Source organism: Rhododendron vialii, chromosome 6a (assembly GCF_030253575.1).
Source record: "Rhododendron vialii isolate Sample 1 chromosome 6a, ASM3025357v1".
In the NCBI taxonomy this organism is placed as follows: Eukaryota; Viridiplantae; Streptophyta; class Magnoliopsida; order Ericales; family Ericaceae; genus Rhododendron; species Rhododendron vialii.
In genome coordinates, this window is record NC_080562.1 from 36,615,174 (window position 1) to 36,671,593 (window position 56,420).

General features: G+C 37.6%; 4 protein-coding genes across 10 annotated transcripts in view; 2 read left to right on the plus strand and 2 right to left on the minus strand.

The window, feature by feature from the left end:
- The window catches only part of LOC131329264 (2-oxoglutarate-dependent dioxygenase DAO-like), a 1,438-nt gene extending 894 nt beyond the window's left edge, over positions 1–544 (minus strand). The window contains exon 1 of the mRNA XM_058362360.1: positions 108–544. Coding sequence (XP_058218343.1) covers positions 108–469 — 362 coding nt within the window. The 5' untranslated portion in view covers positions 470–544. The remainder of the gene's footprint in view (positions 1–107) is intronic.
- Positions 545–10,887: 10,343 nt separating this feature from the next.
- LOC131330280 (glycine-rich cell wall structural protein 1.0-like) lies at positions 10,888–14,764 on the plus strand. 2 transcript variants are annotated; one of them, XM_058363814.1, is made up of 3 exons: positions 10,888–11,046; positions 11,138–11,849; positions 14,062–14,764. In XM_058363814.1, exon 3 carries the CDS (start codon positions 14,070–14,072, stop codon positions 14,487–14,489), a length of 420 nt encoding a protein of 139 aa, XP_058219797.1. In that variant the 5' UTR covers positions 10,888–11,046; positions 11,138–11,849; positions 14,062–14,069; the 3' UTR covers positions 14,490–14,764. The 2 variants fall into 2 exon arrangements, with proteins under 2 accessions (XP_058219797.1, XP_058219795.1); XM_058363812.1 differs by having other exon boundaries at positions 11,138–11,279.
- A 15,336-nt stretch (positions 14,765–30,100) lies between these two features.
- On the minus strand, positions 30,101–39,208 carry LOC131328792 (C2 domain-containing protein At1g53590-like). 3 transcript variants are annotated; one of them, XM_058361694.1, is made up of 12 exons: positions 38,911–39,208; positions 38,730–38,804; positions 36,955–37,098; positions 36,186–36,281; positions 35,947–36,078; positions 33,825–33,977; positions 33,691–33,732; positions 33,517–33,565; positions 33,171–33,263; positions 32,904–33,087; positions 32,651–32,774; positions 30,101–31,751 (listed from the first exon to the last, which is right to left on the minus strand). In XM_058361694.1, the coding sequence occupies exons 1-12, from the start codon at positions 39,034–39,036 to the stop codon at positions 30,411–30,413; spliced, it is 2,559 nt and encodes an 852-aa protein (XP_058217677.1). In that variant the 5' UTR covers positions 39,037–39,208; the 3' UTR covers positions 30,101–30,410. The 3 variants fall into 3 exon arrangements, with proteins under 3 accessions (XP_058217677.1, XP_058217676.1, XP_058217678.1); XM_058361693.1 differs by having other exon boundaries at positions 33,514–33,565; positions 38,911–39,204; XM_058361695.1 differs by lacking the exons at positions 38,730–38,804; positions 38,911–39,208 and having other exon boundaries at positions 33,514–33,565; positions 36,186–36,292; positions 36,955–37,095.
- A 3,148-nt stretch (positions 39,209–42,356) lies between these two features.
- LOC131329036 (large ribosomal subunit protein eL20z-like) lies at positions 42,357–51,623 on the plus strand. Of its 4 annotated transcripts, none has more exons than XM_058362069.1 (6): positions 42,357–42,935; positions 43,508–45,944; positions 48,666–48,931; positions 50,223–50,310; positions 51,042–51,162; positions 51,308–51,623. In XM_058362069.1, the coding sequence occupies exons 3-6, from the start codon at positions 48,697–48,699 to the stop codon at positions 51,359–51,361; spliced, it is 498 nt and encodes a 165-aa protein (XP_058218052.1). In that variant the 5' UTR covers positions 42,357–42,935; positions 43,508–45,944; positions 48,666–48,696; the 3' UTR covers positions 51,362–51,623. The 4 variants fall into 4 exon arrangements, with proteins under 4 accessions (XP_058218052.1, XP_058218054.1, XP_058218053.1 ...); XM_058362071.1 differs by lacking the exon at positions 42,357–42,935 and having other exon boundaries at positions 45,684–45,948; positions 48,666–48,755; positions 48,801–48,931; XM_058362070.1 differs by lacking the exon at positions 42,357–42,935 and having other exon boundaries at positions 45,684–45,944; positions 48,666–48,755; positions 48,801–48,931.
- Positions 51,624–56,420: the final 4,797 nt, after the last annotated feature.

Sequence of the window (56,420 nt, forward strand, 5' to 3'; positions counted from 1 at the left end):
TGCTGGTACAATATTTTGAAAATTGATTTTTGCAATCCCATTAGTGAAAATAATGGCGAAATCTCCAAAGATAATATGCGAGTATAAATAGAGAGAGGAGCATGCACCTTTGGCGAGGATCAGAGACGCAAAGTTGATCAAAAAATTTATCAAGATTTCCAGGGGCAGCCAAGTCATAGCACCCCAACGCTTCAAAAACAGGACTAAAAGCATTTAGGGGGGTGTACCCTTTCCCATGCACCGGATCAGAGTTCCTCAGCTTGATCTCCACCGGCAAATCAATCAACGATCGCGACACCACCTTCATTTCCCCCATCAACGCCGGCGAAATACCGTGGTTTATAACCCTAAAACACCCCCATTCCCTACATGCATCCATTAGTTTCCCAGATTGTGCAGGAAAATCTTGCATGTCGATTACTGGAATGTTACTAGCCACACCACCCTTGGCCATTGTAAACATAACCATTTTTTTTCTCTCTCTGTTTTGTTGTTTTTTCTACCTTTATTTTTAGGCTTTGGAGTTTTGGTTTATGGGACTTGTGATTTTGTGATGGGATGCATGGATTCCTTTTATAGATGTTTTTTGGGGCAGAGAGAATATTCATGTCAAAAGGTTGAAAAAATGTGGCATTTATTCGTATATTATTACTTTCCTTTACAGGTTTGGTAGTTTCCAAGGCGTTTCAATGTTTGCCTTCTAGATGCGAGCGAACCGATTTTGTATTTGCTTACGATGGAGTTGAATTGAGCCACAGTCTTAGCATGTTCAAGTTTGTTCATTAAGTTTGTACAGAGAATTTTAGCTCGAGTTTAGTTAAAAATTTGGCGAGCCGAACTTGTCTAGGTTTGAATCGAACTTAAATTTGTTCATGAGTCTTAATGAGTAAAAAATTCAAGTATTTATGCTATCATGGTATAAGTCTAGAGTTGCAAATAGAATTTTATTATGTGCATAGATAATTTTATATATTATAAATATATAAGATTGTACACTAAAAATATGGTACTTGTAAAAGCTTATAAATGTACAAGTTATATGATTCATTGTGTACATATATATGGTTGTGTTTCCACTAAGGAAAAACGAAAAAACTTGACATTTTTCACCAACTTATTTATTACTGGAAACAACTAACTTTTCAACAACAAAAATTCTCCAAGTTTTTCCTCATTAGAAACACGGTAATCACTCCCTTATATACCTTTATATACCTATACAAGTTATGTAATTACTTAAATACATTAATTCAAGTTTATATACGTGATTTTAACGATATACGTATACTTCATGTTCGCGAGCCTAATAGAGACAAATACTATTAGGTTCATGCTCGGCTATGAACCACCCGTAGAAGATCCCGACTGCTGCGTTTTGGGCTTGATATTGCACTTGGAATTCTTGCAGCGCTGACCAATCTAAAATTGAGGCTCAGATTCGGTTCGTTTAGTAGATAAATGGAACTCAAACGAATTTTTACCGAGTTGAATCTCAAATAGGTCCGAATGGGTCGGTTCATTTTAGAAGTCTTTTAGTACTTCGTATTTATAAATAAAATAAACTTTTGAGTTGGCTTTTAAAAGATGAAACTGTTTTTATATAGTACTCCATGAATTACGTACACATGGAAAAATATTTAATAATACCCGTGATTTTTTTTCAAAAATAAAAAATCTTGGTCAATCGGCCCCTTCCCGATATATTTTTTTGGGCGGATTTAATTAATTATTTAGATTCTGTTGAATTTGTGTGCGATCGGGTGGACGCACAGCAAGTTTGACTAAACTCCTTTGGGCCCATTTTTTCTGTCTTTGCTTTGTGAGAATATTATACATTCCAAGATTATGTCAATCCTTGTGGCTACAAAAACGTGACCTACAAAGCCCTTGGTTGGTGAATTTGCATTTCTTAGTCTTATCGTGGATGACATGCCTTTGATCAAATTGGAGAAGATCGAGACTAGTTAATGTGCACGTAAAATGAGCCATATACCGCTGGTCGCGGAAAAGACAAAAAGAGACGTACAAGTTATATGCCATGACTGTTTAAATGTTATTATGCAGCTTGCAGAACGGATTGAATCTCACTTTGCGGACAACTTTTTGTTGCGCAACCTTGATCAAGAACTTTCCAAATTAACTTTTTTCAAATTAACCAAGACTGATCGCAAAGACACTCATCCGGTGCATGGGGTATACCTTTTTGGACTGGAGCTACTACTGACTTTCACGTTTTATTTTTGTAGTTGTAGTTGTCTCGGTTGTAAATATTTCGTTTCATGTTTTCCCTGTAAACTGTTTTTTTCATTCATCTATGCATTTCTAGCATTTTCCTAAACAAAAGTTAATAGACGAATTTTCATTTCAGGTGCTACCCAATGCATTTTGCTAGGTCCCCCCAGCGAGCACGTGTAAGTAACCAATTTTGTTTATTTCAAAGGCTGTGCTAGGGACAAAGCAAAGACTCTTAAAGTGAATTTGAGCCATTTATATATATGTTAAAGGTCTTTTCTTCACCCATTTTCTTTGCACTCAGCATTTTTCTTGTTTCAATTAGAGAGGTAAATGAGCCAAACTGAGCTGAAAAAGTGAGTTTTATAGGAGCGTTGTTAATGTCTTTTGGGGCAACTTTTAGTAATTTTTTTTGGTTACAAAAACTGTCAAGTGTGCTTGCCACATTTTCAACCACTTATTTTTTGTTAACTCGTGTATCCAGGCTAGTTTATGCGTGCGTCAATTAATTCAGGACATCCAATCCCACTGTCCATTTGCAGGAACTCCGATTAAAGCTGGAGCAAAACCCGATTTCTGTGTACTACTTATGACCCAAATATCACTTAAAAAGCTAATTACGAGTGGCTTGTGAACATGAATTTTTTTTGACAATTGTCGCGGACGGTGCCAGGATGCTAATCTCATTGGGATTTCATCCTCGCATTGTGATGCCGTTTTTCTCGATCTAGTCCTTTTAATCTCTTGTAATCTTTGCCTCTGATTAATAAAATCTTCTTTTGCCATTAAAGAAATGAATTTTTGTAACACTCGCTTTTTGAGAAAGCCAAGTTGGAGTTGATTATTTGATTCACTTTAAATCCATGGCCTTACATAATCCCCATTAATTAAGTCGTGTTTTCGGATTTAAAGGGAATAAAACTAATGTCTGAAGCTAGGAAAGCACGGATTTCGATGACGTAATCAAAGTTGGGTTGAATATTACTCATACAGATTCAACATTCAAAGTTGGGTTGAATATTACTCATACAGATTCAACATTCAAAAGGAAAGTCATGCAGTACTGAGGTCACTAAATGAGCTGAAGTTGTCATGAGCGTCTTTCTGGCATAAAGGCTTGCAGTACTGAGGTCACCAAATGAGCTGAAGTTGTCATGCGCGTCCTTCTGGCGAAAGTCATGCATGAATTGTATACCCAGGAAGAAACGAACTCAACTGAAAAACCTTGACTTCACCATTTTACTAATCGCTGGTCCTGACTGTAAACGAGCCGAGCCAGGTTGAGCTTGAGCTCGGCTCGTTTACTAAACGAGTTAAAAATTTAAGCTAGAGTCTTAATGAAGTCGAGCTTAGTCATTTTCTAAACAAGTCTCTTTAATTGAGCTAAGTCTCCCTTAACAAGCCAAGCTTTTGTTGAACGAGCCGAACAAAATGAGCCGAAAACTCGAGCTCGAGCTTGGCTCATTTACAGCTCTAGTCCTGACTTTTGAAGGGCCTAAATCGAAGATTAAAGGTGACACCTTCATAATGTTCCCAAAGTAGGAAGAGTTCTTAAAATTTGTAAATTTTTGATCAATAATTCTATAGCTACGCACACTTATAAACACAATCACACAAACTCTGCTTACATCAAACTTAGACCCACACGCAATGTGTTTGGGCCCATGCTTGATGTGATTGAATATTAGAGCAAATTGAGTATGAGGACATACTATAAAAGTTTTTGCTATAATAAGGACATGACATAAATATATTCCCCTAAAGTCTAAAGGACATTCCGTCCATGATTTACAAAAAAACATCTCCTAAGGTTGACTGGCGTTGTCCAAGCTCCTATGGGGTTATTTCATTTGGACTTTAGACAATTTTGTCTTTTCACGAACTTTAAACTCTAAAATATTTTTATTAATGAACTCTACATATCACAGAAATTTAGACTGAATTAAAACTCTTATGGAATTGTTTCATTTGGATTTTAGACTAATATGCTAAAAAAGAATTGACTATACACCTTCAGAGAGACAACCGGTCTATTGACCATTCGTATTAGCATGCATGCTTTTTTTAATCCTACAGAACGAATACTACTACGCACCCGTCGAAGTTGATGATGACACGAAAGTTGAAACAATGCAATCCCACGAAAATTGTTTGTACTGTCATCCGATAAATTTGGATTTATTCGAGAAATAGAGATTTTTATGTTACTTTCTAAGGGAAACTAGTAGGTGAAGAAATATCCAGGCTGATAATGGCATATTTATTTTGGATTCATTAGAAGGTGTAAGCCGTATGCTCATTGGTTTTGTTTGGTTTGAGTTTTGAGAGATTTGCGCATTCTTTTTCCTTTTCCAACCTCCTAGGTGGCGATACCCTTTTTTAATTGTAAAACAAAAATGTCCCGGTCCTTAAAAACCCCTTGAAATTTGATTAGTTTATTAACCTATGCTATGATGTTCTAATCTTATCGTCAAGCTGTTTATGTCCATTTTTGGCACATAATATCGGACCAGCGCTGGAGGGCCATTTAATTAACTTTTAATTAAATTGGGCCGATTTATACGAGTTTCTCGGGATAAAAATTAATGGGTCACATTAATTTTGTGATTTGAAGCAAGACCCAATTAATTGAAGCCTAAGTGAAGTGAGATACACCGAATAATTTTTTATTGAAGTATTATTCGGAGCACTGGACATGAGTTTTGGCATGTGTTTGCTGGAAAAGTGGAATGACCCACGATCAGGTGCAGTTGGGTTTTTACTTGGAAGTTGCAAGTCATTGTCGACACTTGGCATCCAAAGAGCAAAGGAAGGGAGTTATTTGCCAAGACATGGGACACTTGTCAACATACAAGAAACCTACCGATGCAGAATGGAAATTGTTTATTATTTAATAAATGGATATTTACTTTTATTATTTTGATTATAAATTATTTTTGAATATTTCATTTTGAGTGCCATTTGTTTTGGCAAGTTTTCTTTTATTATCTAATATTGAGATTTGAGATCAAATCTTTTGATTTTGATAATATTGAGTCAAGTAGCGATTCACCGAGATTCAACTTCTTATTTTGCTGATTCCTTTTCGGTCTTAGGTTTTTAGTATAAAATAAGTTGTAGAGTGACATTAAAATGGAGTTATTTATTGAATTAAAGAAAAATCGAGATTTATCTCATATCATATGTTCGAAGAGGGAGTACCTCTAGTTCATACCTATTTGTGTTTATGTTTCAAAGAGAAAATCTTTAACATAAGCAAATTCGTGATCTCTTCTTGCAAATAGTTTCGTAAAAGGAGGTTGTACTGCATTAGTTGGTATCAGAGCTCTTGTTCCAATCCTGACTATGGTCGTAGGACGTGCTGGAGGTCGAGGTGGAAGAGGAGGTCATACAACTTATGTTGATGAAGTTTATGAGCGAGATAAGGTTGCTCGAGATGCTCGAATGGAGGAAAGGTTACAGCAAGTCTTGGCGGCGATTGGGTCGCTTACCCAACGCATGAAGGCTTTTGAAGTTGCAATCCCACCTCGCCGTTGTCCAGTTCAACCTCGGTTTTCGAAAGAGAAGGAGGTGTCGGATGACGTTTCTATCACCAAACCTTTGGCTGGTAATCATCAGACGAGGGGGAGGACAATGGTGAATGAAGCTACCATTGAGTGGCCATTCACATCAAATATTATTCTAGATCCAATTGTGGATTGGAGTAAATCGCCAGTTTTTTACGAAGAACCAGTGGAGAAAATTACAAAAGGAAAAAAATCAGAAAATATTGGGAAAAAAAACTGTTACCATGCTTGAAGGTGGTGAGATTGGTTGGGGTAATCAATTTGAGGATTCTTTTTGGGAATATACCGAAGCTGTTCCGAAGAAGAATATTTGGATTGCGTACTTAGAGCAAGTTGTGGCAAACAATATTGCTTTTATTTTTCCTGATTCATCTTTATAGTTTGGGGTCCGAAAAATAAATTTGAAGTATAAGCTTGATACAGACAAGGTTCGGCGTATTCAACTGTATAAACTCGAGGATGAGTTTCTTCAAGACTGGGAGAATGATGCAGAATGGAAATTGTTTATTATTTAAGAAATAGATATTTAGTTTTATTATTTTGATTATAAATTATTTTTGAATATTCCGTTTTGAGTGCCATTTGTTTTGACAAGTTTTCTTTTATTATCTAGTATTGAGATTTGAGATCAAATCTTTTGATTTTGGTAATATTGAGTCAAGTAGCGATTCACTGAGATTCAGCTTCCTATTTTGCTGATTCCTTTTCGGTCTTAGGTTTTTAGTGTAGAATAAGTTGCATGGTGATATTAAAATGGAGTTATTTATTGAATTAAAGAAAAATCGAGATTTATCTCATATCATATATTCGATGAGGGAGTATCTCTAGTTCATACCTATTTGTGTTTATGTTTCAAAGAGAGAATCTTTAACATAAGCAAATTTGTGATCTCTTCTTGCAAATAGTTTCGTAAAAGGAGCTGTGTTGTATCACCCATTCCCCATGATCTCAATTTATTCGGCCACTCTTCCACAATTTGGGCCGCTTCTTTGCTCTTTTCTGCGCAACCTTGAAGCTTATAAATAGAAGAATTGAAGACCGAAAAAAGGGTCCAACACCAATCAAAATCCAGCGCTTACAAATACTTTCCTACTTTCAGCAAAGTAGTTTATCGAGTACCTCGTGCTCAAACCCATTCAAACTCACTTCATTAAGTAGTTTTAATTTTTACTTTTCTTGTACCACTTAATTATCTCAGAGTAATAAAGTTCACGTTTTTACGTTCTATTTTCTAGTTCCTATACGACTAGGAAATTTGAAGTCCACAACCGTGTGGCAAACCATGAATATCATTGTGATCTTTAACCTTTGGGTCACACGCAGCCGCTCTTACGTTAGAAGTCAAGATTCACGGGAATCTTCATCAAAAGTTAGGCGTTACAAGTCTTGGCATGCCCATGCTCACCGCATTCACGCCTTTGCCAAAAATGAGAGTTTTCACAAGCCTAATTTTCTTTAATTTTAATTTCAGTTAACTTTGTTTATGTAGAAAAAAGCTTGCCTAGCATACACGACTCTTGATCATTCTAGTCGCAACTGTGTTCAGATCGTTCGATGTACGTGGGTCACAGTGGCATCCGGATTTGAGTTTAAAAGTTGTTTTCCTGGACTTAGAGCATCCACACTGGAGTAGCTAAACTACCATGTACTTCATTTTAACAAGCAAAATGGAAGAAACACCCTCACATCAGCCTCTTTACTAGTAGGGATCACTTGCCAAAGTTTTAGTTTTGCAACGGTTCCTCTTTATCTTAAGAGAGGCACTGTTCATCCATTAAAGGTTTTATATTAATTTACTTTGTCTCACCCACCTCTTTTATTTGTTTCCAATCCAGCACTATTCATCCGTGGGGACAATTTTATTAATATTTAGTTGAGTAGAGAGTGAGAGTAAAGAGTTTGATGCAATAAACATTTGAAAAGTGAGTAGCTAAAGTAATAAAGTGAATTTTTAAGATGTAATTTGGTCTAAAATTTATAGAGGCTGATGCGGATGCTCTTATTGTCATGGTAAACCTTGCTTGGCCATAAAAGCGCTCCTGCCTCGCTCGCTCCTAGAATAATGGTCTAACCAATTTTGGACACAGTTGTTTTAGAGTTGTATTTTAAAATGTGTTTCTAGAATTGCTGTTATGAGTGGCGATTCCAAATTTTTTGGAAACGTGGAGTCATTCATAAACATAAATTATAAATCAAAATTAATAGAAATGACAATTAATAATCTAATTGGACAAAAAACACATCAAAAGCTCAACAAACATTTCAACTAAAAAATAATAAGTATAAACGGTATGTACTAATAATCTTATTTTCCGTTTCTCCAAAAAAAAAAAACTCAAGAACTTCTACAATTGCATTCGATGGAGTTTCGCTAATTGATGCCCCAACACCCCTCAATGCCACACATATATTTTGTAGTGTTCATACACTTAGCGGTAGACTTCAGAAAAATGTTTAGTGTTTAGGAGTATTGGGGCTCCATGTGGTGGTGCCTCAATACCACCAAATAATTTTCTACAAAAGGGGGAGGTGAGGAAATTAATAATTAATATAATGGGGCGTGGTCATCAAATTGTAATGGGGACCAGTGTTTTAAGTTTTAACTTTTACGGAGGTGAAGATGAACTTCAAGTGGAAAAATAATCCAGTGTGATATCTAGAAGAATTTATTCTCATGACTCCATCAAAAAACACAAACTATATTAGTCGTTAAGCATTGAAATTCCTAACACAAGTATTTTACTCTGTAGATGTCTTTTATTTATTATCCCTCTTTTTTTTCCCCCTCAATATAAGAATAAGAATAAGCACACGCGATAAACCACAAGAATAACACACCCCAGGATACATATAAGCATGGATATGTAGCGTTACAAAATAACAACAATGTTAATTATAATGGGAGAAAATCTTGTTTATAAAGCAGTCGTAAACAAGCATTTACAAAGCTCAATCTCGGCTGTCCAAAAGTACTTTAGACGATTTGGATTGAAAATAATGTCTTAACATAATAGCTTGATATTTTCAATCCGGGCCGTCCAATGCCAAAACGAACGGCTGAGATCACCCAACTCCATAAGAAGCCGCTTTGCAACGGCTCCGTAAATAAGTGTATCTCTGACCTTGAGAAATTAATGATACTTCTGAAAAAAAATTATCAAATTTTTTTTACGCCTTTCAAAAGTACTCATTCAGATTTTTTGAACTGCTTTAAGATTTTAAAAAAATTACTTCGAAAAGTAGTTTATTTTTAGATGTCAAGATGACATGGTCTCCTAAGGATAGCAAACAAAATAAATAGAAGAAGTAGGTTAATAAATAATCCCCTTGAATATGACTTCTTTTTTTTTTTTTTGGAGGGAGCTACACTAGAAGGCCTAAGAGCATCTCCAATGGGTTATTAGGATAAAAATGTGTTTCTTTATGGAAGGGCAAAAAGTGTTAACTATAATTAGTGAGAATTAAACCTAAATATTGTGCATGGATGATAATATCTGGTATCTGTCATTGGGCTACTATTCCACTTGTAAGATTAAAACATATTACCACCAAAGTCTTGTCGCAAAGGCGATTCTTTGTTAAAAATGAAGAAGAAGAGTCCACGTTTATGTTCTTTCTTTCTTTCTTTTTTTTGGTTAAACATTAAACAAATGAAAGTGTAGGTGTTAATCCGTCACTTTCTCGCAAGAGAGTATTGTCCCGTCACGTTACACCACTATCTTTAGCGGACACATGACACTTATGTCGGGGCCGAAGCCAAAGTCTCACCATGCGTGGATAGTGGATGTTAGGAGTACGTTTAGTCCAAATAAAAAGCTATGAGAACTCGAACAACTGCTCATTGGTTTAGGGACCGATCTTTCAGATTTGTTGTCTGGCTCAACTTTCCTTTTCATTTGGTTTGACATTGTTTAGACTTTAGACAGGGAAAAGCTCTTTTTCGCCCTTTCAAGTTGGTATCATCATCATCATCTCATTAGTATAAAGCCCAATGCAACGGAAATTCTATGGAGGAGTAATCGATTAAAGGCAACCGATCTTCTACATTTGTTGTCAAGCTACCTAGCCCAACTTCCTTCTTTCATTTTCAGTTGCCTTTGTTTCCTTCGTCCATGAATCTATCAGTGCGCCCTTCGATATTTATGAGCCTCATTGGTGGAAAATATGTCAAAAGAAAAAGTGAGATGGAAATGTGAAATTTGGATTGTGGTACTTGGATGTATTTGTCGGGGTACTAATGGGATTTGGTGCGAGTATCTTCCAGATTTCCCCGCAGACCTTCGCCCCTACACATACCGATTCCATCGTAGACCTACTAAAAACATTTTTCATTATCATCGCTAGCTAAAAAAGCCTTTGTTGGGTTTGGATTCCTGTAGCGAGGGGAAGTCATGGAAACTTGCAGCGTCCAGAAATGACATCATTTCGGGATATATGAGACAGCCACCAAATCACCTAAAAGGATGTCGTTTTGTTTTAAAGAATCTCAATCGCTTAAATGACGAAAACGCTGTCGTTTCTTTCCAATATTTCACAGTTTTCTTTCTCCTCCAAATTGACGAAGGTTCTTGGGCTTCTCAGGCGACTATGGCAACTCGACCGGTACCACTGGTATAATTAACATGTCCTTGGAAGTCATTTTTCCATTATAAAATCGAATTTCAAAGTGGGCCTCTATGGTCCAAAACTGGACCAAGTACACACATAGAGATTAGATGAGAGCCGAGTGGCCCGAGTCCACCAATTAATCACCAAAAGGGAAACACTCAAAAGGGTTGATAAATGAACCGAATCGCTCATGCTCGTGTTCATTCGTTAAAAGCTCGTTTGAGAGCGATTTGTTACACAAAGAAGCCAAACTTAAATATTTTTTTTGAGACTCGTTAATCTTTCAAACCAAGTTCCAACAAGCTACTGGCCAGCTCATTCGAGTAAGAATGTTCAAAAAAATTCTAGCTACTTGAAATCGATTTGTGATTGACTTAATTTAAAGTGTTGGGTTATGTCCTTATTTGGCCCAATTGGTGTTTCGGTTCGGCTCGATAGGAGTTCCGGTTCGGCCCATAGGTATTTTTGTTTTCGGCCACTGTATAATCTCTTGTCCAAGATTCAAACCCGCTTGTGAGCTCTCTCCCCAGTAGAGCTCCCACCACAGGCAAAACCGCTGCCAGTACAAATATTTCAATGGAGTTCTAAAGCTGTTGCGCGGAGCAATGGCTAATGATTTGATCCCACGTTTCTACGCGCGGTATGCCCATTTTACCAACGCTTATTGCAGTTTCAGATTGTCAAGTTTCTGTAGATTTATCTCTAACTTGTTCTATCGCCCCCTTATGCAGTACACTCCTATTCTTCATGGAGATAGAGAGAGAGATAGGGAAGGAGTCGAGGACTGCCGGCGGCGGCGGCAGCGGCGGCGGAGGGGGAAGGGGGAAGCGTGAATTGACTAAAGAATCCCTAATTGCCTACTCGATTAGATTGGTAAGGACGATTCCTTTTAACTATACGAGAAACAGAAAACTATAAGAACATGTGGAGGTTTTTCTCCTGAAAAAAGTGAACAGTTAGATCTCGGTGGAAAATTAGGGCTTATGTAACTTACCCAATTGATTGGGACACAAGGCTCGATTTGGTTTGGTAGAACTGAAAGTGGATAGAGGATTGGGATTTGGGTGGATTGAGATAAACTTGAAAGCCTAGTTCCAAAAAAAAAATAAAGAAAAAGAGAGAACTTTGAAAAACCCAGTTTTAATTTAATTTTAGAAATCGTACCAATGAAAACATCAGTAGGGGCAAAAAATAAGAAGACAAAAATAAACTAGCCCTTAAAATTCTAATCTGTTTAGAATCCTACTCTCTTCGGTTTTCCTTGTCCCACGCTGGCAGGAAGTAGCTCTACTCCATTAACATTCCATTCTCTGTCTTATTTATTCGATATATACTGTTCAGTTTTCCTTCTCAATCTCTAGTAGAAATTTACTTGACGAATACCCAGCACACTCCATTGCCTGTCTATTGTCTTTGATTTCTAAGGCAACAACCTCTCTCATAGTATGTCTACGTTCTCTTTCCTTTAAATTTGGTCGAGTTTTTTTGGGTTTTACCCTCTCTCATCCTATGCCATTTACATGTTTTCCCATGTAGTAACGTAATGTAGATGTTGATTCTACTGGATTGATTGCTTCGGGGCCTCTGTCTATTGGCTGGATTGGTAAGGGGCATAAGGGTGGACGTGCGCCTGCAACATGGCTGGTTTTGATTCCCCTCGGATGTACTTGGGATTTTAAGTGGGGGGCTTTGGTGGTGGGTGGGTGCACTAGTTCCCCTAGGTTTTCATTGCATGGGTGGGTCTAATGTGGACTTGCTATGGGGTGGTTCCTACGTCATTAAAAAAAATAGAAAAAAAAGAGCAAGAGTTGATTTTTAGTTCTTATGGTGTCTTTCTCTGTTGGTTTATTTCTTGTGTGGCGATTTCTTGGATTGTAGTATATTTGCAGACTCTTGTATGATAAATGTATTGTGTCGTTATTGTAATTCTCATGATACATATTTACTTCTTGACAAAAAGTACTAAAGAAAACACTTAAATGGGGTTGCTTGATTTTCATCTGTTCAGATTATGAGAAGGGAAGAAACAATGTTTGATATGCTAGTTAAAATTTAATATTTTGGTTATAAATCTAAAAAAATTGAACCAAAGTAACTAATGCAACCACCTTCACTTAAGCGAGCAGTAAATCCCCTTTGCGGTCAACAATTGTTTTGGGACTTCTGGATTTGATATACATATGCTAATTGCCTGTTTGCACAGAATTTTTTGCGGACTAATTATTTACGTTTTCCAGTGAACCATTAGTTTTACCCAAAATCATGGTCTCATCATCAATCTTAATCCCTGTTCCAATATGCCCTTTCCTCCTCTTCATGTCTGTAAGGGACTCTCTGGGCTTCAACAAAATCATATGGCCCTGTGTTCAACGTTGAAATCTTAGTATCTCTTTGAATGATTCTTGTGAAGTTGTATGGGCATTGGATGTAGGTCCATTATCCGCCTTACGTTTGTTCTTACTTCTAGAGAATCAGCATCTCGATCGAAAGCACACAAGTTTCTTATGCTTGTTCGTAACACAATCAGGTTAAAAGTTGGAAATTGTGTCTATTGTAACCAAGCTTAATTGTGGTTTCACAGTCTCATTTGGATGTTGTGAGTTTATTTTGCTTTTATAGTTTTGTTTGCCGAATATGTGTGTGTTTACCTAAACAAGAACCAAAAATATATTTGCGCAGTCGTTCTTGGGGTCATATAGCCTTATTTTTGTTAAATCACATCTTTCTCGGTGAACAATGAAGAGATAATCAAACAGATCGTGTGCCAATTGACTGCCCAGCTTATTGCTGCTGGTGGTTTCTGCACCTGGATTTGATGTTTCCTTACTCATCTGAGTTCATTCTTCTGTTGTCGTATGATCCATTTTAAGATTCAAGAAGATTGTTGCCACTCGGGGGTTGTCTAGACTCTGGCATAGGATTATTTTATTTTGTCCCACTCTGAGTGTTTAATTCGCTAACTGGACGGTTGTATCTGATATTGGAAATGCTTTCTGTTTTGTCAAAATTGTTATTATATTGGTGGTCTGGTGTTTCCCGTGCATGCAAGGCATGTATTGTTTCTTGTTTTCAATGTTTCATAACTTGCAAAATAACAATCAGAATTGCGTTGAGATTATAACTGGAGCTTTGATTTGGATCTTTCTTCTAGCATGCCGATAGATGAATTTTTTTTGTTAACTCTGCTAAGACTGTTTTACACGGAGATGCTAATGATTTGAACTGGTAACTGTGAAATTGAATTTGAATGGTTGGATTCCTAGTAGACTTCCAAGTTTTTGTTGCTATGGTATCATTTGGCTTATTGTGCCCTATTCAGCTGCCTCGGCTCGGCGATCACAAGCTAAAGAGAGTGATTTTATTTTTGTTGCCTTTTACTATATCCCAAATTTTGGTCATCCATTTATGCTGGAAAACTTTTTTGTGATGAGTAAGCGATGCCTTTTTCAAACTTGATAGGAACATGATGAACTAAACCAAAAAAATGCCATAGCAATACTAATTATGCACCCCATTGAAATTGGACTTAGAGCTTTAGAATCATGCAGTGCCTGAGGATTTCCATGTATGCATCTTTTGTCTGAAAGTTGCACATTTATGTTTTCCATGCTTTTAAGTTGGATATAGAAATCATTTCATTGTTTTGTTTGCGCAGCTCCTAGGATGACAACAGATGCTATTTGGGGGATAATTTTGCTTTCCATATTGGTGATAAGTTTTCTCTCAACTTGCATCTGCATTGGGAGGTATTCCAGGGAGAAAGAAACTGAACTCGTCGAGAAGAGCAAAAACAACAAAAGTAACATCAGAAGAGGCAGTGATGTGGTCATTTGGATGGGAGATGGTGGTGCTTTATCTTCCACAGCTACCACAACAGCTGTAACCGGCAGCGCTAGTGGCGGGCATCATCACCACCACCACCACCACCACCACAATGGCGGTGGAGCTGTAGTCGGCAGCGCTAGTGGTGGGCATCATGGTGCACACCACCATGGCGCAGGATGCGGCGGTGGTGGAGGATGCGGCGGTGGTGGTGGTGGTGGAGGAGGATGCGGTGGCGGAGGGTGCGGGGGTGGCTCTTGAGGTTAAGCCAAGTTATGCTTCCCCCTAAATTGGTGGCACAGTTATATGTTCTCTTTAGTTGATGTGTACAACCTTCCTTTCCGGAATTCTCATCTCCTTGAATAGAGTTTAGTTTGGATTTAGGTATGCTCCTAATGCCGTGTTCTTGTGTACATATATTTTTTCATGCTTGGTGTGTTCTTCTATAACATGGAAAATGTCCGTGCCGTTGATATATTCGCCGAATTTCGTTTACATACTTTCGTAAATTAAAGACTTGTTACATTCTTGTGGCATGAATGAATGTGATCATGAATGGTAGATTCATGAAGCTTGACCTCAATTAATTGAGAATAAACTTGCCTTCGCTTGGTTTGGTTTGGTTTACTCCATCCATTTAAACTTTGAATGTACGGTTTCCCTGAATGATGGATAGTGATCATCATCGCTTCAATGGTTTTTTTTTGTTTTTAATCTTAAATTTGGTACATACGGTAGACACTTCAATTTGGACCTATTAATTATCTTTAATTTGTGCTCTTGAGGCTCCCCGATGATGAAACGGAATCAAAATGAGACTCGGTTAAAGCTTGAACGATGCTTCTTGGTCTTTTTCAAAACTAAAACGCATTTTTCTCGACACCCTAAGAATAAAATTGACACACATTTCAGTGTATAAAATATATTTGAATGAAACCAATTGATTTAGAAAAAGGACTCAACCAGCTTTCCAACGCTTCAAAAAACACTCAAATCCGAGTTCGGGAGTGTTCGTGGCACCCTTCTGAAGTTGGGCAAACACTCCTGAGCGCTCGGGACCACTTCTGAGCGCTCGAGAGCTCTGTCACAGCATATGATGAGCTTGACCATTGACCATGGCTTTTTCAGACTCTTTTCAGTTCATTCAACGTTCAACCCTGGTCCAGGTCAATACTCAGGTTAAATATTCAAAAGACATACATGTCCCCTCCCAAATATTTTTCTCCTTATTTTTTATTTATCTTTCAAAATTCAAACATATTTCCTCCTCTATAAATACCCCTTTCATTCTACATACAAGGGGGCACGAAATTCTCTCTCTAACTATCCCCTCCTTTGTTTGCAAATCACCCCCTTTTCCCAAACATTTTCTAAAAATCCATCATTTTTTCAAGTATTTTTTAAGAAAATTACAAACATATTTTCCGTCTTAGATACATCTAAGGCTCTATTTCCTACTGTTTTTTTTTTTTTTTTTATCTATTTCCAAGCTTTCAATTCAATCCAAGGAGCAAAGTCTAAGCTTGAAAATGTATAAACACCTTCATAATCCATTGTTTTCCTACTTCTGAGGGGAATCTGGGGCCCATACTAGTTCCTCATACTGGTTATGAGCTCATTTGATCTTAGTTTAGCAACAATAGCAAAAAAAAATTTCTGGGCTCACTTTCGAGCGCTCGGGACCACTCTTGAGTGCTTAGGAGTGCTGCTGTCACCAGAATCCTGTTTTGTCACTAAATATTGTTTTTCCTGTATTTCAATAAATTCTAGATGTGCACTGGTCTTTCCAGAGTCCAATTAGGTTTATTTTCAGTTGCAAGGAAGTAAGGTTTGGATGGTTAAGACCAGTTCTTAGGTGTTTAAACCATCTGCTGAGCACTGGTGTGCATTAATAGCTTTATGTTTTTGTTTTTAGCATTATAATATGTCTGGATCTAACCAAAAATTGTAGGGTGGCTCAACAATACTGTCGAGCGCTTAGGAGTGATCTCAGTAACACCAGTCTTATTTTCTGTTATTATTCATATCATCTCATCCTACTGTTACATTTTGTACATATGCACATGTATATACTTTTACTTCTTTTGCCTGTAAATATGTGCTAGCTGTTTTTAATGAAACAAAATGCTTTCGACAAAATCCCACAAACATTGAGTAGAGACCGACATTGTATGATTTGCATCGGGCGAGAGGGGTGTCGTAAAACCCTTCCCCTCTCGAAACATGGCTTCCGAACCCAAAACAATCTCTGGTTTTCAACTTCAAGCAATGGTTTTCTATCAAAACGGTTTCTTGGATGACAAACTTCAAATCCAGGTGGCGATTCTTTTTATTTTTCAAAATGGAAGCCTTCCGGACGGGTAGCCCACTCATACTGCTAGTAAACTATTGTTAGGTTAGAAAACTGTTTCTTTCAGCTTATCCAAGCACCGCCTCTTCTATGTAGTTAAACTCCATGCACCCTTAATTTCTTGATCAAAATCTTATCTGAAAAACATGCATGACCTATTTGATATAGATAATATTTGAGAAAAGCAATTACTGTAGGGTGGCGCTAATGCCACAAGGGTATTTGTTAATGGCACGACTGTGTATTTAGTCTGACAGTTTTTACCCTCAACTAGTCAACTGTTTCTTGACTCTTCCATTGACCCATTTTCTCTCACATCAATACACCTATTTATGCCATTTCCTCTCCGCTCTCCGAACTCCTCTGCTCTACTTCCCTCTCCCTTTCAATTGTTTCCTCATATTTCTCATCTTTAATCCCAGTTCTCTTTATTTTGTGGATTGTTATCCCAAGGAAACCAAAAATAAAAAATAGCATTCAAGGAAACAAATTTGGGATGCAGAAATTCTAAGTTCACAGAATCACAAATCAGAAATTTCTTTTGAATCCTTAATAAGAACAGACCCTATTCTTGCAACTTGCCCCATGCGCACAAGACCATATTATTGCCAACCACTTTTCACTGATGACGTCATCACTGCCACAATGACACTGGCTTCTAAATCGAGCATCACTTAGTTTCTTCCTCTTTTTATCTAAACATATTACTTAAGGCATAACATTATACTCCGTATCAAGCATGAAGAGGAAAAAAGATAAATTGAAAAGAGGGATGGATGGGGCGACGTGGCTGATTTCAAGTGAGAAAGAGAGGGTGAACTGGGTTTTGTGGTGTTGAAAATTACAAAGGGTTGAAAGAAGTCAAGATTCAGGAAGGAAAGTTAAGGAATTGGAGTGGTGCAGAGAGCAGAGGAATTGGAGTGGTGTGCCTTTGAAGGAGGAGGGAAAAGGAAGGGTGGTTGCTAAAACAATTGTGTGAAAGAGAATAGAGGCATTGATTTCTCCGTCAGTTTGTTTGAACAGGGGTATAATGGTTACTGCACACAATTTGTCGTGTGCCTAACAAATACCCTCGTGGCATTAGCGCCACTGTATGAAACATTATTGCCACGCAATATGATACCTAATTTGAAAATGGTACATTATAAAAGCATTTGTTCGAAACCTTTCACGTGCTATCAACTTTTTTAGGGTCAGTTCATGCGAATCTTTGCTCCAGCGTTAATTGGGCTCACCCCCAATGAGCGGTGAGATAAGAGTTCCGAGGATTAGTCGTGGTGCGTGTAAGCTGGTCCAGACACCTGAGTTATGAAAAACAAAAGATTGAGAAGTTTCTATGTTTTTATTTTCACTGCTTAAGAATAAGATTTTGTCTAGGGATATTTTTTTTGTTTGGGAAAATGACGGCCAACACGTCCTTGGTGGGTATTAATTATCAAAACACGTCATGGACTATCATTTTCCCTTTTTCTTTAATAATGCTTTTTTTGGCATGATTTTATTTTCCTTAACGATTTTATTAGCCTTTAATTTCTATATTAGGAAGAGATTATTTACCTTGTTTGATTCTTACCAAATGCTATAAAGGATTACTCTAGCTATAAGTAATTAAGGATGTAAGGGCATATCAAGTTACTCTAGCTATAAAAACTGGGAGTATTACGTACTAGCCCAGTTTACATATGGATTTGTGTACATAAAATAAAAGAAGAGTTAAATCGTTTTGCGATACGAGTAGTATAGTACTAGTTAAGGAAGCAATGAAAGCTTATGCTATCGCCCTACTAGCATGCGGTTTCGTGGCGGCCGGGGTTATAATCTTGTGGTGTCTGATCAGAAAAGTTCGGCGAAAGAAGAAACGAAGTATGCGTCAGGATGTAACTACTCAATCTGCCGAATGTGACATTGAAAGAGGTCGTGAGAAAGGAACGGTTGTTTTCTGTGACGATGGATGTTGGGATTGTGGTGGAGGCGATTGTGGTTGTGGTTGTGGCGGTTGTTGCGGCGACGGCGGTTGTTGTGATGGATGTTGGGATTGTGGTGGAGGCGGTTGTGGTTATAGTTGTGGCGGTTGTTACGGCGACGTTAGTTGTGATGGATGTAGTTGCGGATCATGTGGTGATTGAAGTTACTTTCTATTCCATGGCTGTTAGGCACTCAAAATTTGAAGTTCTACAATGTTCAACTCCTAATATTATTTGTCATTTTAGAACAATCATTTGGTTTGGTTCATTTAGTTGTTCCACAGGCCCATTGTTATATAAATTGTCAGTTATTTTTCTTAGAATACTGTTTGCCCAATATGTGGGTGTGTTCTGATAAACCAGAAACATAAAATATTCGCACTTTGTCCTTGGGGTCATATCCCTATTTCACTTTAAGCACATTTCTTTGCTGCCCATGGATGACTAAAATTTAATTTAGGGTCATTATGATGGCCCACATAATATGGCACATATGTAATTACTGGTTTACATAATATGGCACATATGTAATTACTGGTTTAATAGGGACTCCATATTTTTAGGCCCTTAATTAGTCCCTTACTCTAATGTGATGGGTCTTCAACTCCGTTCAACGGCCTCAAGGTATGTTTTAGTGGAGGGTGCGAGCGTGCATCGCCGTTTTTCGGCTTTGGTGGCTACTATTGGTTGGGGCTGTGGTTGATGGGGCTGTTTGGATGGTGGTGTGGGGTTGTGGTTTTGGCCGGAGTTTGGCTTGGTTTCGTGTTCAAAGGTTTTAAGAGGCGGCGATGGCGGCGGCAGATCTGGGTTTGGTTTAGTAGTTGTTTAGGATTGGGTTTTGTTTTGTTTTGTTTTTACAGGTTTCAGTGCTTTGCTTTTTAGACTCGGGGGTGATTCAGGGGTTTGTAGGTGTTTGGGGGTTTTCTGAGGAAGTTTTGTGGATGGTTTGTGGGCGACGGCAGAGGAGGCTTGAAAGCAAGGAGCAGTTGCAATGGTGCAGGGGAGTGTCAGTGCTATGGAGGTGACAGTGGTGTCTTTCTCAGGGGTTGGGTTCGTGGCTTGGTTGCAGCAAGCTCAGAGGTGCACATCGGCGACTTCGGATGATGGGGCTTGGTTGGGTTGCGAGATGTCTGTGGCTAAGTCTCTCGGGGCATTTTTTGGATCGGCGACATACGACGGGTTCACAGCGATCCTTGCGGTGGAGGCGGCAGCATTTCGGATTCAATTAGGTGTAGGATTTTGGATGGCAAGTGGCTGTGGGGTAGTTTTAGGGTTTTGTTGACCGATTGGGTCTCAGGTAGTTGTGAAGATTAAGGCTTTGTTCGGTTCGTGGTTTAGTTTTAGTTTTAGTTTTGTTTTCAATCATTATCCTATTTCTTTCTCCAATCATTACCCTATTTTTTCAATTATTACTTTCCCATCTCTCTCTATCTCTCTCCAATCATTACCCATATCTTTAATCATTACTCTATTTCTCCCTCCACGCACTACCAATAAGTAATTTTCATTTTCATTTGTCTTTGTCCTTTTGATTTTTATAATTTTTGAATTCGGAGATTAATAAAATCTTTTTGCTTATAAAAAAAATAGATGGGCAGAACCAGGAATCTAATTTGTCCTGGGCTAACTTATACAAAAATACGTAAATGTTCAAAAGTAAAAAAAAAAAAAATACACTATTGGAGTGGTACCATACTGAAGTTTTCCACATTGCGTTATTTTAGAGAGTAGAAATCATTTCTCATTGAATGAGTCAAGTTTTCTTTCAACCAAGATGGTTGTATAGGATGGGTTGGGTAAAAAAAAAAGAAATAAGGTGGGCTAAATTTATTGGGTTAAAATTTACATACAAATTTAAAATTTCCTATCTTTTTTACCCTCGCCTGGGCTATAGCCCAACCTTAATGATATGTACTTCCGCCATGAAGTGATCTTCAAGTCTTCTTTTTTTTTATGGTAAGTGGGAGTTATTATTCAGGTAGGAAACTGGAAGTTATTATTCAAGTAGGAAACTGGTACTGTATATAGTATGATACAAATCGGCACGAAAGAAAGTCTAAGAGAGAGAAACTTGTCCTCCACCCAGGGGCACAATGCTCTTTGTAAAATCGTGGCTACGTCAACTTCAAACAATTACGGGATCGCTCAAGTTCCGCATGAATCGATTCAAGTACTATTACCAAAATTCTTGTTTTCTCTCCAATCGACGGAGAATCGACGGGAAATTGTATCGTAAGCTTGCTGGAATGTGGGTGTGAAAAGTGGAGTTTGGTTCCTTGCCGTATTTCAGGACTTCTTTGGAAACAAACAATGAAGTGGATGAAGTATGGAAGAAGATTAACAAAATAGACTTTATTAACCCTCAAAGTAGAAGAACAATCAATCGAGATGATTGAGTGAACAATTACAAGTTAACTCTACTCCTAGAAAAGAAAAGATAAAGGCCTGATTGGCGTTGTTTTGTGTGTCTTTACAATGATGCCTAAAAAGGCTATTTATAGGAAAACAAATATGCGCAGGAAATAACTTCCCAACTTCTTCAATACTTCTCATTCTCCTTTGCTTCCACTTGTCCAAATAACTTCCCACTAACATCAAAGTGTGTAGGAGTATACCAAGTGTTATTTTCAACCGCCAAGTGTGTAGAACAATGCCATGTGTCCTTTCAACCTCCAAGTAAATAGAGATACGCCAAGTGTCATGCACATGTTATTAAAATACAAATACCAAAAATAATAATAAAATAGGTTGCATTCCCATAATTCCCACCTTTCGGCCGATTATCGACGGACGGTGAATATATGGTCCAAACAAGTACGCTGCTCTTGATTATTTAACTTCTAATGCTTGTACTGCAATAATCATGATAGTTCTAGACCTTGGCCTAAATTTAGGTTGTTACTCCTTCTGTCCCAAAATGTTAAACCTTTTCTAGAGTGCGTGTTATTTTAGATTGCTTATATATTTTGATTTATAAAGTTTTATGTGATTTGAAAACTTTATTTAGTAGAATTAATTAAAATCTATCAAACAAGATTCGTATTACATAAGAGTATTTTTTAATATTCACATTAAAAGATATGGGCAATCAAAAAATGACACGCTATTCCAAAAAAGTCTAATATTTTGGGATGGAGTTTAACACCATTAAGGAAATTTACCATTCTTTCTTCTGTTATATTGGAATCCACTTAATTAAGATTCAAGAGGCTTGTTTCCGCTCAGGGTTGTCAGGACTCTAGCATAGGATCACTGTTTTTGTTCCAATATATGTGAGTGGTAAATTCGTGGTAAGACTAGGACAGATAAAATAAGAAACGAAATTATTCGTGTGATGGTAGGATCGGATTTGTACCCTTCGTCACAATATAATTCGTGACTTTTGGGTAACACGCGCACATTGGATCGACGAACTTGGTAGAAGTCAAGCATTAAATTCACGGCCTGGTTCACGAGATCAAATCGGTTTTGTAACGATTCGCATATGCCGTCTTTAAATTTCACGCCTACCGCGAAGTCCATCTTCATGCAGAAGAGTTATGGAATGAGAATGAGAAGCTGAATAATGAGCACTCTGGCAATACACACGGCATTAGGGCTAGAGACTATTTAGACAGACATTTTAAAAGTTGGGTACAAAATTTTGGTTAAATGTGTACATTGGGAACAAAATTGACAGCTTGCTAATACATATTTGGGGACCAAAAAGTAAAGAGGTACGAGAATGCACCCCCTCAAGACGGTAAGTCTAAACGGGGTTAGGGACCATTTTGACACACATTTTAAACATTGGGAGACAAAATAGGTTAAATGTGTACATTGGGGACAAAAGTCGGGAAAGTCTAATGGCGTTAGGGACCATTCAGACGCATTTTAAACGATGGGGGACAAAATAGGTTAAATGTGTACATTGGGGACGAAATTGACATCTCGCTAATACTTTAGGACCAAAAAGGTAAAAAAGCCTCATGTTTTGATTCAATCCTTTAATAAAATTTAGAGTGTGGATTAAAGAGCCGGTCCTTTTTTTGAACAAGAAAGTGATATCTCCGTGATATAACAAAATATTACAAGAGGAAGGAAATAGATAAAACAACCCCAAGAAATCACTAACTGTATTGGGCAAGGTACCAAGCTATTCGAAATTTCTTCCACAATATTTCCATATGAACCTACCACTACACATCTATATATCAAAATTTTCATGCGCTCTTAAAAAGATCCAAACGATTCGAATACCAAAAACGTCCCTTTATAACGTCTTTCTTGCCCTTAACCTCTCTACTTGCTTTGCATTTGTTTCATTGTTATTAATAGTATCATTCTTTAAAACATCACTCAAACTAGATGTTGCCTCAGCTGCTGTGAGATATATAGCTCACCTCACTTTTTTTATCTAACACGACCTCTCTTTCTTTTAGAGCTCTGCCAAACTCTCACCCAAGGAAGATGAAGGGGATAATAACAATTGATGGGTTCAATGTTTTGCCAGCCCGTATGCACGAACAATATTTAACCTATTTGTCTACTAGAATGATATCTAATTGTTCTTCCGCTACGACACTGCATTAACATGTTAAAGCTAATTTTTTTTCACCCCGTTTAAGAAACTTACTATCGTTCATCAACTGATCACCAATCGGTTATTGTATAAATGTTCCACATAGTAGAAGCGCTTTCCTTTTATTTGGATGGAATTCTTGTATAGAATGGCCTGCTAATTGGGACAATATCCAAATTTTACAGGGCCAAATCAATGCATTAAATGATACAAAATTTAGAATAGTTTTCCTTGATAACCCAAGTGTCTGGGTTAGCACACGCGAAATTTAGAATATTGAGTGGAGTCAATTGATGCTTCGCTCTTGTTTACCCCACTTGACCCTGCATCCAATCTGTTCTTTGCATAATTTCGTTTTCTTTTCCACTTAACTACTAGTTTGATCGAGTCTTTGCCTATAAACAAGGACTTGTAGTGTTGTTGAGTGAGTTGATTCATAAGGTATAAACAAGCCAGAAGTTAATTAGCCACCGAATTTTCTTGACGCTTTAAAAAATTCCTGAGAATGACTAAAAACTAGGAGTATTATGTACTAGCCATGTTTATATATTTTATTGTTTGCATATATAAATGAAATATATTTGGTTTGCTTAAATAAATGATGAGTTGATGATTTTGCGATACAAGTAGTAGTAGTGAAGGAAGCAATGAGTGGTTATGCTATCCCCTAGCTAATAGCAGCCAGTTCTTTGGCGGCAGGGGTCATGATCATATGCCGTTGCTGTCTCTGCAAAGTTTGCCGAAAGAAGAAACAACCTGCGCTTCCTCAGCGTGCTGCACATGGCAGAGGCAATGCTTCGGGAGATTGCATCATCATCTATGACAGAAGCGGTGGCGGTGGAGGATGGGGTGGTGGAGGATGTGCTGCACGTGACAAAGACGATGCTTCGGGAGATTGCAGCATGAGTGGCGGTGGCAGTGATGGTGGCAGTGGCGGTGGAGGATGTGGTGGTGGAAGTTAAGTTCCATTCCATTGCCCTTCACCACTTCATGTTTACCTACCTATATTTGCCATTGTGTGGTTTTGCTGTTTTTTTTTTGGGTAAATTGGTTTTGCTGTTCTCAACATGGTTTCTTTTATGAGTTTGATTGTTCGTATCTGGTCATTTTCTGAATATCGTGTGTGTATTGGAAAAAAAAAATGCTTATTAGCATTAAAGACAATGGCTTTTTGATAAGTGCAGTTAATACAATATTGCTTCCTTGATACCAGCTTTTTTGGTATTTTAGGGTCCAGATCCTCTCCCCATGTCTCTCTCCAAGGATCTTTCCAAAGGTCTTAATTAACAAGGAGGCTACAACACATTAATGAATGCATCCAACGGCGCTCATAGAAAGCTAGCGAATTTATTCCCAAGCCTTTGAACAATATGACGACGCCGTTTCTTCAACATGGCCCAAACGGCAACCTAATTAGATATGATTTTTCCGTTTCACTTCCCCAACAAACAAAAATCTATCTGTTAACCAGAGCAGCAGAATCCAAAACAAAACAAAACAGAAGGAGCAATAACTGCCCCTATAACAAAGTAACTGCTCTAATAATGTAGAGTTTGATCCTAGCTTGATGGCTTGAGCAGCAATCTGGAACGGCTTTGCATCCAAAAGCAGACTGATAGAAAATGAAACTGGAGAAAAAAAAATGCAACTTGAACTGGTAGCAACGATAGTGCTTGTGTCTTGGTTGGCATGGGGTGCCCAAGCACTATGCCATTAAGGTTGGTGCCTACGGCTCGAATTTTGGGAGGCCTCATTTTTATACGTGTGTATGTTTGTATACACAAGTTTTTGTTTTTCGAGAACCATTTCAATTGTTAAAAAAGCCTTATTTATTTAGGTAAAATGCCTCAGATAAAAAGATCTTCGTGCCAGGATTGATCGTTCAATAAGACTAATCTCTCTCATATTTCACACTCTACATTATATACTAGAATTGTATGCGCTAGAGACCTTCTTGAGTAAAAAGCTGACATCTCAAAAACAAAGAAATATAATTTCCAATGCGTAACAAAATCTATTAGATTAAAATGTTTCAGATTAACAGTCCAATTCTTAAAGGCCTCACATTCAAGATTTCGCCCAAAGCCTCCAATGAGGTTGGGCCACCCATGACCATACAAACCCCAGACGCTCCCAAGTCATAGAGACACCCCTCACAAAACCCTTCTCCCCCCAAACAACCCATATACCACAATTGTAGTACAATGCTGCTGCAATGAAGAACCATCAAATTCCCTTACCATCAAGAACCAAACAAAAGACCTCACCATGAAATTCCCAAATCTGCAGCAAACCAGAACTAGCATTAAACCCCCCAAACAACTCAAGAACCTACCCATGCCATCAAGACTACCTATGACCAATAGATTATTGATACACTGCCAGTCTGCAACCCACCAAACCAGACAAGCATCAACAGATGCACATTTCAGAACCATGAGTACCATACCTGCAGAAGTTGAAGCTAGTGGCAGCTTCTCACATCAGATACCTCCATATGCTTCAAGGTGCCTGAGCCTCCTTAATACTTCTCAGCCACATCAGAGAACCCCATTTTGACTTAACCCAAAAGGCCACTCTGATTATTATTTATGATAAAACACTTAATATGTACTCCCTCTACAATGACTTTCTTTTAAGATATTTCTCCATGACGGTTAAAACTAAAGAGGATTAATTAAGGAATAAAAGTTCCAAATAGACAGACAATTTACAAATCCAACATTAGAAATGAACTATACGACGAATGTCGAAGCATTAAATTTATTTTATTTTATGCTCGAGATATGTAAATGTGTTTTTCACTGAAAACAACAAAATGACGCCTTGGCTGTGTGATCGAAATGCGCGGGCATGTCAAAACCACATTTGGTCCGAGTGTGGAAAGAATGACTTCCGAACAGACAAATTACACGCAATAGATGAAAGGAAACTGATTTTCGCGCTCCAGTACTTTTTACTGATGGCACTCCAATTTTAACTTGAAGTTACTAGTAACTTCATGAACAAAGTGGAGCGCCATCAGTAAAAAGTAGAGCACGAATATCAATTTCCTAGATGAAATCCACTGCCGGTTCTTTTTTGCCTCACCAAAGAGAACTTCACAATTTAATTTGTCAAGCGATAGTAGAAAAAGTAGCGAGCACGGTGCTCAAACGTTAAAAAAATTCCGTTGAAATTAAAAATGCTAGGGATTTCCATTACCCAAAAAAAAGTTAAAACTATGGAGTTGCTCATCGAAATGTGCAGAGAAATATACATAATGATGGACTATGAAAATTGAAATAGATTAAAAAAAAAAGAAATGAAGAAGCAATAGTTGTGTGGTCGGGGGACTTTTTTTTCTCCCCTGTTTGTTGCTTTTATAGAGTTAACCCATAGAAGTTGAAACTTCAAAAGCTTGCACTAGCAAAACCGTTATCCACGTCGTTTCTTTTGCACAAAGCAATGCCCGCTCAAATGCTCTCTCTCTCTCTCTCTCTCTCTCTCTCTCTCTCTCTCTCTCTCTCTCTCTCTCTCTCTCTCTCTCTCAATATTGGCGATATGGTACTTTTACATGGGCGGTCATTTTTAAGTACAACCAATGCGTATGGCAAATATAGTAGGAGACTCACATAATTATGCTGAGTATATAAGATCATTACTCCAACATTCGCATGATCAAAATTCTAAGAAGTTGGCTTGATTGTCAACATTTGAGATTTACGAGTTTTCGTCCTTTTAAATCTCGGATTTGAAATCTCGAAACTTCACTCCAGCTTTAATTGCAGGTTCCTGCTAGTGGACCGTAAAATTAATATCCGAAGAAGTAGTCCAGTCACGCGAAATCTTGTCTAGACATGAGTTATCAAAACGAAATATTCCTTTGATCTAGCTTGTTATCCGCCATATAAAACGACCGACGCATAGCTGTACCAAACTATTTTAATTGCCTAATTTGCCCCCCCGAAGTACCTAACTTATTAATAAATTTTCCACTGATTGAGTCATAAAGTCCACCAACACGACTGGTATAATTTCTCCCCAGCTCATTTCCCCACGAAACTGATGCAAAAAATCAAGATTTTCGGGATCAGGAGAATATGAAAGCAATTGGCATCGCAATCACAGTATTCATTTTCTTGATCACGGCAGCTGTGATATTGATCTGTCTGTGCAAAGGTGGGCAGAAGAAGAACAAGGGTAGTTCTGTCCATGTTGCAGCAAGAAGAAGAGGTCCAGTTTCATCTGGCAAGACTTACGGTGATGGTGTTGCAATGGGCCACCACGCAATGGATGGCGGTGGCATTGGTGATGGTGGTGGGGCTGCCATTCTGGCCGGTGCCGTCGTATTCGCAGCCGCGGCTGATTTTGCCAGTGTAGGTGGTAGTGGTGATGGTGGCAGTAGTCATAGCGGCGGAGGCTTCGGTGGAAGCGGTTGCGGCGGCGGTGGCGGCTGCGGTGGTGGTGGAGGAGGTCCTTGAGTCTGAATTCAGGTTAAAGTAACATGTATATTTTGTTTCGACTGTATTTTTAAATTTTTGTTAATTTTGGATTACTGTTTGTATTTTTTTCGATATTTTTATTCCAATTAGATATCATGTTATATTGGCAACTGTACAAGGCGACAGCTACTAATGTAGCTTTGTGCATCAGTATAAATTAAAAGCAAATGCATAACGATAAACTCACTTTTATACTACTAGTGGTTATCACATGCAGCAGGAAATAAAAAATTGTTTGGATTTTAATTTGGTGTATGGGTTGGAAAGTTGAAACCGATCTGCTTTATGTTGCTCTGCCAATGAGCATTGAAAACTTGCGAATTTCCAATTGGGTGGGCTTATATAATGAAGAAATATTCCAAAGAGCATCTCCAACATTGGCTTTTAAAAGACGAGATGTCAAATTTTCTTAGAGACCTGTGCGGCAATTTGACATCTCTTTAATGTTTGCTCTAGATAATATGTCCAATTATTTATTTGAGGACATAAGAGAGGAGATGTCAAATGACACATAATAAGCATTTGACACTTTGGTTGGACTTACTTCACATGCCAATTCTTCCACTTAGCGTGCCATGTCAAATTTACATTTTGAGTTGGAAATGCTCTGAGAGACCTAATAGTCAATTCTTTGATTAAAAATAAAGTCTTCCTTTTAGAAAGATTTGTTCTCTAAATCTCGCGGTGAATAGTATACAAGGGTGGCCAAGTAAACTTAGGCCTAGTTTGTTTTTCCTAGCCTCCCTAGTTTTAGTGGTAAGGGAAGGCAAAGAAATGGAAGTTAACTTGCATTCTAAATTCTTGGACCAAGTGGAACTTTTCACCGGATTTATTCTCCAAATTGAATGCAGAACCAAGCCACATGGACAAATTCAACTTTCAAACTCTGTTAGCATGTCGTTGTCTTTCCCACTCAACTGCATGCCTCCCAACTTTTTTTTTTTCTCCAAAATGGTAGGAAATTTCATTTATACGAAAATGCATACAACTTAAGACTTTCTGGAACATAGACAGTGACAATAGGGTTAGATTACAAGCATATAACTCCAGTACCTCACAACAGCAACAACCTCCTAGACGAAAAGAAGCCGGCATTGAGGATGGCTGACCAACCTTCACGACCACGGTGAGCACAGGAAACAAGCAACAAACAAATCTCAGGAACCACAAAATAAAATCCCATCAAAACGTGCAAAAACATTATTAGGCCCTAGATCTGGAGAGATCATAATCTGGGATCGGAAAACCCGAACTAGGGGAGACCCAACCGGGAGGAAACACAGAAAGACCCTAAAACAGAACCCAAAAGCTAAAAACATAAAACCTAACCCTAACCCTAATCATCACTGCTATCGCCGCAGCATCAAACTTTCAGCTGCCGTCGCCGCCCCCAAAATAGCATTGCATGTTGCAATCCAACACCATCTCTAGACCGTTCTCCTCCTCGGTACTGTCTGGCATGCGCAAGATCTACAGAATGGAACACAAGTGGGATGGGATGAAAAACATGACCGATGAGGGCTTCTGACCATGGGACTTGTTATTTGAGGATGCTAGACTTGTCGTTCACGACCATGGGCTTTCTCACAATGGGGATCGCAACCGTGGACATGCTACCGAGATGGACAAAGAAGACCTGGAGTTTGAATGGGGATAGAAATAGTAGATGGGCTAGGAAAAGAAGGGGGAGGGGGGTAGGGAAGAGAGAAAGAGAAGAGGAGGAGGAAGGAGGGGGGAGGCTCTGCCCCTCCCCCAGGAAAAACCCTATTTGGTAGATCCTTCGAGAGTAAGGAGGGGGGCATGCCTCCCAACTTCGATACTCCGTATAAAGTAAATTCTTTGTGGGTTAATCTCATCTCAGAAAGTGAATTAACTCATAAATACCAGAATTCAACCCAAAAACATGCTTCACATTTCCTACAAATTTTAATAATTTCAAACAAGAACTTAACTTTCAAATTGCACTTTGTATATATGAGATGGGACTAGGATTTCATTTCCTAGATGGCAAAACTTCTCATTAATCAAGATGGCCCGTGTCGTGTTGGGTTGCATCTGCAGGGGAAAACGCGTGAAAAAAGAAAGAAAAGGCCGTCAAATATCGTCACACAAAGAGGAACTGTTCCACCACCCCTACAAGATTATGGCGTTATATATCGGAAGAGGTGATGATTGTATTGTTGTCTTCATCTTAGGAGCTGGTGTTGGTCTAGGAGCTGGTGTAAGCAGTAGCAGCAGTCGATGTAGCAGGGGCGGCTGTGGTGGTTGTGGCAGCAGTAGAGGGTTTTGTTATGCTATGAGCATTCAATTTCATAGTAAATTCATGGAAAAGTTGAGTCTCTCATATTGAGAATTTAAGATTGAGGTAGTATAGATACGTTAAAGTATTTACTAATATTTTCCCAACCTGCAGATAGGTAAACTACTTTGAGTAACATTCACCTCTTTAGTTTCCAGCAAGTACAAATCATTCAACCAAAAACTTACATAGGGACACAGTGAACAAAGCACAATACCAAATACAAAGAGTTTCTGATGTTTATAACAATCCATGGCAAGCAAGAATTACAGAATTCTCAACTGTTTTTTGCTTACTTGGAATAACCTTTTTGGTAAACATGAACAAAACTATACTCACAAATCATGATATACAGGCTATGAGATGTAACACACTACTAGAATTCCTGCCTAGTGAGATATAACAAACAAGACAATCACCCGGTACAAACAAGACAATCACCCCGTATCTCTATTCAGATATATGCCAGATCTTCACTTTTAAAACTTGACTCTGCAAACTAAAAACCATGAACGTAAGAACTTTCACACGAAAGAAACCTCTTTCTTACCTACTTCCGAATATTCATCAAATTTCCTGGGGCTTGATGACTCCTTGACCAATAAATCATCATCTTCTTCAACAATCTTCTGGGGACGTTCAACACAGACCTTCTTCTTTGGATCCCCATTATTAACTTCTTCAGATATAAAAGAATCGCCACCAGAGCTGGATAAGGGTTTGGAAACAACCGGAATCCCTTCAACTCCAGAGTCACAAGCTGGTGATGGAACAACGCCCTCATCAGAAGACTCCGACCCAACAGGAATACCTCCCTCTGTCTCCACTGTTTCAGAACTGACTAGGGGTTTCTTAGACCCTTTACGGGACAATGTGTGCTTTAAAATGCTCTTAGCCGTATCTTTAACATGTCCCTTTCTAGGGCTTTCCTGGTCACTGCCCTTGGGACTCTCTTTAGTATCTTTACCTTCTGCTCTTGCATTTTCAATAGGGGATAGTACAGAAAGGTTGTCATCCAGAATGAAGTTCCCACCAATCTCCTTTTCATTGACCGCCTTAAGATTAGCATTAGCATGGGGCGATGGAAGAAGCTCTTCTTCTGTCCTATTTGAAGCACCCTCCTTTTTGGAATTCCTCTGGAATAACGAACCAATCTTGTTTAGACCCCTCTGCACTTTGTTTGGTTGATTTCCTTTATCGTTACCTTCCTCGCTTTCATCATTGCTGCTACCATCGTCACGATTAGACCCAGGAGCCGTTGATTTAATTCTAGGGCTTTCCTGGTCACTGCCCTTGGGTCTCTCTCTAGTATCTTTACCTTCTGCTCTTGAATTTTCAACAGGGGATAGTACAGAAAGGTTGTCATCCAGAATGAGGTTCACACCAATCTCCTTTTCATTGACAGCCTTAAGATTAGCATTAGCATGGGGCGATGGAAGAAGCTCTTCTTCTGTCCTATTAGAAGCACCCTCCTTTTTGGAATTCCTCTGGAATAATGAACCAATCTTGTTTAGACCCCTCTGCACTTTGTTTGGTCGATTTCCTTTATCATTACCTTCCTCACTTTCATCACTGCTGCTACCATCGTCAGGATTAGACCCAGTAGCCGTTGATTTAAAACTTCCAGTAATGAGAATCGGTGCTGAAACAAGCTTACTCTTCCCTTTCCTAGGCTCCCATACTTGTGGAACTTCACTTCCTGGATGGTGGACCCATATCCCAGTCTCTTCTTGGCCTTCAATATCGATGGGTTCAAATATATCTGCCACTTTTGGAGTCATTCCTGGTATTCCATTATCATTCGCTAAGGAAATATTTTCGATGTTGTCGTTCGGTGTTCCAATATCAAATGACTGATCTGGTGCCTGCACACATTTGTGTCGATTACATAAAAATTCCTAATTGAGTTTCTAAAATTCCTTCCAGGCCATAACTACTATGATCCGACTGTGTTTTGTATTTTCATTTTCAGATAGGAATGATCTGACTGTGTTTACAGTAACACTTGGAATTAGACAATTCCCAATGTTTTATTGGATAGAACTGAAAATATATATGCATGAGTATAAGAAGCAGTGAATGGACGGAAAGTGAAAGAATGAAAATTTTTAACATGCATTTGGTTGACTAGAGAGCTTTTTTTCTACACAGTCACCGCATCACAGTCGTTATTTATTTGATTTGAATTACATGAAAGCTCAAAGAAAAATTCTAATCGACTCCCCTGCCTATGACCATATGATAAGTTGCAGTCAATAGAACAGGACAGCGATCCTAACAATACATAACAACCCTCATGGTAATCTCTAATTTTCTATTGGAGATGAGCCATGTTTTCAAGATAATACAGTTAGGCAAAAGGTTCCAACTTTCTCTCAATATGATTCCCTTCATTGCAAACGAACTCCACAAAATGATTTTCTCTTCTTATGCCTTCTAGAAAATCCCCACTTTCCCAAACGGGGCCTAGGAACACTTATTCATCATGATTCCAAGAGAATTTTGAAAATTTCAACTGTGGTTTCGGCTTCAAAGTGAGACATAGACGTGCTTCCAATGCCATGAAAAACGAAATGGGTTCACGTCCCTAAGCAAATACAGATATAGGATTCGGACTTTAGGGGTCGAACCATTACAACTAGATGATTATTGAACAAGCTACTAGTGTAATTTTATAACTTGCGATCACCCCTGCCCATTGATCACACGGCTCCCCAGCATTTCATTTCAAATTAAGCAGAACTTCTGGGAGAGAAAGGGTTACCTTCCTGTCTCCTTCGACTACAGTAATAGCTAGATGCAATCTGCCCATTTTAATGTTCTGAAGAGGCAACCACATGTCATGCCTCTGGCCATCCCTAAGTTCAACAATTTTGATAGAACAATCTCTGCAAAAGAAGAGAGAGTTGGTACATCAAATAAGAATGTGCAAAACAATGACTATTTACAACAGTCACATCATCAAATGCGAGTGCAACACAGATTCTTTATAATACATGCATTTGTTATGACATTACCCGAGAGCATCGTCAACAAAATGATCTTTGTCATGAACTTCAATAGCTAGTACGTTAGGTGACTCCCATGTGAAAACGGGGACCTTAAATTCCTCACCCCACTTTGGAGCCAGTGTTTTCTTTTGTGTCATAGTCCTGAATCTGTAAGGACCAAGCTGCCCTTTCACATACGGATCAGCCAATCCTGAAAAGCAGGTCCATTTACTAAGCATAAACTTCGGATATGGGCTATGTCTTGAACACGTGGATATTTAAGCTTAAACCAACCATTTAAATCCGAGGGCTTCATGTCAGCTGCTTCAATAACTTCTACGAAAGCATAAGCAACTGGTTCCTTTGCATCCACGGAGAACCAACTTTCTGTCATATGAAAACAATGTAACTTAGAGATTAGGACCTTCAAACACTCGGAAAAAGGAGGAAATGACTGCACAGCCATATCAAGGGGCATAATATCTACCATAACAGCACCATAAAACTTCTGAGAAACTTGCGCAGAAAAATAAGCTAACCACTAAGCTCATCTACCACACACACACACACGGAGAGAGAGAGAGAGAGAGAGAGAGAGAGAGAGAGAGAGAGAGAGAGAGAGAGATCCTACTACAACTACCTGGCTGCGGCGCAACAAATTTCTCCATGTCAACAACCAGCATATTAGGCTGCAAACATTGCAAAGATTCATATAAAAAAATACTTCATTTGGAAAAGCAGATATCATACATAACGGAAACCTTACTGCTAAGGTTAGGAAATAAAATGGAGTAACGAAGTCAGAAAATTTCACCTCAACTAGGGTCTGCTCAAATACAATGGCCAGCAGGTTATCCTAATCATGGAGGGAAAAAGAAGTTAAAGAAATACAATACAGAAGAGAGAGATCCATGTAATTATCACACATGAAATATGAAACTAAATTACCACATATCCAGCGATCCCTGGAAGTTCTGTGACATCAATCCCATGAGTGAAAATAGGTTTCACAGTCATCTGAAAATATGGTGGCTCAACAAAGCATACTCTCAAACGACCAAGAAAAGGCCAGTGGCGAAGGAACTTTACCCCAACCAAGACCTAGAAGATACAAGGAAAGGCATTTTAATTAAGGGCTGTTGGATAAAAAGTAACTGAGCCTAGAAGACAGAGAGGGGATCCCGGGATTGGAAACAAAAACACAACAGTAACAGTTCACGGGCCATTCCATGAATTTGAAGCCAAACTGCCACTTTAGCAACCAAGGTCACAAGATAACAGTACCAACTTAAGAAACTGTTGAAATAACAAAAAAATAAAGTCTAAAAGTTGTACAAATTCCACGAAGAACAGCAGCAAGACTACGTATGACGATATTTTATGTAGCCTAGGATGATCAAGTACCTCACAACTACCAAATTACAGATGCAGTGTAGTATACATAAAATCTTGTCCAAAAATGGAAATAAAAGCAGAATTGCAAGGACTCATAAATCATAATTGATGTGCATGTCAAACAGAAACATTAGCACAAGTCTTTTAGAATCCCCCATAGAACTCAAGCTGAAAACATAAAGCAACCATTCATGTGCAGTTGATAATATTGCACTCCGTTCTGTGACTTTTTAGCACTAAACCAACCTCTTTGCTAACCCCCCGCTCAGTGGCGGACCCAGGAATTTCATATACTGGGGGCACCTATTATTCACAATCTTAAAAAATATTTCTCTATATGTATACCACTAAATTATCGCTCAACCATTGAATATTCTACAACCAATTTTTGACAATTTTTATGGCAGAAAAATCTCTTTCAACTGTTGCGATAGCAACCGTAAGATTAAAGCCAAAGTCAATAGAAAGTAAAGTAAAGACTTTAGTAATTTAATTTTCATAATATTTCGGATTGGGAGGAAAACACAAAGAGATAGGACAAAAATGGAGAAATAAAGAAAAGATGTAGAACTAAAATGGAGAAATAAAGGAAAGCGGTCGAACAAAATTGAAAAAATAAAGGAAAGAGGTAGAACTAAAATCGAGAAATAAAGGAAAAAGGTAGAACAAAAATGGAAAAATAAAGAAACAAAGAGATAGGACAAAAATGGAGAAATAAAAGAAAGAAGTAGAACAAAATAGAGAAATAAAGGAAAGAGGTAGAACAGAAATGAAAAAATAAAAGAAAGAGGTATAACAAAAAAAGGAAAAAAGAAAAAAAAGAAAACAAGGTACGAAATGCCTGGGATTCGAACCCAGGCATTTGGAACTTTTAACAGTGTGCATTACCAACCCACCACGCTTATGTTTTGTACCTATCTAGGAAACTTTTATGTATTTATATTAAATTTTTAATTTTTTTTTTTTTTTAAAAAGGTGTGGGGGCACGTGACCCGTGGGTCACGTGCCCTAACGTGGGTCCGCCCCTGCCCCCACTTAATTTAATCCCATCTTGTGTTTTCCTGGCTATAATTGGAGAGAATAACACGGAATGCTCAGAAATAAGGAATAAAGTTTACAAGAACAAGTGCACAATCGTCTATCTAACATGGACCCATGTACGGGTGTTGGAATGTGTGCGTGTATCTAAGTGTCTGTTTCATCCAATTTCCATCTTAAGGACTCAGGGATAAGCCAAAATATTCAAACTTCTCAGTAGAATTCTCTTATTTTCTCGGATAAGTATTGTTTACAAAGTGCCTTGGGACATTTCATGCTCATGCATAATATAGGAGTTTCACGTATTTCATGGCAAATTTGGGTTACAAATTATGCTTGCTATGGGGATAGTCCAACAAAATGTATCGGATATGATCCAGCACCCTTATCCGAGTGTGGAGCGTCCAACACTTGTATTTATGCATTTAGAGGATACATGCAACATATCCTCCTGGAAAGTAAGGAGTTCCATTATGCATAACATGATTACCAGTTTGCCAGGTATCTTAGCACCATTATTGAGTTGCTTATGCTGCGATAATCGAATACATTAAACTATGAACATATACCACAGAAGGGAAACATACACCTTGCAATTTCAGCCTACACTAATAATAAGAACATTTCTGGTTGTTACCTTCCCTTCAACATGCATACCCAGCAAATGCAACTTTGCCCACATTCCAAAGCCCAGTCTCCTTGTCAGTTTCATAGCAAGTATTGCATTCATATCATCTGCAGTACGAAAATTCATTCCCAACTCCAGAACCTGCATTTAGTAAATTTGAAATTCCAGTGGCTTAGAAATGGAGATAGTATAACCAGGAAATAATACATTATTGAATGGTTCCACAATGACTGAGACAGGATACATACCAAGTGGTCATCACCAGTGGGTTTATGAAGAACCCTCATTTCTGTGAACATAGGTGGTGATCTTCCCATATAAAGATGCTGAACCACAGCTTCTTTCTGTATTTATACTGAAGTAATTATCAGTTCATTCATATGTTTACAATCAGAATTCAGAAATAAAATAACAGACAAGGTCACAAGTTCGTTCTCAGACAGACCAATAAAAGCGGATCACAACTACTTAATGTTCAGTTATCAACTCCACAAGACAATTCATGGATGGAGTACAACATAACATGGAATAGTAGACACTACATCAACATACATAGCAAGTGTTTGGGAAGCATATACGTTGGGGTTAAATGTCTCTCAACTTAAATCAAGTTACAACTGATTTCAAGACATCAAGAGTTCAGAAGCAAAATACCCACTATCCACAAGTGCTGCAATCAAAACTGTACAGATGTGACAATAAAAGGGTCTCCCTAAAGGGGGCTGGCCTGGTGGTCATGGACTTGGGGGTTTGCTCCCTCCTAAGGTCTTAAGTTTGAAACCTCCCAGATGCTATCAACTCCTTTAGGGCTAGTCCATACAAACTTTGGCCCGGTTTAATTAGGACCCCGGCTAGTGGACGGTGGGATCGTTCCCATGGGATTAGTCAAGGTGCGCATAAGTTGGCCCCAACATCTGAGTTAGCAAGAAAAAAAAGATCTCCCTCAAAGACGAAGGCACTTTTTCCAGACAAATGCGTAAAATAGAAGCTCATGATATTAGGAGAGTATATTCATACCACAGTCCATGGTTTGTACTTCTGCAAGAACCAAGGTACAATAGGGAGGAGAACTTTCTGTGAAACAATCTGTTCCATACAAACAGGCCAAATCTTGTCCATCGCATAGTTCAACCATCGCACAGTTTCAGAATCAGACAGTACCTATAGAAAAGCAAAGAAAAAACTTGACGATCGATACATATATGTTAGACTATAAAAAACATTTTCCTAATAAGTCTAAATTTCTCAAAGAATTTTTGTCTTCTTTGCCTAATCTTTTTTATTCTCATCAACCAAACACAAAGGGGCATGGTTTAGTACATACATGTTCATCATAGACAGTTCACAAATCCAGCCACATGGATTCATAATATGACTGAATTGGTCCACAAAATCTCTCAACTAAACTAGAACACACATTGAGTTGATACAAGTTTGGTCCAACATTGATTTGACTAGTTAATTCCTAACTTAAAGATTCAGAGTAATCACAATCCTACTCCGAGCTAGATGAATAATTGGATATCTTAGACTTGCAGGTCCATTCCAATAAAGCGAGGTTAAGACTTTGTTAATGTTGTAAATCGTTTTACCAATTTCGTAAGTGTAGAGGGAGTAGGCCCTTCTTTTGCTAATGTTGTTTCCGGGTATAGGTCGATGAGATCGTTGGGTCACAAAAGATAAAAATTGAAGCTCGGGAGGAAGACATCGATTGCCTCCAAAGAAGTGTAGTTGCTAGACTTCCTGCTCCGAGGAATTTCTCTTAGGCGTTTTATGCTGAGGGAGTTCTAGACATTCAAATCAGAGATATGGGTGGTAATCTAGTTCTGCTTACTTTCCCATCTATCCTTGATATGAATTCCATGTTAGAAGGTGGGAGTCACTAGTTGTACAATTGATTCGTGGAGGCTAAACAGTGGACTCTAACACTTAAAAGCGAAAATTCTAGAGTGGTTTGGTTAAACTGCTATGGGGTTCCTTTAAACTTATGGAATGCTGATACCTTTTTAAACATAGGGAAGTTATGGGGCGAGCTCATTACTTTAGATGAAGGCATGAAGCAACATCCAAAAAAAACATCTTTTCGGTGGGGAAGATTAAGATTTCTTCGAGTGCTTTGAAGGTTATTAACCACTCCCTTAATCCGGAACACAATGGCGTGCTTCTTCTTTTTTTATTAGAGTGGTTGAGGAACAAGTGGTGGTTAACAAGAATGCGCATAAGGTGATGGAAATAGGGGAAACTTTGGGCCTTAAATTTAGAGGAGGAAGAAGCTTTAATTTAAACAAACTTGTTGAAATGGAGGCCGAAAGAGCAGAAAGGATCAATGCTCTTAATGACTTGGAGGAAGATGATTTCGTACAGGAAGATGATGATATTGAGAAAGGTGCCTCCCTTTCTCTGGAATTTTTAATTCCGAGGTTTGGCGGAGTTTGGCCTGTTTCTCTCCTTGCCGTCCTTTTGGATTTGGTTCGCAGGTTGCGTCTCTGCCGGCGTGCCCGTGATCCATTCAATCTTTGTATCCCTTCTCAAAGATTAATGAAATCTTTTTTGCCGATTAAAAAAATATGTTTGTTTAGATCCTTACCCTCGGGGAATTGTAATTTGTCAACTTCAAAAATTGCACTTAATCTGCTCTGGATTATAATCTATACATCTCTAGGATCGGTTGTATCAATTTTGGTTATAAGCCCCTGAACTAATTTATAACCAACACCGTAATTATTCAAAAATCGGACCACAAGCATTCATAATCACAACCCAAATCTCAAAGTTCAAAACTTTAAGCTCACCCGTCTTCGATTAGAGTTTCTGCTCTCTTCAAATTGTATTTTCCTCCGCAGCCGCGTTACGTACCCCTTATGAACCTCCAGAACCAGAACCACAAGTGCAAATCAAAGTAAGATTTTATTGCTGATACACACATTTCTACAAACAGAATCTATGCATGAGTATACGTATAGCTTTACTTACCAGGCAAAGGTAGATTAGAGAGACGAAGTAGGCGATTGGGTGGCAACAATTGAAGGAAGTAAGTAGCCATAGCAAAAGCAGCACAATGCATACATGGTGTAGAATTGAGACCTCAAATACATCCATCCAATTCTCTCCTCTTCTCTTTCAAAAACCCACAAAACGAACCCTAAAGAACAGTTCTTTAATCCAGAAATCTTGTGAACGTATTTACAGAAACCGATGATCAAATCGGAAGTAGTCTACGATGGCAGCTATACAACAGGTGGTTGAGTCCGAACAGTTGGTTATTCGACCCCTTTTAAAGCGATTCGGGTTTACGAAGGTTAGGTAAGCCCGTTCCGGTTTTCAAAATAAGTATTTAAAAAAATACTTTCTAGCTTAAAAATAATAAGTTTATAGATCTTGTTCAATAAATTTGAGATCTTTTGAACAACGTAAAAAAATTAAAAAAATATTATCGTAAATACATTATTTTTAAATTTAAAAATTGAAAATAAGTAAACTACTTTTTTTTTTTTTTAAAGAAAGTGGAACCAGCCTTATTTCCACTTAGCTAAAAGGAGTAAAAAGTTGTCCTTATGAAAAAAAATTGCATTAGTTAGTTTTGTAACTAATTTTTTTTGAATTATTAATTCGTTTCAATGGAACGAATCGAAAAAGTGAAAGTTCCCCAAGTGTTTTGGAAAACATTCATTTTTCAGCTTAAATAGTCAACTTTTTTAAATCAATATTCTACAAAAATTTAGCGCAAAACAAATAAACACGATCTTTTTTAAATAAAGACAACTTTTTGTTTAGCAGAACTATACCTTAGTTGGTATGTTTGCTCCTCGTGCAATATATTAGTAATCGATTCTCAAGGTCAGATAATAAGAAACTAGCTTTGTTTAGTTTGTGTTTTGAAAAAAATAGTAGGGATAATAAGTAGAGAGAGAAATGTTAGAAGTAGGGAGAATCTATGGGGTATTTTTTGAAAAATTCTTTTTGAAAATGGTAGAGAACAAGGCATAAGAAAGTGTAGTAAAATTTTTAATTCCCTACTCCCTAGTTTCGGTCTGACGTGAATGATTTGCATTTAACTAGATCAGAGAAGGAATCAACTTAGGTACACGTAAACTTACCCGGATATCCCGGCTGTCCAAGAGGAGGGAGAGAGAGAGAGAGGGGAAATACTACTAATTTGTCGTTTTGTCACCCGTACGCTTTCCTGGAGTATGTTTGTGCCACGTCACGTGCAATTATTGATAAAGATGAGGATTAAGCTATGGTTCAGAGTGGACGTAACCAGAGAAGGACTCGAGATGGATTAGCTACGAACTGTTGGATTATGCAACAGCTTCGTGATCGGCGGAAATGAACCGTTGGATGACTAGAGTGGATCGCTTATTGTTGAGAGCGAGTGCATCGTATGATTTGGGCCACCTGTGTCGGCAAATGGCGTCAACAGCGTGTATAATGACAGTTGATAGAATGGGCCACCTGTGTCGGAAATGAACCAAAGATGGTTACCCGAGTCCTATCCAATTGGGAGTTTGATGGCAACCGGTTTTGTAATCATGATTTTGGCTTTAAATTTAGAAAAATCGGCCGGTTTGATTTTGTAATCACTAGGACTGTTTGTTGTTCGGTTATGAGCGGATCGGTTCGGTTCCTAGGCGGATTTGCATTCCGTCAAATTGTTGTTTTCTCCATCCGCAACCGTCCGTGAGTTTTTCATGGTTCGATCGGTTTGGTTTGCGGTTTAGGCGGTTCGGCTTGGTCGGTTTGGGCGGATTTGAAATAGTCTTCGTACTTCGAAAAAATTTAAAAAGCTTCCAAAACTTTTCATATGTAAAAATATTACATTACTCAAGTAAAATTTTTTTAAAATAAAAGACGTTCATGTCTGCTCTAAAAAGCTCTTTAAAACCCAAAAATCAGATAGCAAAACACACACATTCATATTTACCTCATCCATCACCCGTTCGTGAACGTTGTTCGATCTGATCGGTTTGGATGTGTTTTGGGCGGATTTAAGCCTTTAATTTATTTTTTATAAATACCAAAAATTTAAAAAGTATAGTAGCATAATGATACATCATACCACTTCTTATTGCTCCAAGGCTAGCCAATAATTTTTCGTATTGACATAACGTTGAAATTTCTATGTCAATAAAAAGTAGCATGGTATATGGAGTAATGTCAAATTTACCAGTACTATTTTGGTCGAGCTAATAATTTATTGTGAAGGTCTTAACTCTTTCTCATATTTTTTTATTTTTTACTTTGGGTGGATCGAGCGGATCCAATTCGCATCAAATCCGCTCGCGGCGGATTGTTGTTTTTTCCATCCGCATCCATCTGTCACATACCTCTCGGTTTGGTTTACGGACGGATCGGTTTCGACGGTTCAGTTGTTCCGCTGAGTAGCACTAATAATCACACCGCATACACAACCGAACTGTAATTGTAACAAAACTAATTAATAATTACGTGAATACCCTTATAAATACCTCAAATCACAATTACGATTTCAACTCCACCCGTTCCGCTAAAGTTCTTATTTTTTACAAACTTGTTTTTCGTTTTACGAGACATGTCATTCTCTCACAATACATCTCATTTAATTCAAAAAATGTGTACATATTTTAATTAGCAGATTGAGGCCTTAGTCATCCCTATTCTAGCTGCCTCTTCTAGGTCTAGATTTTCACTCTCTCTTCCTCCCGTCTCTCTCTGATGTACTAATTTGTTATAGTTTTTTGAAAATTTTGTTGCTGGATATTTATTGTCTCTAACTCTATTAAAAATGTTGATCACCAATCTCGATGAAAAATTAAACCGAACCAAATTGATAATTGTATTTTTGGTTATGGATTAAATAAAATGATCAGACTTTGGTATGATTTTAGTTTTAGCTATATGTTTCGATTTTAGTTTTATCAAACCGAATCACACAGCCGTCATCCCTTATGATCCTATTTGGTACCCACCATAGATATTTAGTATAGGAAAGTGATTTTTTGCATTCCCTTTTTTTATAATTGTACTTCAAAAATTGTCTATTAATGTTCGTGTTAAGTAATTTTACGAATTATAGAGTAAAAACAAATTTTGGAATGCAATTCTAAAAAAATGAGAGCAACCCGAATCAAAGAAAAACTTCCAATATAACACTAGTGTACGCATGCTGAATTTCAAGCTTTTACGCTCAATTTTAACAACAATTTAAAAAGTGGAAGATGAATTAGAGGGGAAAAAGGATGGATTTTGTTGTGATTCTTGATTAATTGCAAACCTTACCATGAATTACACAGCATCCTAAAAATTTAAAATAAATGAACAACTCAGATTATTTGTGGAATGAGGCTCACACAACCACTTGTACAGCGGTACCTCATGGTCAGTACCCATAGTCGAGTTCGAGAAAAATCAAGAGAAAATTGTTCTGAGACTCATTGTCGGATGATTCTGTAATAGAATTCTAAACTAGCATTGTTCAGAAATATACACATCTAAAGAGCATCCGCATCAGGATCTCTATATTTTGGACCAAATTATATCTTAAAAAGTCTCTTTATTACTTTAGCTACTCACTTTAAAAATGTCTCCTGCATCAGACTCTCTATATCAAAAATATCCCATTAAAAATATTGTTTCTTTATTCCTAAAAAAAAAAAACTGCAAAACTTAACCCATCTTTTTCTGTCTCTAACTTTACTGCCCGCTCTCTCTCTCTATAACTTTACTCTCTTCCCCTGATATTCACTAAACTCGACACTTCACCAGCAATTAGCAAACCAAACCACTTCATCAAGCTCCTCTTCGTTGATCAACCCCCAAGCCCCTCTCTGCCGATCAACCCCCAGCCACCGTGGTTGCCTTTCAAGAAGAACCCTCTGTCATTGTCTTCGGAGCCCCAGAACTGACCCGACCCACTGGTATTCTCAAGGTTCGCCAGCGCTCCGGCAGTTCCTCGGCCTCTCGCACCGACGTCGTCAATAAGATCTAGGATTACATCAAGCTCTCCCACCATACGACTGGTACGCAACCTATATTACTGTTTGCTCCAGATCGAGAACAATAAAATAATAAGTAGCCTGTGAACAGTTCCTCGTGTGTTTCAACGAGGGACTGTAGCTCCGGCTATTCTTCTGGTTAACGAGGCTGGTAAACATAGATTTTGGGAGTTTTTTTTAGTTTTGCTCGATACTATAGTTTTCAGGGTCGTTACTATGTGGATGCTCTAAGGGTACTACTAAGCTTTAAGGGCTTTTTCATGTTTTGTCCTTATTCAAAAAAAAAATCGCGTTTGTAAGTTTTGGACCAAATTTTTGTAGATTATTGATTCGTCTCGACGATAGAAATCAAAAAATCCAAAAAATTTTACTTTCACCCAAACGTTTTTTAAAATATCCAAGATAAAAACCCAAAAAGCCACAAAAATTTGACACAAAACTAACTAATAAACGCACAAAAACTTTGAATAATGACCAAAACTCTAAAAAAAAAATCCAAAAATCTTAGCGGAACTTTTAGCCTAAGCCTGTTAATATACATTTATTGCATTGTGTCGTTGATTATCGTTCTTATTTAATGTCTTTTCTTATTGTAGGAAGCTTAATAATTATGGAGTATAAAACTTGGGCGTAAAGTGGAAGCTCATGACTAATCTGTGGTCCATGAATGAATTATTATTTGATGGGACCCTTTTAGTATCAAAGTGGAAGGCTCATGACAAGCCTTTCCCCACTGGTTTTTTGTTTTTTTCTTTCTCTTTCTTTTAGGTTAAATTTCACTGACCTCCCCTGAGATTTCTGACACAAACAGATATCTCCCTTGAGGTTTCTGAAATAACACTGCCCTCCCCTGTTGTTAAAAAAAATTACTTGCAACAGTAATTCATGTATTTTCTAACCACTTGGGTAGAGCACATCAAAAGTAACTCTTTTCTCTAACATTTGTAGTGTTTTTTCACGTCAAAAGTAAATACTCGCTCCGTCCCATAATGTTTGTCCGGTCCGCAAAACGGAAACGTAAAAATAATACAATTTTTGCAAGAAAAGTTTACAAAATTCAACAACTTACTAGATATAGATGAGTTTTTTTTAACTTATGAAAAAAGTTTTATTTTTTCTTGAAAGAAATGCAATATTTTTTGTTCTCGTTTTGCGGACTGGACAAATATTATGGGGCGGAGGGGGTAACATTAAAATTGAACCAAATTTAGTTAAAGTTCAATGCAAGTTTTGGTGTACTATAATCCTTGTAGGGCGCTCCGCCTTATAGGATCCTCAGGTCTGTGATTGACATGTTCTAAAATTAAAAAAAAAACTCCATACAATTATAAAAAGTAAAAAAATGCAATCAATTTTAAAAAAAAATCACGAAGTCTAGGATATTATGAGTTTCATTGTATCGGTAAATTATTTTGATAGAAAAAACAAGTTGAAAGAACACTGAGTTTCATTTTGATAAAAAAAAAAAAAAAAACTTTAAAAAAAACACACATGAACCAAAATTAGAAAAAGTTAGAAAAGACAAAAAAATTCTGCCTATTTGGAATATTTTGTCATTAATGAACCAATCATCCGGAAAAAAAATTGCACAGAATTAACGAGGGCATTTTTTTCAATGGAGATATAAAAATAATTGAAAAAAGATTATTAAGCCAAACCATGCCTTAGTGAATGGGCTAGTTGTGTTGAGATTAAGAGGCGAAAAAATCATTGTGGTATTAGGTGGGTGGTGGCATAAGAGCAACAAAAAGATTGAAAAAAATTAAATCACAACAAATGGAGTGCCTTCATGCCTTTTTGTAAACAATGATAAAATAAATCCCCGAGCACAAACTATCTTTGCATTTTTTTGTTTAAAAATGAAATTGGGAAAAAAATGAAGGAAACAAATTTATTATAATCATCAAAAGCAAAATCCTCTAATGCCCAAACAAACCAAATAATGCAATAGTTTTTGCTGCATGATTTTGGCTTTAATAGAAACTTGATTCACTCTTCTTCTTTTTTAATTTCATTGATCATTTTGTTTGAGAAAAATAGAAAAAACAAAAACATTTGTAAAAAAATAATGATAATAACAATAACAGTAGTAGTAGTAGTAGGCTCCGTTCCAGAAACCTTCTTACAAAATAAGTACTTATTTTGAAACTTCTCAAAGAAAAATAAGAAGGATTGTTCCACAAAACCTAAATAAGCAGTTTATTTCACATTTTCAAACTCAAAAATAACGAAAATGAAAAATAATTTTTCAATTTTTTTTGCACCGTATTAAAGATCTCAATGAGATCTATCAAATAAGATCCATATTGATAGGAAAATTATTTGCGTAAGCACATAATTTTTGAACTTGAAATTATCTTCTTAAAAAATAAGTAATTGTTCACCCTTTTGTGGAACAACCCTTCTTATTAGACAAAAAATAAGAACTTAAACCCGTTCTAGAACGGGGCCGTAGTAATACTAATAATACGCCTAATGCTTTTCAAGTGGATTCATTTCACAAAATGAAAGAGATGAGGTGTAATTCCAAGAATCAAGTTTGTGCAATCTATTTACTTTAAGGGTATTTTCATATTTTGGTACTTTTCTCGCAAATCTTAACGCCATCCATGACAAATTAACAGCAAGGGGGTCTGTTGACAATGTCAGTTAAAGAAAGGAGGGCAGTGTTATTTTAGAAACCTTAGGGGAGGCATCTGTTTATATCAGAAACCTCAAGGGAGGTCAGTGAAATTTACCCTTTCTTTTATTACTCCCACTGACTCTTGTCTCCCACCCAATAATATAGTATATTGTTTTTACATCAGAGGTTGGTATGGTACCACTTGCGTGCAACTTAATTTGAAGTAATGATCACTTGCTTGTAGCCTTGTGCATTTTGAAGCAGGAGGCCAGGGAAACAGAGAGCAGAATGGGAAGGGGAGAACTCCAGCTGAAGCAAGCCTAAACCTAAAGAGAAGGGAAGAAATTAGCAGTACTGCTCCAAGACACGAGCTAGCTAGCAGAGGCCTACCCTTTATATTCCAATACCTTGTACGTACGAAATCCTCTCTAATTTTATTCATGGCCAAATGACTTTAGTTATTGCGTATTAGTTTGAATGCGGCTACAGTATTGCAGTTTGTATCACAGCCGTTCATCTTTACATTCAACGGTTTAAATTTTAAAAACACCATCCGACGGTTGCGATCACTTGGACCGCGCGCACCCCTGCAGTGCAAACTTGGATTGCAGACAATCCAAAATTCTTTAGTTTTGGTTTCCTTTCAATTTATTCACTCAGTTGTATAACAATTTTGTTTCATTTTGCTAAAGTACTGGAGTATTTTGTTCTGAGTATCCAAGATTGGGTGCATGTTTGGTTTGTGTGATTTCAAATATTAGCGTTATGCAATAGTTCATTTAAATTATTTTTTTAACAAAAGTACAATAAATGGATGAGATAACTTTTGCTACGACAAGACAGATTGTACCTATGACCCTAGTTTGGTATTTGTTTAGCATAGACGATCTGTGCTAACCAAAGATAGGCTTGATCGTTTATGGTTATGCTTATCCTCTTGACGATACTAATGGGCAGGTGGCTACCTTACCGTGGATCAAAGTTAAATGAATAGATCAAAACTGTAAACTAATACAATACTATTGTTACAAAGTCTGGTGGAATCGACATTTCAAGACTCTTTTTACTTGCCTACAAATCAAATTCTGTAACATTATAAATTTTTTTTGGCACTTATTAATTTCTAAACAATAGAATTTTTTTTGGCAATCTCTGAGGTTTGACATCACTACTCTTTTAAATCTACTACTAAATATTCCACGTAAAGCTTATAAAATAAAATGAAAAACAAAAATCTTAAATTCCTGCAGAGTACTTTGGAGACTTGGCAGTCGTCGCTACATTTGTGTATAGTGTAAAGATACATGTACATTTCTGCGAAAGCAAATGTAGAGAGATGGAATCTTTTAATTTAGGGAGTTAATTATTTTTTGGTTGAAGGGTTTTTAGTTTATTTTAATTTTGAAAAACTATTTTTGGCCCAGAACATGGTAAAAGGGAAAATTTCTGCTTATCCTTTAATTTTTTTTTAATAATGTTTTCCTCAACTTCCTGTAATCTTGACAATTAATGTCGATCACCATATACTAATTGTGTAGTATGTTAGAAAGTCACGTGACCATATATATAACAACCCGGATCCTCAAGCACCACGAATATTAAAAAGTCCACAATCTGTCTTTTATTCCAAAAACTATATAATTTACAACTATCTCTAAAGTAAATAAACAACCACCCACTCTCGCAGCAACTCAGACAAGCTCGCACCACCAACACCTGGCCCGCTAACCAACCTGCAAGCTGGAGTCCGAAGGACCCCAGGAGTGTGTGAGACATAATAACGTGTACAATATCAACACCAAATAAACTGCACACCATCAACCACCACGTATAACACCAACCACGAATATAACACATTCCACATAAATGGAACCACATATCCAGTCCTCCTCGGTGTATACGAGTGACGTACCACCTCACTAGCCTCACCACAGCCCATTGGCCGTGTCTTTTGGCATAGCTTATTAGCCTAGTCACTCCTTCACATACCAAACAGTTCCACGATATACAGTCACCGCACATAACACCATCAACAAGAACCCAATATTAATATTATACAAGAAATATATATCTCACACTCACACTCAAATTGTCTTGCCATCATGCTTCGAAATCACATGCAACACCGTAAAATCTTCACGTCCAACTCCGTAGTACTCGGCCTTCTGGCTCTCGGTAGAAACTCACCGAAAACCTATTTCTTTTCCTTGGAGAAATCTCTTGCTCTTGCTTTTATACAACTCTTGTTGAGTCAGCTCACAAGGTGTCCTAATAAGACACTTGTCCAACCTATCATTTTGTTTTATTATCAAATCTATATTTGCCTTAAGATTCTAAGGTATAAACTCACCCCTCACATGCAGACATGCACGTGTACTACATCTAGGAAGAAGTGTTTTGTCCATATAAGTTAATAAATCAAAAGTTACTGGAAAGAAAATATATATATATATATATATATATATATATATATATATATATATATCGGGGTATTACAATATACTACTCCCTCCGTCCCTAAAAGTTAGGCACTTTGGTGCTTTTTCTTATTCCATAAAATTTGCCTACTTTGAATAATCAATAGCAAAATTTGGTGAATGTCCCATTTTACCTTTCCTTTTGCACGTGAAACAACCAATTCAAATAGATAAAGTACACTTCTCAGACTGATGCAAGCTGTTTAGCGCCAGAGCCAAAATTTGGGCCACCAAATTTCAAATATTCAAGTACTGGTCATAGTACACGGGTATTTTTGGAAGGTTTGCATTTCCATTGTACATCAAATTTCCTTTTCTTTTATGAAATTTCCAAAAGTGTCAAATTTTGCGGGACGGAAGGAGTAATTGTGTAGTATGTTAGAAAGTCACTGTGGCTGTGCCCCAAGATGAGTGATTAATCACTCCAGAGAAGAAGAAGGTGAAGATTTGATTCTCGCCAGAAGCGCGAGTGTTTGGTGTGGTGCATTGATGTCATTTGGGCTTGTTCCACCCGTATGTTGCGTAGTGGTATCCCTCCCATGTCCCCTTAAGAGTAGACTAGACATCTACTGAAAATATATATATACATGGAGAAGGAGGTGCGGTTGTGATTATGACGGACATCTGAAATAAAATCCTTTTTGGTTTTTGAAGTTTATCTTGTTGGGGGAGAAGAGAATAAAAGATGAATATTGAAGAAGGGAAGGAGAGAGGAGTAACCAGTACTGGCAATCCCCCTCAACCAGGAGTTGCAGACTATCCTCCGCAGCAGGCGATCGGTTCGTTCCAAGGAGTTGCAGACTATCCTCCAAAGCCGGTGGTCGGATTCCCTCAACCGGGTCCGCCGCCTGTCGGTACCTATTCCTCTGCTCCTCCGCCACCACCTCAGTTCTATGCCGACGGAAATCAGGCCGGCCCAGGTTTCAACTCTCTCTCTCTCTCTCTCTCTCTCTCTCTGTGCAAGGGTGTAATTATGTATCTAGTTGGGTTTAATTTTCCTCTTTCTTCTCTTAGCAACCAAATATAAGGAGAGAATTTGTTTGTTAAAATTTTTCCTATCTATCTTTTCAATTCTTACGCAACTTCCAAGCACACTCCAAGAGCATTCGTAATGGTAATAATCAAAATCAATATCAATAACCAAAATGTGTTACATCAGCATTTGATTATCTATTTAGTCCATAACCAAACTTAACAATCTTTAACTCCACATTGGTTATTTTTGCATCTGTGACCAAAAAACCTTCACAATATACAATGCACGTTTGTCCAATCGCAAACGAGATTCAATCACACACTTGACCATGCCAAATTATTCGTCTCGATGAGACAATTCCAATGTGTGGTGTTTTTGAGTTATTAAGTTTTGAGTTTGGTTATAGAGTTTTGGTTATTGAATGAGTGAAATTTGGTTATTTGCTAAAAGATTTGTAACTTTGCTTATTACAATATGGAGTGTTTTTTAAGTGTTGTTGTTAAATTTGCTTATCTACGTATAATTGGACTTGGGATAAGTTGAGGTTTGAATTCTGAAATCACTGAAGCCGATTGTTTCAACTGGTTTGATTTGGAGATGTTATGAAGCTGGAAGTCTATAATGATTGAAGTCACCTCTCGTTTAGAGTTTTGTTGCTGGTATATATCGACTTTTCAAATGGATTGAAGTGCTGATCTTCGGGCCATTTTGTTCCTATGCTCATTCATTATCTATTGAATGTAATTTTTTCTTCTTTCTTTTTATTTTATTTTGTAGGCCTCTTATGGTACCTCATCCTTGTAGTCCGTATTTGGTCTTCCCTCGATGTACCCTTTGTCGAGTTTTAATAAAATTATGTTGCCTATCAAAAACAAAAACAAAAACACTCATTTGCTTATTACAATGGGGATGCTCTAACGCTTCATTTGGTTTAACTTAAGGTTCAGTTTTTTTCTTTTTTATTTCCTCTTATATGCCTTTGCCGATTATTTATTTATAATTCTAGATAATTTATTTTAAATTTATTCCGTTCATCTCAATAAGAGGAATGTGTAAGATTATCTGAGATCCTTGACCGCAAGGTAACTATCACCGTACCAACCTGTGAGGTTTAACCTCTCTTTTTTTGGTCAAAATCTGAGGTTTAACTAAATGCGATTGTTTGTTGTTCAACTTAAAATTATTCGGGTATTTTTATTACTATTAATCAGGTATTTTGATGGGCTGTGGTGCAGGCCCAGGATATCCAGTTTCTGAAGCAGCACCAGCTGCAAGGGAACCTGACCGCCTTTTTTGCTGGGGTTTGGGTGTTGGCTGGTTATTGCAAGTCTTATCATATTTTGTTGTCCAAAAATAATTCTATAGATTAGAAGTTTCATGGGATGAGCTATAACCTCCATGCCAACAGGCCCCACCTCTTCATATTCCTTCAAACGATATCTATGGATCCCATTTCGGGCTCACAACGTGATCCTATTTCGTCCGGCTCACAACGAAAGATCTAAATCGTTGAACTCGTAGTCCTTGTAGACAGATATATAATGATGAGTAGCTTGGTTGGACACAATACTACAAAAAAGGATAACAATTACAATTACTAGCTATGATCATATGTCTTAATCAGAATCACAGTTCTATATTTTAAATATATTAGAACAAAAGGTAAAAAAAATTTTGGAACTGCACAATATGCGATTTTTTTTAGTGTGCTTATTAATGTCCGATTAGTGCTGGAATTTTGCAAAGATGTTAATTATCTCTTGGATAGCACTTGATGAATGGTTTATAGCAAAGGATGGAGAGGAGCTAATCCCCAGGCCTCAAGTTCTATGTATCGTATTTTGGTATATCGGTGTTTTTGTGCATTATTTGCCCTTGGATATCATTTTAAAATTCTCATTTCTCAAGATTTCCAACTTAATCCAATTAAGGATCAAAAAGCCAGAAAGAGCAGGTCTACCAAACAACCGGCACAGCAGACTTGAACCCATGATCATTTCCCCCCCTAAGTCGTTTTGCCTGATGTTGATTGAGCTGCATTTTTTCTTATGAAGGTTCATCCTTGGTTTCATCTTTGGTGTTATTCCCTGGTATGTTGGAGCAATCATGCTACTCTGTGTCAAAAAAAAGGACTACAAAAGAGAGAAACCTGGATACATCGCTTGCGCAATTTTTGTGAGTAGATTTTTTTAGACAAGAACGTAAGATTCGATTTGGTTAATTAATTAGGTTCACTTCTTTCTCATTTCCACTCATGTGGCTTAATTTCCTTAACTTATTCTTATGTAAAGGCTGATTTTTTTTGGATTCAAATGCACAGGCTGTCATTGGTACAGTTCTGATCGTTGTCGAAGTGACGACAAAGTATGCATAGGGAAGACCTTGATTGCATTTTTACTGTGCATTGCGAAGTTTCTCGGCTGATCTCGTCTATGGTTGAGCAGCTTCTTTCTATTGGAGAGAGAGAGAGAGTAATCAGTAGAGAGGAAACTTATGAAGAAACCGTGTTATTAGAGAGAGGTTGGTTAAGAATCCCAAGTGAACAAGTTGATTCAGTTTCAGCTTAAATTTGTGAGTTTATTGAATCGTTTATACAAAGTTGCATAATGATTTAAGCTTATTGTCCACATTCAACATTTTCGTGTCTAATTTATCTCCTTGAACATAGATGGAAAACCAATTGGGAATTCAAGGTAGCAAGTTCATTGTTTCGAAGATAGTAGTAATAAAGTAGTTGTGCGGCTTTTGAGATAGGAGCTAGTTTGTTTTCTCAAGGCTATTTAGGGACTTCACAGATTTGTGTCATCAATGATTTGTGTCAACAATTTTTTTAGGGTCAGTCCGTATAGAACTTTTGTTATGGCTTTAAATGGGATCTTCGTTAGTGGACGGTAAATTGATCTCTCAAGATTATCGCGATATATGTAAATTGGCCCGAACACTTGAGTTATAAAAAATAGAAAAAGTGAGTACGGGCCCTGCCTCCCTGTGATGGGACCAAATTAAAAAATACTATAAGGGTAACGACCAAATTGGTACATATTTTATACAGATGTTGTGCAGGGCTCACTCCTAAATCTCAAGTATAATGCACGAGGGGAGGGCGTGCAAACGCAAAAACATTTTTTGAAAATATTTTCAATTATTAAATTTTGCGAGAGTGAAATTTAAGAGCGAAAGGGGTGGGTCTTATCGGAGAATTATGTGACTTAGAGTGCACTAAATCCGCGGGTGAGCGCTCTAACAAAGCCCGGCTGAACTGTAGCAGAGCTGGTTATGTTTGGTGTTGGGCTTAAGGTATTTTGGCCCAAGCTTAACCCAGGCTTCATTTGTATACGTTTGTCTCAGGTGGCCCGTGAAAAATAAATAATGCTAAGGATAGACAATACGGGTGCTGATATTGTACCGATGATTACATGGGGCCTACTCTGAAGTCTCACTCAAATGACCCGGTCCATTCACTAACTTAAAAATAATCCTTTGAATGAACGGCGTTAATTATTTATGTGGAATCCCAAAGTGAGACCCCTACAACCCAATAGAGTATCGGTACCTCATGACTAGACCAATATCCAAGTTCGAGAAAAATCAAGAGGAAATTGTTCTGAAACTCATTATTGCACGATACTTCGACATCACAACCTTAACCCAGAGTTCTTGTTTGTCTATATTAAACCTCCACCACCACTTGGCCAACAAATCATAATTGTGCTCTATCAGTTTCTGAACCTTCTTCTTCTCATTTAAGGACTCAAAACCTACCTAGGCATGTAGACCTCAAATGCAAAAACGGTAGCAAAGAACCCCAACAAATTGTACTATATGGACTTGCTTCTGTTAATTTATGAACTTGTTTCTTGGTAGATTTGCATCCCATAATGCATACGCATCTCCAGAGAGTGGTCATTCTATGGGCCTACTTTGCATAATCATATTAGGACTTGTCCTTTGTATTAGATGAGCTTGCTCTTATAATTTCATGTCCTCGTTTCTCTTTTTTTGTTGCTCTTATAATTTCAAGTCCTTGTTTCTCGCTCTTATAATTAAGGGAAAAAGGGTCCCGGCAGGTTATGAACACTATGTATTTGGTCATATTTAGGCATGACAATTGGACCCGCCCCGCCCTACCTCGAGCGGGGCGGGTTTTCCACCTCATTTTCGGGTATATGGTCGGTGTTGAAATCCTAAAACCCAACTAGGTTCGGGGTGAAAGTACCCCGCCCCGATATTACCTGACCCGAAATATATTTATATATAAAATTACACTTTTATCCTAATCTAATTATCATTATACTTAAAATTTTAATATTTTTACCCTAATATTATTATCATTTTATACTAAAAAGAATTTATAATCTTACCTTTATATTTCACCATTATACTAAACTACCACTTTATTTATAACTATTTTCTTTTATTTTACTTTTAGATTAACAATTTTTTATAATTTCTTACTGAGCAGGGCGGGTAAACTCATTCCTTGGTCGGGACGGGAACGGCGGTACCCAAAAAAATTTTGGGTCGCGGTCGGGGTATGCCGAAACCCGCCCGCCCCGTTGCTATTCCTAGACATTAATTGCTCTTACCATGTTTTGGGGATATTAAGAGTTGAGGCATGAAATCGGCGCTGCTTCCTTGTCTCTACCGATTTTTCGCAAGTTGATGGAGAATCATTTGAAGTATGCCGGCTTGCTCGTGTATTCATAAAAAAAAACAAAGAAGTTGAGTCTATAATTCGTAGTTTTAAAAACATGATAGTGATTATGAGCTATTGTAAATTGATTCCACTTGTCATTACTGAATATATGTATGACTAAATCAGTTTAGGTGGTGTTCCAACTAGCCTTCTTTTTGAAAAAGTTCTTTTTCTTTAATTTTCAAACTCAAATATAATGAAAATGAAAAATAATTTTTTGATTTTTCTTGCACCGTATAAAAGATCTCAATGAAATCTATCAAACAAGATCCATATTGGTAGAAAAATTATTTGCATAAACATATAATTTTTGGGCTTAAAATTACCTTCCTTTTTCCAAAACCTTCTTTTTTTGAAGTTGGAACCACCCCTTAGCCACCTATATATTCCTCTGCTCCTCCGCCGCCACCTCAGTTCTATCCCCACGGGTACCAGGCTAGTCCAAGTCTCAATTCTCTGATTCTCTCTCTCTCTCTCTCTCTCTAAGTGTGTGTAAGCGTTCAGAGTTCTTCTTCTTCTTTTTGTCTTTCCAAGTGTATATTTAGGGTTTTAGTTGAGTTTAATTTTTTGTTGTATCGAATTGAAGAAGTTAGACACATGTCGTATCCAATTGAGATATTTCACGTTCGTTTGGACATTGGAGAAAGGAAGAAAAATGATTAAGAGGAAAAAGAAAGAGGAAGTTGAGAGAATTTATGGTTTCTCCTTATTTATATTTTTGCTTTTTCTTCGCTCTGCAACCCAACAAAAGAAGTGAATTTTTTTTTTTAATTTTTCATTCCATTTCCTTCCAAGACTTCCATACACAACCTAACACTTCATTTGATTTTACTTAAGGTTCAGTTCGTTCTTTTTTTTTTCCCCTCTTATGTTCATCTTTCCGTAACATTTTTAATTCTAGATAAGGTTTGTTAAAACTTTTATAGTTCATCTCTTGACAAGAGAAATAACCGTTGATGGTGATTGATCTATATGCCTTTTATTGAAGGTTCATCCTTGGATTCTTCCTTGGTGTTATTTCCTGGTATGTTGGAGCAATCATGCTATACTTTGTATCAAAGACTAGAACAAGAGAGAAAAATCTGGATTTATCGCTTGTGCAATTGTCGTGAGTAGTTGTTTTTTACTTGACACTTCAGATTCGATTTGGCTAATTAGGTTCTATCCTTTCTCATTTCCAGTCATGTGGCTTAGTACTTCGCTCAATTACTTATGCCGTTACCTTATAACTATTATGTAAAGGCTGTTTTTCTTTTTCTTTTTTTGGGGGATTGGAATTTGCAGGCTGTCATTGCTACCATGGCGATAATTGTAGCCGTGGCGATCCTTTATCATAACGAGGAGTGCTAAGGATAAAGAAAATGGACAAAGAACCGACCCTTAAAGTGTACTTGAATGGCTCAAATTTACTGTGCAGTGCATCTGAACCGTTCAAGTACATTTTAAGGGTTTGGCTGCATTTATTGCATCCATGCAGGGATCAGAGGCCGGCTGGGAGATAGGCTCAGAATTTGCTTAGTAGTTCAAGTAGAGTCACACTCTTCGAGCGAGGCTCTATCGTTTTTCTTTTCTTGTCGTACCGATTTTATTTTTTCATCCTAGTGATGAACAATGACGGAACCAGGATTTTACCCTAACAGTAGTGAAATGTATATTAAAAAAATCTAGTGGTGAAGAGACTATATAAGTTGGGCAAAATTTTTTTTTTTTTACATATAATAATTACATTTTCTAAAATTCTTGTTGTGGCGGTCGCCGCTACTAGACCCCTCCTCCTGATCCCATCTTTGGTGATGAATGAAATTCTTTTTGCCGATAAAAAATAAACTGTGTCTAGGTTTTGATTTTCTACTCAATTCAGAGCAATTGAAATCAACAACTTTATGAACTTGTTTCTTGTTAGACTTGCATCTCGAAATGCGTACACATCCCCAGAGAATGGTCATTTCATGGGCTTACTTTGTGAAATCATATTTGAACTTGTCCTCTGTATTAGATGAGCTTGATCTTATAATTTCATGTCCTCGTTTCTTGTTTTTATTTCTCTTTTAAGGAAAAAAAGGGTCCCGACAGGCTATGAACACCATGTATTTGGTCATATTAATTGCTCTTACCGTGTTTTGGGGATTTTAAGAGTTGATCAGGCATGAAACCGGCAATGCTTCCTTTGTCTCTACCATTGACTGGTAATTGTCCCCTGCCAAAAGAAAAGGACTGTGAAAACCGATATTTTGCAATTCAATGGAGAATCATTTGAAGAATGTCGGCTTGGTTCGTGTATTTAGGTGGAGTTCCAGATCAACAGTAAAAAGTAATTTTAGAAAATGAAAGTTTTTCAAGCTTAAAAATTATGTGTTTACGCAAATAATTTTCTTACCAATATGGATCTTGTTTGATAGATTTCATTGAGATCTTTTAAACGGTGTAAAAAAAATTAAAAAATTTTCTTTTATTTTCATTGTATTTGAACTTGAAAAACTTTTTTTTTCTAAAATTTTTTTTTACTGCACATCCGAAACACCAAAAGAAAAAGAAAAAGAAAAAGAAGAAGATGAGTCTATGGGATATTTCTGAAGAGTTGTGCTACCTCCACACACACTTGCACACCCATACACACACCCACACACACATTGCAATGTGCAGTGTGTGTGAGGCCCACACACTTATGTGTGTTTGGGTGTGTGAGTGGGTGTGTCCCTAGCACCACTCTTTCTGAAATGGTGTGTGGCACCCACTA

Bases quoted from the DNA above. Each gene is read 5' to 3' on its own strand.
- LOC131328792 (XM_058361693.1), bottom strand. From the start codon at position 39,036: ATGGATGTATTTGAGGTCTCAATTCTACACCATGTATGCATTGTGCTG. The intron at 38,805-38,910 runs GTAAGTAAAGCT...CTGGTTCTGGAG, and splicing joins CTCTAATCTACCTTTGCCTG to GTTCATAAGGGGTACGTAAC. The intron at 32,775-32,903 runs GTAATGTCATAA...CTTCTTTTGCAG, and splicing joins TTTGTTGACGATGCTCTCGG to AGATTGTTCTATCAAAATTG.
- LOC131329036 (XM_058362069.1), top strand. From the start codon at position 48,697: ATGAATATTGAAGAAGGGAAGGAGAGAGGAGTAACCAGTACTGGCAAT. The intron at 48,932-50,222 runs GTTTCAACTCTC...GCTGTGGTGCAG, and splicing joins CGGAAATCAGGCCGGCCCAG to GCCCAGGATATCCAGTTTCT. The intron at 50,311-51,041 runs GCAAGTCTTATC...TTTCTTATGAAG, and splicing joins TTGGGTGTTGGCTGGTTATT to GTTCATCCTTGGTTTCATCT.
- LOC131330280 (XM_058363814.1), top strand. From the start codon at position 14,070: ATGACAACAGATGCTATTTGGGGGATAATTTTGCTTTCCATATTGGTG.